Source organism: Bombus huntii, chromosome 3 (assembly GCF_024542735.1).
Source record: "Bombus huntii isolate Logan2020A chromosome 3, iyBomHunt1.1, whole genome shotgun sequence".
Classification (NCBI taxonomy): domain Eukaryota; kingdom Metazoa; phylum Arthropoda; class Insecta; order Hymenoptera; family Apidae; genus Bombus; species Bombus huntii.
This window is the reverse complement of record NC_066240.1, coordinates 9,833,429-9,905,517: the sequence shown is the minus strand read 5'-3', so window position 1 is coordinate 9,905,517 and position 72,089 is coordinate 9,833,429. Positions and strand designations below refer to the sequence as shown.

The 72,089-nt window shown below is 40.1% G+C and overlaps 1 protein-coding gene and 1 long non-coding RNA gene across 3 annotated transcripts; one reads left to right on the top strand and one right to left on the bottom strand.

Annotated features, from left to right (window-relative positions):
* The first annotated feature begins 5,686 nt into the window (after window positions 1-5,686).
* On the top strand, window positions 5,687-8,469 carry LOC126864354 (uncharacterized). Of its 2 annotated transcripts, none has more exons than XR_007689138.1 (3): window positions 5,687-6,791; window positions 7,104-7,250; window positions 7,643-8,469. It is a non-coding gene; the product is annotated as an uncharacterized LOC126864354 (long non-coding RNA). The 2 variants fall into 2 exon arrangements; XR_007689139.1 differs by having other exon boundaries at window positions 5,687-7,014.
* Window positions 8,470-36,212: 27,743 nt separating this feature from the next.
* On the bottom strand, window positions 36,213-71,870 carry LOC126864249 (transcription factor Sox-19b-like). The gene is made up of 5 exons (XM_050615389.1): window positions 71,416-71,870; window positions 67,387-67,652; window positions 52,301-52,495; window positions 44,538-44,695; window positions 36,213-39,670 (listed from the first exon to the last, which is right to left on the bottom strand). Exons 1-5 carry the CDS (start codon window positions 71,418-71,420, stop codon window positions 39,125-39,127), a joined length of 1,170 nt encoding a protein of 389 aa, XP_050471346.1. The 5' UTR covers window positions 71,421-71,870; the 3' UTR covers window positions 36,213-39,124.
* Between the last annotated feature and the right edge of the window lie 219 nt (window positions 71,871-72,089).

The window sequence follows — 72,089 nt, the reverse complement described above, 5'->3', positions numbered from 1 at the left end:
AAACTGATGTCTGCAATTATCATATCTTGTACAACATTTCATCGTTTTACGTGAAACTTTACGTAATTCTTCCATCTATCATAGAACATATTTTTCATCATTCAAACGAATAAAACGTCCAACATCTCAAATTCTGCCCAAATTCTATCCAACTCCTATTACAGAAAATATTTTTCATAATGCGAGCCATTAAAAGACTTCCAATCCCTCCACCTTTTCGTCACCTGAATCAATAGCCCAAAGACAAACCAGCACGCACCCCCGTTCACCAAAGCGATCCACGTGGTGCATTCGACGCGGATCATCAGACAGAGCTTCGAGTGTCCAGAAAATCTTGAAAACCACTCCGTGGCTGGCGGATCTCGCGTCAAGCATCCGGGGGTGGCATTTCTCTCCGAGGAACGTCTCATTACGCGCGGCGAGACGAATGGATCTCGTTACGATTACGGAGGCAAGGGGCGAGAGCGAAATCGTCGTCGGTTGCCCGTCAACAGAATGGACGACGAGCGACGTAACCAACGTTATTTTTTCTTCTTCCTTTTTTCCCCCCTCCTCCTGTTAGTACTGACAGAGGCGGCAGGGACAAGAAGAGATCGGTCGCGTAGGGGTGGCGCGACACAGGGCATGGCGAGACGAGGATCGGAGAGGGGAGAAATAATTTAAAAGCTGAATTGAATTTTTCGTCCTCGGAGTCTTTCGTTCGGGCATTGGGAGGCGGACAATGGCTCAATGGCGATGTATCAAGGAAAGTCGACTCGCGGGAGAGGCCAGCATTGTATCGGCCTTTCCTCGTGCCTCTCTGCCTCTATCCACCCGGCACACATTCACCCAAACATCGACGCTTTCACTCGCGTCGCTGGCTTCTTGCTTCCCGACTCCTCGATGCAGGTCCGCCACTGCACGTCGCCTCCTTCCCTTCGACCAGGCAACCCCTGATCCTGTGGCCGTGCTACATTCAGATATATCCGTTCGTGATATTCGAATACGTATGTAAAGGGAGTGGCAGCGAGGGTGCACGTTTATGTTTGTAGGTGGTATAACTGGTCCGTTTGCTGCATAATATTCTGATAACCGTATAACGTCACAGGACATTGCTTTGATTCTACTAAGATCCATGGGTAGGAGAATGTCGTTGTGGGTTGCAGGAATTGCGAGTTGTTAGGGAGGTGGGTTAATGTGCAGCTTTTGTAAGGTTGACGTGAATAGTGGGATGAGTGGGGTATTTAAGACACTTGGTATTTTCATAAGATATTGGGGGTGGTTTCGGAGGTACGCCTGTTGATGGCTCATAGGTAAATAGAATTATCGGAGCAATGTATTTTAGTCTATGATAGATTATAAATTTCTAATGGAAAATTGTATTTTCATGTCCATTGGTGATTTTTAGACGACCTCCTTTGAAACTTAACTGATCAAATCCATTTCTAACAAGTTAGTTTACAAATAACCAAACAAGGGAAACATGATTTAATATTTCAGTAAAGATATTAATGTAAAATTGAAACAGTAAATAAGGCATATTAACAACCATCCTTTCATATCTTTTCGAACTTGAGAAACTTTGTAATGATAGAAGAACACAGCTAACAAGTAAATAAGCGAATAAGTTTAGTGAAACAATCTAAAAAACATCTTTCTGCAAAAAAAATCCTCCCCTTCTACCAAGAAAATGAAAGCCATCCATGCGCTTTAAGCAGATCCAGGATAAACATCTACATATTGCGCTATTAAAATTCATTCCTCCTCACGATTCAAGGATTCGAATAAATACTGCCACTACATCCTGCGATTCTTCTTCGATCTAGCTGACGGGACTAGAGGAATCTTGGGCCAACTTCGACTAACCCCTGGTTCCGCCCTGAACCGAGAAAGGAACAGGAGGAGCTAGCCATTCGTCTTCGTAGAACAAAGTGCGGCGATCTACTTTCCTGGCCGAATGTGAATCCGATGCAAATTCTACGGTGGATCACGACAATAGACGTCCTAGCAATATGGTAATGTCCTCCCACGTCGATTCCCCGACTTAATCGACTCTGTGTGTGAATCGTCACTGTATGCGTGCACGAACATTTTCTCTCTGTTACACAGCTGCCCGTGAGAAGGGTTTGTTGGAAGAGATTGCGAACTCGATACCGGCCGTATATGTGAATATTGCGTTGCATTGATAATGTAACATTGTGCCGGTGAGCAGATACGCACGATGAAGATCGTCGATGCATTCGACCGCGTCCTGCCGCGAATAAACGCTCAACCAAAGGAAATTGATGCCTCGGATTTGCTTGGGATAGAACTACCACACCACTTATGGCATAGAAATTTTAATTTCTTTTCAGAGGTTATTTCGAAGTTTTTATATACTCGATACTACTGACGTACATGTTGCGTCGATTTATGTAATGTATATAATTCATTATAAATACATTAGTTATTAGACTCTAATGAGTAATGCGTCTAATAAGTAATATTGCGTCTTTATTTTTATACGTTTTAGTAAAATGGCTTAGGTACCGAATAAAGTAGTGAGCAATAATGTTCATATTATATTATGAAGAACATTCATATTAAAACATTATTATGTAGACATTTCAAGCACGTTTCCATGAAAAATAGTGCGTAAGATTGGAAAATCGCAACTATATGATTGTAATGATGAGATTGAAAAATTGTAAAAATGATATTCTAAAAATGAATTGATTTATCATCAAAGTTACCATTGTCATCAAATTATCTATTACCATTCCACACAGGACACCTAATCCAAATCATTCCAAAAACTTCCATCGATTTAATTAACAGTTTCTCCCGTACATTAGCGCGACGCATTACTCAGGGACAAAGAGCGCGAAAGAATTAGAGGGCGGTGGGCATAACTTTTCATTCGATCCGGGAGCGTGTGCACCGGCTGTCCCGTTTATCCCTTTATCTTCTCCGGTTTTTCCTCTTCTTTCCCTCTTCGGCAGATGCCGTCTCGCGCCCGCGCGAAGAGGCGAGAGATCCGGCCACGGAAACGTACAAAGGGTGGAGACAAAGGGAAGCGCCGCCCTCGAGATACTAGAACAATGGAGGGCAAACAATGGGCCGATGCTGGAAATTTAACCGATGATCGAAAGTGTCCCCCCTTCGTCGTTCAGCCAACTATTTTCCATCGAGCCCTGTCCCCGCTCGATAATGCTCGCTTTCTTTTCGTCGCGAACCCCTCTTTCGCCTGTCTCGTCGCGCGCTTTTTTTCCTCTTCCAACCCGAATTAATTAGTCCGAGGAACTAATAGGTCCCCGCCGGATGAACGCGGTTCGCGCGTGCCGATCGTTAAAGGGCGAATTTATCGCGCAGCCCTTGGCCATTATTTTCAAACCAAACACACGATTGTTTTCTGCCGTGGATTTTTATAACGAATTCTTTTCTACTCTCCTTTTTTCTTGAGATGGGAATTGTGAGTTATAACGGAGAGTTGAAAGTAATTCAATTTTAGAATTCGAATAGGATTCTATTTGTATCGATGGCAATATTTGAGTATTTTCTATGAAAGAATTCTATAATGATTTTGATACAGACGCACATGTTGCGTCGATTAAATTATCTGATATGTTCGGTTAATACGAGATATATTAAATTTCATATCATTTAATAGTATGCATTTTCACGATTATAGAAATTTAATGTTAGGAAAATGAAATGTATCTAAATGTTTATTAAGAAACGCTTCACTGGAAAATAAGTAAGTCCATATAATATACAGATACTATTTTTAATCACCGTCTACATTATCATGCTGCCAGCTAGATCTACAAACCAATCGTCTCGTACCAAACAATAATTATTTATATCTTACGAAACGTATCCTAAAAGCACGTGGATGAAATTAACAAAAACTAACACCTGGTCCTATACTGCAGAAAAATCATCGTTGAACGCAAACAAGGCGTGAATTCTCTACTCTCGTCATACGATCGCAGAACTTTTTCTTTGAAAAGGTGAATTTATTCCCGGATTCGAACGGGGAACGAGAAAAAGTGGAGGAAAGGGAGAGAGAGAGAGAGAGAGAGAGAGAGAGAGAGAAAGAGAAAGAAAAAAATAAACAGACAGTCAAGCCGGATGTTACGATAGTCGAGTATCGGTAGCCGGTCAGTCCCTTGAAAAGAGTCAGTTTAATGGAGATCGAGTGTTTATGAGAGGGCTCGGGCGAGAGGGTCCGCAGAGACAGAGGGAGAGCGCGGATGAAGGAAGGAGGATACGCGTGGCAAAGTTGCCCGCCGAACCGGAACTCGAGAGCATACCCCCGCGTTGCTCCTGTACCGGCTGGTCCGAGTCAGTCCGATAAAAACTGTCAAACCTCCACCAACTTCCACCTGAAAAAATCATACATAGCCGTGTGAATGTACGAGCTCAGAAGCGTTAGGTGCTGGGTACCTTTGTTCGTCTACTCTTTTTTTTTAGTAAACGTTCGGGATAAATCAACCCCGAAAGTCAAGATGATTCAGTTTTGGTATTCGACCATGTGTTGGTGTTTGAGTTTGAAAATTTTATTTGCGAGATGCTAACACTACTAGAGTAATTTGTAGTTTTCTGTTGCGATAGCATTTTATATATACATATTGAATTTTGGAGGATTTGGATGATTTTTGGTGAAATATACAAGCAAAAGTTTCTTTCTTTTGTATTGCTTTTTTTGTTCTTAGTAGGTAAACTTTCCAATTTTATTTCTTTTATTTTGTTTCATACAGGTCTTATAACTTACTCGTAAGTAGTTGTTGTTTTAACCTCGTGTCTCGATTTATGTCATATCACAGTTTGGCTGTCAAGATTATATTTTGGTTAATTTCTAAATGTTAATCATTGTTAAACAAAGCGTCAATCTTTATATTCTTTATTTTCGTCTTATTTTGATTTGTGAAAACACCATTTATATTAATAGTAGTTTAAACGCAACTATTATTGTTCAAAGTTAGCATACAATATCTTTCGCTAAAATAAGTACACAAATATCTTGCGTAAAACAAGGAAAGATTTATACATTAGGCTTAATAATTCCCCCAAATCTTTTACAATAGCTTCTTTATCGCAAGAGGGCGTCGAAATGATCAGCCTCAGTCTGCCAAGCGAACACGAGCCTGTCAACCCCTTCTCCTGGTAGAATTCTGTTGGAAGCTGACGAGAATAACGACGAGCATCCCCGGGGAATCGAATTGAAGAAAGCGTGTTCCGAAATCAACCGCGGTCTCGTTACTTCAAACACAAAAATCGAAGGTCTCAGGCAAAAGGGAGCACTACCCCTCGTGGTTCCTAATCAGAGATCAGTCCACCGCAACGGCGAAGACTACTGCGTTACGACGACGACGACAACGACAACGACAACGCGATGTCGTGAACGACAAAGCCGCGACAATGCCGACAGGAAGACGACGAGAGAGGACCCGGGCCACCCCGTGACATCGCACAAAGCGACGCACGATGTGTGTTCGTTGTACGGGCGCGTTTGTACAAATGCAAAGGCAGGCAGGCGAACACGTGAAATCGATTTCAAGCAAATAATCGGATACTCGGTTCAGGGGCGGCTACGAGAGTACGCTTTGCATCTATGTATGCGCTTGCTTGTACCTCTCTATGTACATGTACACGCGTATATACATACCTATACATACATATATACACATATACGTGAAAGAAGGTGGAGTGGTGGGTGAGTGGGTGGCAGCGGAGAAGGTTGGAGGAAGAAGAGAAGTCTCTGAGTTCGGTACGGGGAGAAAACGGTGGAGGAAGAAGAAGAAGTAGGAGGAGGAGGAGGAGCGTAGTCGCATAATTCAGAATCGACAAAGCGGCAGATTATGGAAATAGAGTCCCTGAGTCGGAGACAGAGTTCTCTCTCTTTAGATCGAGCCCTCTCTGTCTATCCAACTTCTTCTCCTCCACCTACGAACCTCCATCTCTCTCTTTTGCTCGCGTTGCTCGTGTTGGAAGCCGTATGGTGTTGCCATGACGACCATTGTGCCACACTCTCTTCCACCTCCACCTTCACTCCACCTTCTCGGGCCCCCCTCTACTTCCTCCACCTACTCACTCGTCAAGCTCCAACACAGCGCCTCCACCAACGAACCTTTCCCCCTCTCCTGCCAGCGACTACAGCGCCACCGTTCCCGCCCCCCTCTTAGCCACCCAACAACCGATCCAGCAACCCCACCGTGTGTACCTCATCTCTCTAACGACTTGTTGTTAATGTTGTATCAACTCACCCTGTAAACAGCCTCTTTCTCTCTCCCTCCAGTTTCTTCTGTTTCTCTCTCTGTCTTGCTTTTAGAGTATCTCTTACCCTTTCTGTTGTGTCTTCCCCCGTTTCTCTACGTCTTGCTCTCCTTCAACCCTGCCCTTCCTATTCCACTCTCTCGTCCCGCTGTCTGTAAACCAACCAGCCGGTTGTGCGCGCTCGCTCACCAGCAAGTTGAGCGTGTGCACGAGCAAAGGTGCCGCGGGGGTGGACTTTTTAGGAGGCGTAACTGGTGTTCGAATTTTTCAGGCGTCAGGTTCTTCTGCCTCTCCAGAAGTTTTCGGGTGTTTTTGTAGTTTCATTATTCCGTTACGAAGCAAGCTTCTCTTCTTTTTGGTACACTGAGCTGCTCCCTGTTTCCGGAAACGGAGGGCAGACGCAGGACTATTTGGAAGCGTAACTAAAGTGCTCTATCGGTGGAGGTATTTAAGGTGCTCTGGATATCCGAAAGATGCTGAAGTTTGGCGCCTTCTATTTCTGATTCTTATACTGCTTACTAATATGTAGACTGTTCATGTAAATTCGTGTTTTTGTAAGTGGAAATAAATGTACATCGCAAATATGTATGTAATTCCTTTTCAGTTGAAACTGTATTTAATAATCATTTAAAATTTGGAATTTGTATTAAAATTTCATGAATGAGGCTAGTATTATATTGTTCTAAATTATAGTTATCGTAGATTACGTCATTTCATGCAGAATAATTTGTCAAGGGGTCAGGAGGATAGGAAACGCCGATTCCGCATGATTCTGCGGTACGCGGCATCCTTTCTAGAAAATCGGCCACGAAAAAAAAAAGGTCACGGCACGTCAATATAATTAATGATCTATCTGGTTGTTTCAGCCATGACAAAAAGAAGACAGACTCGCTGGTTCCTGCAACCGGTCTTCCGGAAAAACATCGTTTACCGGCATGACGTCGTCGAAGAGACTTCGATTACCAATTACGCATGTGCGCTTCGACTATTTGCAGCTGGGGGAATAAAAAATGGTATCAATTTTTTAATACGTTCCTATTTATGCTTATTGAGAAGTAGAAGTTAGTAGAATATATGACTAGTATTTCATCTTTTAGGGATCAGACAATTGGTATCAATAGAATTGATCACTTTGATATCTTAAATAGCTCATGCTATAATCATTTATTATATACCACATTCCTTTTTGTTTTATCATTCCTACTCTGTATTCTATAATTAATAGATAGACAATAAAATATCTAACATAAAGTATAGCTCCATCAATCCAACAATCTCAAACCAATTACATCAGCGAACATACGCTACATACAAAACCAATGCCAGTTCAGCGACTAATCGTTCGTCGGCGTCGCGACGTCAAACGTCGATACCGTCTCCCATTTCTGGCTTTCTTCGGTTCCAGGGAACGCGGTCATACATCGAGTCCGATCCGGATGAATGTAATCGCGCCAGTATAAGTCGACAATGAGCGCAGTTAGCGTACACGGTGTATCAGGTACATAAGCGGAAACGAAGACAGAGTCGAAGACAAACGGCGAATAGCGAGAAAGAGAGAAGAAAGGGAGAAAGACGCGTAACGGCGGCGTCGTCGGCGTTACATTATATAATGACACAGAACGGATTAATCCTAGCGGCGGCGTCGCGGCGGCAACTCGGCCAGCATAATAGATATGCTCTTTCTTTGTTTCGTCCGCTCATAATGGCCGCGCCTCGCAAGAAAACGCGGAACACGGAGCATTATGCACTCCGCCGAGACGAACGAGAATAAACCGAGTCTGAATAGCTTTCTGAGTTTGTTTCCTTTCCTATTCCCCCACCGTTCCTTTCTTTCTTTTCTCTCCTTTCTCAGCGTTCTTTCTTTTCTTTTCTCCTCTGTCCCGCACTCCACCTTTCTTCTTCCACCCACCCCCTTTCACTATCCCCCATTTTACGGAAGATGCACAGCAGCTTGATTTCGTATTTGCGATCTCTGTTTGGTCTGACCGATAAGTTTTTGAAATTGGGGTAGACTGATCTTTCTGCCTGAAGTTGTGCCTGGTGAGTAATTGCGGAGATATTCGATGCTATTGGTTTGATTTGGCACGTTTGATCTATTTATATCTGTCATGCAATAGGTAGAAAACCTGCAGACAGATTCCAAACACGATCCAAATCAGTGAGTCTTTTGGATACACTGGTAGAATTTTCGTACCATTTTTATTTCGTAATTGTATGATAAATACCTGTATGATAAATATTTAAAAAAAGTATTCTTTGTGTCAGTAGTTTCTTAATAAGTTTCTTGGTCTGTGTACCCATGGAAAATATATAAGATAGAATTCCTAACAAGAGAAAATAACGAAATTCCTTATCGGTAGATTCACCTGTGCCGAATATTCGTAAAATAGATGCACATTAGTACATCGAGGGATAAATTGTACAACGGTAACGTTCTAAAGACGAAAATGCGCTAGAAAGAATATAAAGGAAATAAATAAAGGATCGAAGTGGTCCCACTCTGAACATTCTGTTGCTTAGCACGCGTGCTTTTATACGGATCTACGGTTCAAAGAAGATTCTTCTTAACGACCGTATCAATTCGCATTTTCTCCCATTCACGCAGCTCCTAATCCTCGGCACAGCGTGCCGGGTCCTGCTCCAGGACTTTTATGCCTAGTCCCATCGCGAGCTATATCTACGACAACCGACATAAATCGTCGCGCGCGTCGACTTACTTCCAAACGACCTTTGCGGCTCTGGAATCACTGGCGAAATGTGTCGCGTTCTTTTTAGGAATGATATCAAATAGAAAAAATAGTTTCGATAGTGTAGTTAAAATAAGTAGCAGGAGGTTTCATGTGAATTGCAGAAATTTGTAAAAAATAAAAATTAATGGAGAGGGAAGTGGAAATTTGAATATTGTAATTATAAGCGAAAGACTGATGGAATGAATTATGAAGTGTTTCTGTTTGGTGTAGTTCTGTTTCTGGATTTGCTATATATCCTTTATGTGAGATCATTTTTCAATATCTTTATAATACAAAATACTTAAAGGACTGTGATAATTAAGGAAATATATCAGAGAACACTCTTAATTGGACAGTGAATATGTAGCTATTGAATTCTTGTAATTAGTATTGTAATAATCATGTAAGATACGTTCGTATCGAGTTAGTATACAGTATACAAGCCTGTCAGAGAATTCACGGAAGATGGATGGTTCTATATAGAATAGAGTATTTAATAAACACAATGAAAAATAATTAATAATAATGAACAAATATATGAGACTGTCAGAACAATACAATAGATGGTTCGACCAGAAGAGGAGAATTTTTAATATCATGGTAAACTAATTGCGAGATGTGAAACAAAAGGAAAAGTCAATCGTAATAGTGAGGCAATTTGCAACGCTGTTATTGGAAAAATATTGTAATTAACAATATTATTTCGTTTAAAATATTTTTAATAAACTTCAAACAAATTAATTTAGCTATAAACAAAAGAATAAATTGCAGTGAAGTTTAAGAAAGTTGTACGTGAAGTTAATTTTGAATCCATTCCAGTGTAGTAGCAATAAGAAATCTATTTTCGATTTTAAGAGAATTAATTGGAAATAGCTTGGACACATGAATGAGAGAGAAGTAGCAATATGTTTATTGTTGGCTCGTTGCTTTGGAGAATTTTAATTAGAATCGAATAAAAAGAAGCGAGTTTTTAGTTTCCATGCATGGTCACTGATAGAGTCGATCCATTGAATGCGTCGAAAATTAACATGTAATTATCTTTGGTGAACACTTTGTCCTACTACTCATTATCGTGTTTACAATTGCATTTCAATTTATGACACAACAACTTTAATTATATTTCCAACAATGATGCAACATTAGTAATAACATAATTACATGCTTATAATTATCACACAATAAATAACAATATTTACAATAATGTTTCAATTCCGTCATCTAATTAAATAATTACAAAAATTTGTTTTTCTATAATATGGTAATTTCGATTAACTTTTTAGTACGAGAGAACGACCAATTCATAACTTTTCATAAAAAGTGTATACCTATATAAAACGTATCATAATTTTTCATAAAATTCTATTTATGTATTTTTATAGATTTGAATGATTTCTGCTGATCTTTATCTCTTACATACAACTTTTACATTTTAATCGTCAATAGAGCCGATCTTCGCAACTAAAACCTTTTGGCAGCATTAAGAAAACAGAAAACACGTTTCGCTGCGTAGCCAAGAAGCTCCGAATAATTCAAATAACAAATTTCCGCTAACAAAATTCTGCCCTATTTTATTTCGAGAAGCCGCCAACATAGACGGAATCATCAAACAGTTGAGTCCCTCGCATCGAGTCTATAAAAAAAAAAGGTACCGAGAAACTTGTCGCTACAATGGCTGCAATTTTCAACAAACTTCCCGTGGAGGATACGCGTAAGTCGTGGAAACAGTTTCAGTCCGTTTGTCCGGCTGAAAGGTATGCAGGGCTGAAAGCCAACTTGGACCTCTCGCAAGCCGAACCACTCGTTCGCTGTTAACTCACGGAAATGATCCGGAAGCTGGGATCCTCGAATCTCGAAGAGCTTCTGTCGGTCGTTATGCGAACGAGCCGCTACAACTTTCCGCTCGTCGACTCGCTGGCGGGGATAGTACGACGCGAATTGAGCGTTCTCTTCGAGAAAAATCGCGCTCTAGTCCGCAATGCCTCGTAAATACCTTAATCGAGTGGCTTTAACCGTAATTTCGGGAATAAAAAGGACGCTGGAAAAGTACGGTAAGATAGAAATTCTTGGATATTGAGTTGCTTGTTGTTAGAAGTTTTATGAATCTTTTCTTCTCCTTGTTTACGAGACAGAGAGAATTTTAGTGATGCTTTTTCTGATTTAAAAATTTAAATGATCTACTTATGGCAGTATAAAAGGAAGAGTTTGTTTTATGAAAGAAGCAAGCAATGATTGAGATGAGATTCTGTTAGATTATATCAGATTAGGTTAGAAATCTGAGGGATGTCTTGGGATCCTAATAGGAAATTCATAAAAGTTTGGAAGATAAAAGCATAATTTATAATTATAACAACATAATCACAAGTAAAGATAATATAAACTATGAGGTTTTACGTGTTTTCATAATCTCTGTTCTAAAGAAAAATATATTGATTACGCAGGCCGAACAATTATTCCAAAGTAGAGATCAAATACTGAAAATAAGCATCTCAAGAACAACATTCTTCCCTCAGTTCTTCGAATGCGCCGCGAGAATGGCTGAACAATGGTGAGCAAGGCGGCAAAGGATAATTACAGGATAATTAGAGAAATTCTCCGAAAATTCTCTTGCCAATCTTGCGTCTTAAATACATCGCTACAAAGCTCGAGCATGGAAAACGTGGAGAAGACGAACTCAGAAGTACCAGAGATGGAAGAAAGTTTCCCTTTCCAGGATAAATGACAGAGACGATAGTCGGAGTCAGGGATAATGATAATTACGCGTCTCCTGAGACCTACCTAGCTAAAGCGAAACGCTATGCACGTGCTAGTTTTCGTCGTCAGCTACGATGGTGCCATTTAAATCCGGAAAATATGTAAATCAGACGTTTATAAAGCCATACATCAAGCTCGGCGTTCCACCGCACGGAAGCAACGTAATGGGAATGAAGGCTGAATTTTAGCCGCTAAAGGGATGAAAGCGACGGGACGAAGACAAGCCTTTGGCACATCGTACCAACGCGATGTATATGGAAATAAGGAAAGGAAAAGGGCCAAGAGGAAAGGCAGTTCAGTCTCGGGGTTTCTTTTCCTCCATCGCGATTGTCCGACGATTCTTCGCTACCGAATGTGTGCGCCCATTCTCCTTGGAACATTTTGTTCGACGAAAATGGGTTCGTTTGCGTTAACACCGGGGCCCCGTGATAACGCGACGATGCATTGTTCCCTGTGATTCTGTTTTGCGGTAAATGAATCTTGGGCGGAGGGGGATGCGAGGGTAAGAGCAACGTGTAAGATGGAAGGGTGCGTTTCGTCGACGCGCCGCCAACGTCGACGCGGTGAATACCGTACGACAAACGCGACATAATGCTCGTCGAGACAATACCCGGTTTTGTCGCCGACGAATTGTTCGTTCGATGCACGACATACATTTTATGTTATTTTATACAATCGGCTTCGGGTTTCGCGCATGCATGTACACCACGCGCGCGAAATATACAAGGGGGAGGGGGTGGGAACAATGCTGAAAAAACGGGCGACACGAACAAAGCTATTGAAATAAGAACGCAATGTCCCCGGAACAGGGCCGGCTTGTGTTACATTGAAAAATTACATCGCTCGGATTCGCCAACCGGATTCAAGCATTTTTCCCGCGTTGTTCTTTCGCTCGCTCTCTGTCTTCGCCGCATTCGACACGATGGTTTAGGGAACGCGGATGGAAGGCGGGGATTAATTGTTGACGGTTTTGATTCATTTATTTTTTCAATGCTTTCTGTGGGCTTAGCGTGAAGGATGTTTGTGGCGGTTTGCGATTTGTAATTCATTTAAAATTGTTTCAGTCCAGATTATAAGATTATGGAAAAGAACGTGCAACTCTTAATTCGTTATGTTTCTCTCTTACCTTTTTTGTAAATAAGTTTTATAGGTTCTTAAGTCGTTATCTTGTATGAATAACAGATTTTGCTTGATTAATCGTTCCCTTAAGAATCAAATGAAATTTTGATCGATCAATCGTTCTCTCGTTAATCGATTTAAATTTTCATCGAAAATAAAAAAACTAAATGTCCTATTATGGGAAATGTCTAATAATGGGGAATCTATAATAGGATAATTTTTAATTGAATAATTTCTAATTATCGTCTCGTATAAAATCAGGATATGTCCTAATACTTATAAACGAGATTATACGTATGAAAGAAGTAAGTATATTTTTTTTCTTTATCGAAAAGCAAGACACCTTGCGTACAAGGGGCGGTCGCGAGAAGAATGAGGTCCGTAGAGGGTTACGAGGAGAATGCAAGGGGTGGTGGACGATAGACAGGTCTGGATCGAATCTGCATGCCAAAACCACGTCTCCCTTGGATGCCTGCGATGCCGAGTACGATTCGCATAACGCGGTGGTGGGCTTCTCTCCTTTTCGTTGACGCATTCAGCCGAGCATCGTGTGCAAGGGATGAAGTTTGTCGCGTGCTCGATAGAGAATAATTCCATTCAGCGAATTTTCCGACTGACCGACCGCAAGTCAAAGGGATGCCAGATCCGTTTTAAGGCAATGGGAAGTATGGAAAATTCGTATGATTCCCGTGGCTTCCGAATGGTTACCGTGTCTGTTGTATCTTAAATACGACTACCCTTGTTTTTGTCATATTATCTCGTTCTATTGATGCAACTTAAAATGGCATAGTACTGTTAGTGGTCATACTTAAATGTAGTATTGTTTATATGATTCATGTTAATTAAGTTGGAGATTATATATTTATGATAAAACGACATAGAAAATGAAATATTTCCGATGTATTATGGAGGCAAACTTCGAAAGCATTCAAAACATATGAATAGGAGATTAGTTTGTCTAGTAACTTTTTCTATGCTCACTTCGTGATAAAAAATATTCATTCCATCTATCCATCCTGTACTCCAACTAATTAACCCATAAAACTAATATTTCACTGGCCATTGTCTTCATCGTTTATTCAACGAGACACTTAAAGACGATTCGAAATATCTTCTTTCAGCTTACACGCCGGATTTTCCCGAAGAGTGGATGGAAAACGAGGGAACAAGAGGAGCATCCAGGATAGCGGCAAGGCTCGACACCTCGCCACAAGCAAAAAGAACACCGCGGGCTGACTTATTAAGTCGAAAAGTTGCGCGTCACACCCCCTTTCCCCTTCTCAGAGTTAACGGGGGCTGGTGAACCCTCTCTTCTCTCCTCCTCGGTTTCGTCGTCTTATCGCTGCTTCGCTTTCAATTTATTACCACTCGGCAAATAATTACCGACAAGAGAGCGACGGCGACGACGACGACGACGTCTCCTCTCTCGTCGTTCGTTCTTCGAATAACGGTGAGCGCGGCAGCTCGCCTTATTGAGCCGAAGAATGTATTCAGCTGGCGGGTGAATCGTCGTTAGAGAAAGGGACAAGGAGAACGGAAGAGAGAACGAAAGTCATTCAGGTGCGAGTTAATAAAAAAGCATTTCGTGGTACGCGAACGGATGCCAAGTGGCTGACTACCGTGGCGACGTTCACCTTTATATAGAGACGTTCCTTCGTTGCTCACCGATGTGGCCACGACCGATATTTTTCCTCCCCTTGCGCAACGCTCCCAGCTGGAACGTGAATCGTCTCGTGGACGAAAAGGACAGCCAGACAACGACGACGATTCCTTTGCTGCCTGCTTTTTTCGAGGGAAACGTAGTTTATGTACTTCTTGCTATGTATTAAGGGGACGATGAGGGGGTGGTTGTATGATAGAAAAATTAAGAAGTACAGAAGTTTGATGAGAGATTACGAAGCGGGTGATTTGGGAAGCGGGTTAGATAAGCGATGGGAAACGATGGGATTGTTTGTTATAAGTAGACCGCGGATTTTTATGCATTTTATGGGAAATTGAAATGTGTAAAGATGCATAGAATACACACTGTATATGTGTACAATATATCAAATGTTTAGAATATACCCGACCATCATAAAATTTCGCGAAGGAAATAGATCTTTACTTAGGTTCGATTTCTGTGTTTTATTGTTAATAAACTTTGTTTGTTAATAAAAATATAAATTTCCATCAACATCCACAGCCTACTTACGAGTGTGCGGATTTTGTATTGTTTGATAGACAAAGTAATTACGAAGATGAAGTGTTAGGAATATCAACTATTCGTAAGAGTATGGCTGATAACTTTCGCGCTGAACCCCCGCGATGGTTCGTGTTATTAGAAACCACGATACTTCTGGCCGACACGAGTCAAATAGCAATGTCGCGAACACCGTTCGAATTATTTATATATTTATTTTCTGCTTTCCTTTGGTTGCTTGATCTTTTTGTCCTTTATTTCTTTTTATCCATTCGTTGGTAGGTTTTGTTGGTTCGGTTGTTATCGCGGTTATATCGACGGCGAGAGTGTAGGAGTAGGACGTGGACAATGGCGAAATCCCAATGGCGAAACGGCTTGAATAAGCGTATAATATTCAATGTGTAATAATGAGGTATTGTAGAGGGGTAAAAGAAAACGCGAGTATAGAATGCAATTAGGGAAACAATTCCGTTTATTTTCTACCGGCGGTGTATTATGATATTATTTAAGGAAGGTTTCACCATTCGGAAGGAAACAGACGTTACGGTGTGCAGTTCCCGTTTGAAATATCCGTGGAAGGAGGATGAGATGGATATGACGGGGTGGCGTGGGAGGAGGGCAGGGCAGAAAGTATTTTCGTTGGAATATAATAATTAAAACGAGTGCGAACAATGGGCCGCGTTCAGGTTGCACGAATGTTGCCGCCCTTCGACGCATATTGTATCGGCTGGCATTGTGGTTCTAGAATTCATGATTTATTATGGAAATACGTTCGCTCCAGGATTGTTAACGGTGTAGTTTACGATTAACAACGAAACGTTTGTTGAAACGGATTGGCGAATGCGACAAGAAAATAGTCGCATTGATCATCTGATATGCGTTTTACGGCGAGATTCGATTCGCAATGTTTTTAGATTTACGATTAATTAATTCGTTAACTTTTTTAATTTATTATATTGCCAATAGTGACTCGCGAAAGTATTTGAATATCTACTGTAGAAAATTTGTACGAACGTATTCTGTATATTGTACAAAACTTTCTGAAATTTCATTAATACTGTAATGAGACACGATTGTTATAATTACATTGGTAAAGTCAGAAATCAATCTGGGTATGTATATAGGAAATGCAAGAGACTTATTGCAAATATATATTTAGTAAGAAATATAGGTGCAGCATAAACAGTCACTCTGATAAGTGTCCAAATACTTTCGTGACTCAGTCTATATTTATGAAAAGTATTTCCTGTGTATGTCAAGTCAATGTTATTTGATCCCCTGTACCGAATAATTACACTTAATGATAATAACTCAGCTTCGAATAAGCAAAGAACGAACTTCCACTCTGATTCAAATTCTCGTTAAACGGGCGCCTAAAAAAGCGCCAAAAAGATCACCCTAGAAACTATTATTGCAAACACTCTCTGTTAATTCCAACAACCTTCTCCTCCCAAACGTTCTTTTAATTCGCCTCGAAACGTTCCACGATTCTCCGTGAGGAGTGCAGCTCCATTGTTTGCCGCGCGGCATGTATGTATGTAAGTTTCTCGTTCGTCGACAGTCGTCGAGTATACGACAGGCGCACGGTGAAAAAAGCGCCAGCGAAAATTCGGAATTTTCGCCCACTCCAAGTCGTCTCGAGGCGCAGAGCCGCGTGGAACGCGAGGAACGGGGGAAAGTTGCAGTGGTGCGTGTACATAATGCGCGTTTTTCCGAGACGACGAGAATTTCTGTCGCCCTTCTAGCCGATTCTCCCTTTCTTCCACCCCTTTTTCTCTAAGCTGTGCAGAATTCTCTGTTCTCCCCGTTTTTCCAGCCCGTTGTTTCCCTTCTTCCTTCCATCCTGCCTTCTTCTCGCTTTTCCCTTTCTTGTTGCACGATTCTGTTTTCGCGTTCCTCCGCTGTAAACCGCGTTACCCGAGAAAACGCAAGTTGAACTTTTGGTGGAATAGATCGAACTTTTTTTAAGGTACTTCGAAGTGAATATGATAGACATGCTCGTGCTATGCGATAACTATAAGCTGCCCTGTTACACGTTTAACAGACAGTATAAGATATGCAAAGTACTTCATAATAAATATAAAATTATTCTCACATGAAGAAGAAATATACCTACATACAGCCCTGTTTATAATAATAGGATATTTGCAGATAATTAATCCTCAAATATCGAGAGGAAATTATTGAAACTTTAAAAAACTATTGTCTCGTTTGAATGACTTTGTGAACGTACAGAATCGCGATCGTAAATGAAAGGTACACGGGAAAACGTAGTTATAAAAAATTGTGGTGTACAACGAGGTTCTCGACTTTTAGACTTCACTGTGTTACGTGTTATTCGAAATCAGAAATAAAAGTTGAGAATCATGCAGAATAAAACGAAGAATAAAATGATGCTTTATTTCGATATAGGAGAAAATAACGAAGTTACGACATTATATGTTGGAAAATAAATTTTCGTTTTTTGAGAAACGCTAATTCCCGACATTCTCCATTTTTTCCCAGTGATATTCTTCAGATGCAATAGACCGATCGACATTAATTAAAAATATCTTGTAAATTCCTTTATTCCTTACTTTAATCCTAACAGATATTCCACTGTTGCTTGATCATACTATACTCTGAAATGTCCAATATGCAGAACAGAAAGCGTAGGCAAAGTCGTCGAACGAGCCACGGGTCCCAAAAAGTGTTCAACAGGCTGCGTGGCTGCACCAGGCGACCGCGCACCTAATTTATTGAAATAACGCTAATTTATCGCGTATCCCGCGGCCGGTCCGGTACTCCGGGCTTCCAGGAATCCACGAAATCTATCGAACGGTCCCTGGGCACGAGTAATATACACGCTGCTCGCGCGCTCGTCGAGAATTAACTCGGCGTGACGCGGTCACCCTTATCACCGTCTCTATATAATTCTTCCGGAGTGACCATTACAGGCTACAGGTGCTTCCCACTGTCCCGTCTCCACCTTCTTTGCACGATATACTGAGCAGTTGACTGCGTTTTTGCGTGTTGAATCGCGATCATCTATGTGTTACGGACGTATGATCATTGGGAGCAGGAATTTGGGAAATATTAGCTTGAAATTGGGAAAGGGATTTGTTAATCCTTTGGCGATAGCTAATATCCTTTGTTGCCACTATTTCAAATTTGGAGTTGCATTAGGTTGTCCGAAAAGTTTCTTTCGTTTCATAAGGTGATAATAGATGAACAATATTTTTTGTTTTTTATTATTTTATTAAATTATGTGTGATTCATTTCGTTCTATTTCTATTATTATGTCCGTCGAATTTGGGAAATAATAGCTTGAAATTGGGAAAGGGATTTGTTAATCCTTTGGCGATAGCTAATATCCTTTGTTGCCACTATTTCAAATTTGGAGTTGCATTAGGTTGTCCGAAAAGTTTCTTTCGTTTCATAAGGTAATAATGGATGAACAATAATTTTTGTTTTATATCATTTTATTAAATTAGATATGATTCATTTCGTTTTATTTCTATTATTACGTTCGTGCATAATTCAATAAACTAATATAAAACAAAAAACATTGTGCGTCTATTATTTCCTTATAAAACGGAAGAAACTTTTCGGACAACCTAATACTTCAATATATTATACATTATTAGTTTCGAAAAAAATTGGAATCATTTTTTCAATTATATTTACACAATCATCCACAAAAATGTTCGTACATCATGTAAGAAGGCAGTTCAGAATAAGTCGATGAAAATAAAACGATAGAAAATTTCATTGTACAGATAGAGTCTTCGATGTGAAAATAATTAAAGGCTGTTTCGTTACTACTTTAAATGTTACGTAGCTATTATGTAATTATTGTACATACAACAGAAAGGGACATACAAATGAATAGCCACTTTAATAGATGTTATTTATGAACTTCTTCGTAGCTGAATCGAATTACGAAATTTGTTTTGAGTCGAAGGTGTAGGTAGTGTGATGGTATACATTTTTTATTACTTGCTATATCTACTTAGCATATAGCTGGAATTATAATACGCAAATGTTACTTAGTATTTCATTTTCTCGATTTATATTGCAAAAAGCTGGTTGCACCTTGTCGTGCTCACCGTTCGTAACTTTCATCAACGCGCGAAAGATTTATAATCAGTCAGCAGTATAAACTTCGCGTCGCTGGACACAGGTGCAAGCTAACAAAGTGACTGCACGCGCTCTTCGTTCCACGCGAAGCGGAGTACGGAAAATAGCGAGAAGGAAAAGGAAATGAGATGCGCGGCAGAGAAACAGCGAAGAAAATACAATACAATGTTTATGAGTTCAGAGAAAGAAGACATACGAAGTCAATTAAAGACCAAGCTCGCAAAGACAAAGAAAATAACAAATTGAAGAAAACTACATAAAGAAGCGCACTGAAAAATGTATATGATGTTCCGAAGAAACTACTTGAAGTTGAAGTTTAATTTGAAAAAATTTACCAGCACCAAACTAATATGAAAACTATAAAAAAGAATCGAAGAAGCTCGTAGAAAGTAATCAAGATTTCACAAAGAAATTAAAAGCTTCGTAAGAAGAAACAATGTACCATATTCTCGAAAAACAAACTCGAATACATGCGGCTAGCTCAAATCCGTGTTTGCGAAAGGAACAATGGAATAATAGAAAACGTGATCTACACGGTTCAAGGGGAAACGAAAAATCAAGCTGGTAAAAAGGAAACGATCGCAACGTCAAACAACATCCGACAGGCGTTAATACCGGAAACAACGTAACACTGTTGAAACGCAAAAAGTCGAGCCACGTTGAGGCGAGGAAAGAAAAAGGAACATAACGTAGCTGGCTGAAAATTAAAAATCAACCCAACCATGGTGCTTTAGAAAGAGAAAGAGGAAAAAAGAGGAATAGATGCAACGTTTGAAAACTCGCAATACACGCTGTATGACAAAGTCGAATTAGAAAAGAGAAAATTAAAGGTCGGTGGGAAAGGTGAGAGGACAAAATTAAAGATCGAGCAACGAGAGAAGGGGTAAAACGAGGGGAAGGAGGATCGAAAGGGGGAAGCGGAGAGCCATGGAAAAATAAGGGAGAGCGAAGGAGGTTTAATTTAGTGTCCGAGTGCATGCGGCCTCGGTATAAATATTTTTATTTATCCGTGGGCCAGACTGTACGATGTCTAGCGGTGCATGGTGGTATATGGTGGTGTGATGGCGGAGTTGGTGGTGGTGCGTCCGCGGAAATAAGCCGGTAATTTACGTCCACGAGGCGGCCACGGATGCCCCCGGTGGGAATTTTCGGCCGATTTATGGGATTCCAGCGTCGACCACGAAAGTGTAGAATTAAAGAACACATTGTGCTTGCCGCGGGTCTGTACACGCACGCTGCGCGCTACGTCCATTCGATAAAAACGCGGATTAGAGGGAACAGCGTGATTCTTTCCTTCTGGAATAGGAAGAATCGACGTTTCGATTCTATCGATTATACTTGTAATCATGTACGGGGAAAATTCTAACTCTGTTTTATCATCCTCCAGAGTATTTTTTTAAAAAAAGTATTGTTACGGTATGTTCTGATAAATATAATAGATATCAAAGATGTAATAGTTGGATGTAGTTATAGACCTATTTCTCATTTTATAATTGACGAGAAGTTGTAGTTCAACTTTTGATTCAATCAACAATTAAATAACTACTTTGTATTTTTTCTTCTTTCGACTTTGTGTACCGACAACCCCTTCTAATAATCATTTTACTAGAATCAGCATCTAAGTGAAAGAAAAGATTTTCATTCATCAGAAAACCCCTAACTATACAATTAACCGATTCTCTGTCAACTACGAGATATCTCGTAGTAAGCGCATGTACCAAGACTGCGGACCACAAGATATCCCGTACTTTGCGCTACAAGTTTAAATTGATCGCAATTGGTCAGGGAATAAGTTTGAGTTAGGAATTATTAGAAACTATGAACGAAAATTGTATATAATAATATATAAATTTTGTGAAATTCCGTGTATTCCTTAAAATAAAATCTTAGCATCCAGGACAAGACGTACTAAATTTGCCTGGCAGTGAATGGGTTAAACAGCTATTCAGTAATTTTTCTACTCTCTGCTTCTTGTAGACTGTGTACGCTAACCCCTGGTTCCAATAATCATTTCATTAAAATCAATACCCAGTGAGCGGAATCGGCCTGTGTCTGGGAGCTGGAGAATTGTTGCCAGCGTTATTCTTACCTGGCAGCTCTCCTCCCATTCCTGCCCGGTCTCACCACCTCCCTCCGTCCGTTTCTCCGCCTGTTAACCCCGTGTTCGACAAGGTTTCACTAGAATTTCCAGCTAATAACGCGCTTGCGCTCGTTATCGCGCGTCACACGTGCATTAGCACGAAGCTAAGGGAACTCGTGCACGCTCCACTCGGCGTGTTTCCTTTGAATGTTCGCCGTTTCGCTGCTTGAAAATTGTTTATAAGTGAGAAACGGAGAAAGAGCCGGCTGGCTAAAGGGGCGGCAGCGTGCCAGAGAGGGAAATAATCCACGGTGTTTCACTCACCGGCAAAGGTGTCAACACGCTCGCGGTCATTCGCTTCGCTAAAAGGGGCAAAGACGAGGGAGGGTAGAGAAAGAGAAGGAGGGAAAGGTAGTCGGCGAGTTTCAAGGTGCAAATTAGGTAATTGTAAATCGTAAATACAACGCGATGCAATTACACCGTGTCGCGTTCCTTTGAAGCAATTATCGATCCTTCGCTTTAGCAGCGTTCGAGCTCCAACTTATTGTTAACGGAGTAAAGGTGTGATGTTCGGAAAATAGTGTCTGAAAACGAGACACGCAACTTTTTAACGGTGTCTCGTGTTTCGTTGTGTTTGTACATTTTTTTAATTAATGCTTTTTAAATCGTTATTTCAATCCAGTTTAAAGATGAATTTGTTTCAGTAATCTAAGTGAATTGAGTAGTTTTTTTAAAAGATATAATACATCTTTTTGATAGAATAATATCAGCGAGCTATCCAACAACCGTCTCAATTCCTTTTTTTGCTAAATGATCAACACGTTGAAGACGTTTAAGGTCATTACACATTAAAAAAAGGAATCAAAATTCGAAAGAAAGAAAACAGATTTCGATTCCGGTATCCATGTCCACAAGAAAACCGAATATGGAACTACCTGCATGCATTGGGTGCTCTTTTGTGAGTCGAATCTCATTGTTGCCACCCTAGAAATACGCTCGATGATTCCGTTTCGATCAGTAACACGTCGGGGACCCCCTGGCCACGATCGATTGAGTTTCTTTTTTCTCATTCATTGCCCTGAATACACGTATCAAGCTCGAGAAACGACAAACAGGGGGCTCAGAGGGGACGAAATGTGATTTCCTTCTCCTTCTTTTTTTCACCTTTTTCCACCGGAGAACCCTTTCCGGGGCGCGAGGGAACCCGATTCTCGAGATAAACAATCTGCTCTCCGCTCACTTCGGGACTTATTTCCCTTTTGTGCGAAAAGCAGCTATAGCAACTTGGCTTACAGCATGCTCGACATACGTGATCGAATTCTGTCGATGAATTTTACTCCAGTAACGATAGCATGATTGATTCAATTCGGTGAAATCATTCGGTTTGATATAAGATAAATGTTGTTGTTTAGAACGTGGACTGGTAGAATGTAAGATACTTCATTATTACTGTGCTGTAGAAATTCGTTTGATTGGAATCCAATGGAAACGATAAATAACGTCGTTCAATTAACAACACAGCTTCGGATCGGCGACAATCAATCGTCCGCTACAATCAAGAAAACACATTATACAGATAATTATTTTACGATGAAAGGGGACGATACGAACATCGTCATATAAAAATGAATATTTTCCAAGGAAAGGAAGAATTTAATCCGTCTAAGCTAGGAATAAACGGTGGAAAATATTCTTCTCGAAAGGCTGACCAGGAACGTCCAATTCTACTGAATCGTTCAACAGGCGTTTGAAACGTTAAACGGCTGTATAACTGTTAACGTTATCAATCTCTATAGATAAAAGCACGAACAACAAAATTCTTTTACTAATCTTTTACTAATAAACTTCAATCTCTATGATCTTTCCTGATTAACTTTCTATCAGAATCTTGCACGATGGAACTCTAAACCATTGTTCTTTGAAAAATGTTCCCTTAAATAATGTCTTCCTTCGAGTGAACGGCCACCAAACTTCAAAATACTTTAAAAATGTCATCAATTCAAAGTTCTTAAGAATTAAGTTTCGGAATAAACATTTTCAAAACTCATTCAGAAATGTCGTAAGCGTTTGAACGAGGTGTTAACATTGTTACACGGAACAATTAGGAAGGAACAAATAGAAAAAAGAGAATGGAATGTTGGAGGTAGAGGAGGGAGGAGGAGGATCTCAGATCGGGACAGGACAGGGTGAACCGATCGAAAGATTGTTTAGCGGAACGCGAAGAACGAACGAATCGAAGATGGATGTAGCGCGTGCGAATAGGTTTGCTGGCTGCGTTCATTAATCAGGAAAGCCCCTTTTGCATCCGCCAGTGCCATAGAGATATCGATTGCCTCGGTTCAACGGGCTCTATACAGCTACTTAGTCCGCCTAGAAGCACCTCGAGCTCGTCGACTGTGCGCCGGATTTCCAATAAACGTCATTAACACTCGTCAGGCCGTGCAGGAATCCGCGCGCCACGTCGACGCGTAAAACTCGCCGATTACACTGGCCGAAGGGATCGACGATGAAAATTAACTGCGTACCGTCGGTGAATACAGAGACGTCGAATTTTTCAAGTTACAGGCTTTTTTTATTATAGTTTTTCCTGGATCTCTCTGTCATTTTCAAGGCAAAAATTAACGTTTATGTCTTTAGAAGACTTTTACAGACTTTTGTAGACTTGACAATTTTTTGACAGGTAGAATCGACGATGAAAATTAACGTACCGCTGGTCTGCTTAGTTGTAATACTCAGGTGTTACAACACCGTGTGTATAAATGACAAAGACCATTCGAAGTGAGAGAAAAATAAATACTCCAAGATCCACTGATTTTATCGTATTTTTCTATATGAAAAACTTTGTACAACTAATAGAATTGAATGTGAAATGCTATTTTCTTGCATTTCTTCTTACTCATTCTTCTTCTGTATTCCTTAATTTTTATCCTGTACCCTCCTCACTTTGATCTGAAATCTGCTTCTATTTTTCAGTTCTAACAAGAATTAAACAAATCGACTCGAGCTTTTCCAACGAAAGCCTGGAACAAAAGACAGGAACGCGATGAAAATCCTTCAGAAAAATGCTATTCTTGGTGAAAAGGGTTACAAGGCCTGACAGTGTGCTCGATCGAAGACGAGCGCTCATCGATCGCAGAAGTGGCAGGACAATCTTCTCTGGACGGTTCTCCGCGAATCGGCTGGATGTCCCCTCTCCTTGCCTCCGTGTCCGTAGTTTTGCATTATCCCCATTACTGCTGATTCACACGTCCTCCTTTGTGGGCTTTGTGAGCCACGACAATGCGGGACGGGGCTCTCTCCTTTTCCTCTCTTTTTCTCGCGCTTAGAAAACACGAATGGCCCGCAACACCGAGCCGGATGACAAACGACGCCACGCCGTACCCCATCGACCTGATATAATATGCGACTTCGTCCTGGATCCTTCGTCCTTCGCCCAGGCCCGGCCACTCTCCTATCTTTTTCTTTTTTTACACGTTTTGCTCTTTTTCCTCGTGTGTCTCGGCCTCGAATTAATTGTAATTAGCGCCGTTTGTGTCCGACGTCCGACGACGTGGTTCGTCGACTTCAAATGGTTAAGCGACGCTTATGGTTGTTCGAATTACGGTTTTGGAATAGATGATTGTAGTTTTTGATTACGTAGCGGTCAATGGATTTAATTAAGGCGTTTAGAAATTTCGATGTTTCGAAACTGTCCTAAAATCTTCATTATCACGAAATTCTCGACGATTTAATTTATTGAAGAAACCAAGCAGTGAAATCAGTCTCTTACTATGTATAATAAAGTACTTCGATTTGTCCAAACTTCACAAAACTGTGGAACGTAGGTGGGAAATGGTGAGAAATAGCGATGATTTTAAACGAATCTTTGGAATTCCCTTACGCAACTGCATGTTAAAGAATCAAAATATAATAATGAAAACTGATTATAGAACTGCAAATGATATACTGGAATAACGTTCGCCTCTGAACAAACCGTTAAGTATGCCACTTCAAATACTCCAAAAATGTTAAGATATTTGTTCCTATTACAAAGATATATCAACAAATTTAAAGTATCTGTCAGCGAATTTCTCTCTAATCATCGAATCGTTCAACGCGCTTCGCTCGTAATCCTTCGAACTCTTTCATTGCTCAAACCTCCTTCTTAACTTCACGAAACAATCACCAAAAAGAGAACGAATATTAATTACGATTGAAAGCGGCGCTACACTTCCTCGCACCAAGCAAGCACATCAATTCCACTCAAATCGAACCAGCATAGAATCAACGACCGATCGATTGATCGATCGGTAAAGTCGATCCTTTGATGCGGTGCCGTCGATTTTCGGATTCGACGGGTGAAATGAAAGCCCTGGCTGACCGAATAACACCGGTGGCCTTCGCTAGACACCCACTGGGAGTTATTAAACGATCTACAATGCTTGTTGCCGCGTCACCCATCTCCACGGCACCTTCAGAAGCCGTAATCAAATTCGTCGGGCCTGATAATTCGACGGCGGCGATCGATGAAACACAGACGAATCGTTCTACCAAGTCTCGCTGGTCACGTTGCCTGTGGCCTTTTGTCGGCCCGCGAAAATGAGCTTCTGTTTCTGGTCCACGGGCAAACGTAATCGGCTCGCTGCCGTCGATAGCCGATCAACTGTGGAATAACATTTGCTAAATGAACGGACGAGCGATCGCCGCTGGAAGCACGATCCACGATTGTTTAACCCGTGATCGTTTTAAAAAGAGATGATCGACATGTTCAAATCGAAAGATTAAAGCGATAACACGTTCTTGTGCATTTATAGTATCTACATATTTGTTTATTGGTGAAAATATTTATCGAGGAAGTGGATACGTTAGCTTTTGTCGAATCTCGTTTAACTTCCACCTTTGTTGCGGGTAAACTTTCGTTTTCTATCTTCAGGAACTGTAAATTTTTTTCATTGGAAATGCTTCTGCAGGTAGCTTTGTTACCGATTTTTATTTAGTAGAACCAGTGATCAAAAATCAATGTGTAGCTATGCCAAAAACCGAAGAACCATGGAATCGTAGGACTAAGAAACTAAGTAACCAAGAGACCGAGGAATCAAGATACCAAGGTACCAAGGAATTAAAAAAAACCAAGTAATCAAGTAATCAAAAGGCCATGAAATCAAACAGCAAGAAACAAAAAAAAAAGCAAGAATCCAAGAAATCCAAGGACCCAGCAAATTAGTTTCTCCGAAGAAAATGTTTCTCGCTTTGAGATGTTCCACCATCCACCATTTTCTCGGTAGCCTCGTTCCATTAGCGGCTGGGAAAAGGTTCTCGTGAAGAACAGAAGGAGTACAGAATGAACACGAATGGAAACTTTCTCCGTTTCGGTGTCTCTTTCTTTCGAGCGATGTAATCGCGTAAACGCGTATCGTTTTGTAGTCGTCGGCCACCTGGGAGCGATCGAACATCGAACAATCGTAGCGCAGAGTCACGATCGCCTCGAAGTGGCTGGTGGAAAGGCGCGGAGAAAATGAACGGACGTAGAAAAGGAACGCTTGATGGAAGTAGAGAAAAGAAGAAGAGAGAAAGAGTAAGATGGACGGAGAAAGACTGGGGGTGGCTGTCATTATAGGCGAAGGGAGAGCACAAAACGAGGCCGCGCTAAAGAAACGAAACTCGTAGGATGACGATCGAATACAGCGTTTAACGATACTCGATTGTCGAGGATTCCGGTCTCGAAATTGGCCTGCTGGACCACCTGTACGGCCAATAGCGTATCACGCGTGTAGTAACGACGTATCACCGCAAGAAATTAACATTCGGTAAAATAATCAAGAACGATTAATTTGTCTTATTTTAATTATACTCGTAATTGGTAAAGTGTAACTTATCAGATTTCATATATATTTTTTATTTTTGCGATACGTTGGAAAATACTGATCATCAGGTATTGTATCGGCAAAATAGTAGCTTTCGTGTGTTAAGGGATGATAAGACTGAAAGTATAAAGGAAAAGGTTTGCTCGCAATTCAATGAATGGCGATTCATAACTGTTATCTGGATCCCGCAGATTGCGCACTCAGTCTGTTGATATGCTCGATACGTGTGGTCGGATATAACGGAACAAAACGAGAATATATATGATGTTCTTTACGTAAGAGGAACTGCTTAATCGAAAGAAAAGAAGCTTGTAAAATATTCTTGAAAAATATCCTCGCAATGGATTATGTATTTTTCATTATTTTTGTGAAACTTTCCAATTACTGGCTTGCTAATTTGTACATTAGATTTATTTAGAAAAATAATTTACGAAGGAATCTCAGTGTCACGAATTACTCTGAATTAATCGAGTCAGTTCATTGGTCGGTGCAACGTGCAAGCCATCCCGATCCCTCTTTCCAATCCTTCATCCCCCGGTGACCGATCCTTCGAAGATGAGTCACTGCGTCGCGATGTCGATTCACCGTTGCCGCCGGTAATCGACTCGACAATCGATCGTTTATACAACCGAACGACGATCAATAATCGACTTGACATTTTAAAAAGTTCCACGAGAAAATACAAAAGGGCGAACTTTACAGTTATCGCAATCAAGTGTGGAAAATTGATATTGGCATACACGGTTTGAATAAAAATGAAAGAAAATTTGTTCCACTAACATATTATCTATAAAATAATAGACAATCAGAGGACAAGGTAAAAGACGCTATTTTCGAGCGAATAAATTTGAAACGAAATTTTAAAGATTTTCCAATCCGAATATTTAAGATTAATTAATTTCTAACTTAATCCAAATATATGAAGAGTAAGGAGAAAATTTTGATCGCGGAATGACGTTTCGACTATTCGAAGTTTTCTCGTTAAATTATTAGGGGAGGATCCACTGCTGGTTATTTTATTAATCCTATTTTCCACGTGTTAACCCGCCCGTTAAAATAACACAAGATTCAGCTTCTACAACGATGAAAAGGGATCTAATCGGCTCGTAAATCCAGCGACCGAATTTTTTTTCCAAGCATTAATTTCCATCTAAATGGACACCGAATTAAGATACGGAGGTGGCACGGGGGCCGAAAGTACCAAAGGAAACAGGAGAATAGAGACTAACGCGAAGAGACCTTCGCTCGTATGGAATGCAGCTGCCACAATGCAACAGCTCTTACACCGACGCGTGCATACAATCTTGGATTTGTATCAATGTGATCCATGTGTGGGACCTACCTAGTCGGCGATAGATTTCGTATGATACCATCGATAGAATTAATTCTCGTTGCTCGAGAACGATGCTCGTCGATTCTCTGTGATCAGAATTTCTCGTATAATTTCATTTCATTAAATTTTTGTTCTCCATAATATCAATTGTTAACTGTCATTTGATTTCCATGCGATCTTTTCAGTTATTAAAAATTCACAATTCCTTCGAAATCTCTTGACAATAATTTATTGAATCTTCAATAGTATTTTATTGTCAGTCTAAAATACCGCTTTCTAAGGTCTATTATCGAATTTCACTCTAATTGGATGTTTTGTGACACAGCTATCTCAAAACCACGTACAGTTATCATCTACGGTTAACGTCTACAGTTATTTCAGATACAATCTTCAAACCGCGTGGTAAATCTACCATAAATTCCACTTAATAATTTCCAGTTAATAATTGGAATTGAATATTTTTCAATATACTTGCCGAGATCCTGGAATTACGTTTAGGGCGTTAAGGAACATGTGGGACATGTTTTGTATTTTTGAAGTATCGATTTTAGACATTCAAACGAATGTTAATATATAAAATCATCGCTTGAAGGATCTTTTCCAAGTTATATGTAACTGAGTCTTGTACTAAAAGTCTTATGTATTTGCAAAATGTCGAAAGTCTTCTGAAGTTCTTCAAGAGAAAGGCAAGACATATTCGCGAGTTGGAAAATCGTAGCGCGCAATAAAGAAAAGCGAGAGAACGAAGGAAGGCTCGGCCTCGATGTTGAAGGCGTTCACGTATGAACATTCGTACGGCAGGAGGCCGCGACCAGGTGTACGGGTGTGAATAGACCACCGGCTAATTTACATACACCTAAACCGACGTGCAGCCTTCTCGATGACCTGGAATTCCCGGCAACAAAGGTCCTCCGTTTTATCCGGCGGGTGTATCTTCGCCGCTTCGAAAAGAAGAAATTCACTACCTGTTAGCTTCGATGCAAGCAAATTCTTATTTTCAGCAAATTGTACTTAAGAAACGTATGAATGTGCTGATACGTGCGTGAAAATTAATTTTATCAATGAAATCTTCCGTGAAATTAAGGTATTCGTTAATTTAGATTTTTTCATTCTATTGTTAGGTTGAATTAATGAAAGGATTTTAATGGAGTGTCGTTTATGTTATATTCAAGAAAGAAGACATAGTTTTTTATACTGAGATAAAAGTGAGGATTTTGCGCAGCTGTGAAAAGGTAGAACGTGCGCCTTGTTAAAAACAAGTATTGTATGGTAAATGAGACAACGAGTTTCGACTGGATAGAATTCCCTTGAAGCGATGAATGCTAGTTTTTTTTTTTCTAAATCAGGTGAACGTTAAAACTCGCGGCCATTGACATTTTCTTTTACGTGGATTATTCACGCCCCTTGCTGAATTTCAACCGTCACGCACGGGTCTGAGAATCCTTTATTTATCTTCGATAAGAGCACGGAGAATGTAACAATTGAGAAGTTAAAAAATTGGGTGATTGAGAAATTGCAAGTGTGAAATGTTCGGAAGTGAAACAATTAAGAGATTTGAAACTTTAAATATTAGAAAATTCAAAGACTCTAAAACTCAGACACCTAAAAATTCTTATATTTAAAGACTTGAGAAATTCGAGATACCAATACTCAAGTATTTGACTTAAGTATTTAAGATTTCTCGCAGATCTTTCTCATTCCGTTTAAAGAAACAATTTTCCCTACAAATATCTGCTATAGACCAAGAAACACCTTTAACTACGAATTCCATACTTTGCATTAACCTCAGATATGGACAGCGAACCGCGCTTATGGCAAATGTTTGCGCAGCGACGAACACTGGCGTTGCTGGCAACAGCAACGATTGACTCGCATAAACAACTGAAGAGAAGGATTGCTAGCATCGTGTGCTGGCTGCTCGAAATAATTGCACCGCAAACAACCGGCCGGCCGGCTTGCTTTGGCCGAGATTAGGCGATAATTCGTTGAGTATGCCTAGGGAATTATTGCGACACCGTATGACGCTGTTTGCCGTCTGCTTGTTTGGGAGAATTAAGTGGTGAGGCGCGGTGTACTGGTTAGATGCACCGACAAGCAAATGAAACGAACAGTACTAGTTTGAAGTAGCTTAATTGCTATTAGATTGCATTCCCGTGCATTATGTAGATTTATTCGTTCGTGCAAAATACGGTGTAATATTATGGATGTTCAAGGAGGAGTTAATTATGAATGTATCGGACTAAGAAATACACGAGTAAGTAAAAATAAAGAAGGCTGGCAACATGTGTAGAATTGAAGAAAATGAATAACATAGGTAGAACATGCGTGTTCAATATTTCAAGGAAATGACTTTTTGAATCAGTGATCAGTAAAAAGAATCGTGAATTTGTAAATCTGCAAGAAGCAAGAACGTAGGTCCCTACTCAGACAAATTGTTATATCTTAATTCAAAAGTTTTGTTTCTGTCTAATAGTAATAGCTATAGAATAGTTCAGGATAAATGCTATTCTTCTAACAAAAATTTTCTCCCGTGTGAAAGACGTACAAATTTAAATGTTTCGCTATATATACAGGGTTTGCTATATCATTTCGCGGGATATAGTTTGTAAAAGGGCAGAGATATTTGACTAGACTGAATGGGCAACACGAGCAAGTTTCTCCCGAGCGTAAATTTAAATACGTGAAAGATGGATATCTTCCAACAGCGAAGAAGAAGCTTCAGCCTATGATATAAAAAACGAGCTCTTCTAAGATAAATATTTTTAACTCTTCCATCCTTTCTACGTATCTCCAAACGCTAAGCCCCTATAGAAAGTCCCAACCTGCATTTTCCAAGATCAGCTTCTACCCTCGAACCGTCCAAACTTACTCATACACTGGTACACCGTTTCCAACTCTTAACAGATACTAAGAAACATCGCTTAATTACCAGCAAATCTTTCAAGACTTTTCTTACAAGAAATCCTCCACCCAATTAAGGACTTCACCTACTTACACTCTCCCCTGCCACATCGATCGATCAAAAAACCAAAGAAAAGAAGAAAGAGAGAGAGAGAGAGAGAGAGAGAGAGAAAGAGGCAAAGGGGAAATCGTATGCAAAAACCCGACCTACTCCACCTTATTTACGTCGCCTCCTCAACCTGTAATATCGTCGATGTAATTTCTGTCGGTGCGTGTCGCGTTGAACGATGAAAGAAGTCGAGCAAGCGCACAACAGACGACGAAGAGAAAGAGAGGAAAAAGAAAGGGGTAAAAGGGGAGGGAGAAGGAAGACGAGGTATCGAGCCGATCCTCGAGTGTCGGGTTCGGAATCGAGCGACGAGCCTGCCGCCAAGTCTTTCCGCGAACAATGATCAACGATTAATTATAGCGGCACGGGATCGTGATCGGTCGTGTAAAACGCGCGCACTCGAGCCACCGCGAAGCGCCAATCAAGGAATTACGCGAGCAAAAGGGGACGCCCGGTTTGCCCGCCGCTTTGTTAATCGCGGGCTGCCTTGCTTCTGAAGCGTGATTGAAAATACTTTGCCAATGGGCTGCCAGCCTCTGTTCTCCAACGAGAAACGCTGCGTCGACGTAGGTCAGGTTCCTTCGGATCTCCTACCAAGGAGATTGATTTGGTCTGATGGCGTGATGAAAAGGGGGTGGTTAAAAGATCCGTTTGTATGGGTTTATGTATGTATAGTTACTTATGAAGGTATTCCAACACTTGTAGATATCCTTTGTGGATATGTTATGTACGTCATACTATCGTCATTGTATCGGTGAAGTTTAGAATGGATGTGGAAATGTTTGCAAAAGCTATATGACATTTAGTGAAAGTACATAGGATTTTAGAGATCAAGAAAGTATTTAAACAATAAATTATCCATTACGTTATCAAGTGTAAATATTCAATTTCGTCATAATATTATAATTGAGATTTGTGGAAGTGGGTAAAGCGATTGTACAATTTAAATCGTTATCAAACATCTTACTGAAAATAGTGCATAATAATAAAAAAAGATAAAATATCATTAAATATTTAATACGTTTAAATATTTCTCTAATTACCTTCGCTCGTATATTTCTTACATTTTCCACATGAAAGAATAGGAAGGTAAGGTAATTCAATTCGACGCGATTGCGATTACGGATTTCCGTGAACCTTGATACTACTCGAACCTTGGTAACCAACGAAACGTTTCTCCCTTAAGTGGAACGCGATCTCGAAAGTAATTAATCCTTTAGAAAAGTAAAACGTTCGACGGGCATGTCGGTCTTTTTTTTTGAGACACATCGAGCGTCAAGGAAAATCGTCGACCGGAAGTAGATCGTGCGTCGACTTGGCTACGTTGAAGGGAACACGAAGAGAGCTCCGGCATCAAGGCTCGAAATTCCAACGTCGAAGCCACGCTAATGAAGCCGCGAGGTGGTGGACGAGCAGCTTCAGCGAACGATTTACATTCCGGTTAAGTGATTTAAGGCAACGAAAGCCACTCGTTCAGCCTGTAGATTGCTCGTCGCTCTATAATAAATTTAATGAGAAAACGTCTGTAGTCGTCTTTTGAAACGGCGCAGGAAACGCGACCTCCTATCGCTTCGTTTCGATCCAACGACTGACAGGACGTATAATTAATAATTAAATTATCTATCTGTCGGACCACGGATCTGGTAGCCGAATTTTAGATAATCAAACGGACGTTGATCGGACATCAAACGACTTATTTTCTCATTGATGACTTTTAGAAAAATCTTGACACGGGTACTTTATTGTATGTCGTGTTTTATGTTTCCTAACTCGAAGAGAGAATGGATTATATTTCAAAGTATTAAACGTCAGGTTTGAGAATAATTTACACGTTAACGTGAAACATCGTTTAAGGAACAGATTATTTATTTAACATATAATGAAACTTGTCTTTTAAATATAACAAACAGAACATAAAGAAGCTTGTGTAATCGCGTTAAAGCCTTGTAAGGACAAATGAATTTCATTTACATTATTTTGATCCCTGACAAATATAAATACACAATTATCATTTATTTCTAATGTGAACAAAATAACATCTAAAGGCTCCTAGATAACCAGTTATACGTTCACCAAGTTCTCAAATCCAAGTTCCGTATATCCTCTCTTCAGAAGAATCATCTAACATTCTGCTCAAACTAAACCACACGACGTCCTACACTAAATGAAGACCTCTATTAACGATCCACACTCTGGTCAAACCCTGAAACCATCTCGCACCTCGAACCCAACGCTAGCCACCTATCACAACCAAATATGAAAATAAAACCTCGTGCATTCTCTTCCCTCTTAACTACACCTTACACGGTCCGTTTAAAAAGGCATGGCGAACAAAAGACGGCGGAACGGGTTCGATGAAATCCCTATCAGGTGCTCGGTGATCCTCCGCCACCGATCCCAAGATGAGGAATCAGGAAAGCCACAAAAAACATCGCGTGAAACCGAGCGTAACCGGGCAACGCTTGATCAGGCCGCTTGTAAGACCAAAACGGGTCCTCTAAGCATTCCAAAGTCAGCAGGTACTAATGAAGTCGTGAGAGGTTGCCAGGAACGGTGCACCGTGCGCGTCCAAACGGTTGAACGTCCGCTGGAAGAGCCAGGGCCCCTGCGGATGATTTAGATTCCACCTAAACGATCTGTCTAACCGAGGAGAGGCCCGTCAGCCCGCCTCGAGTTCGTCGCTGTTCACTCGCTATAATGGATTTAATGAGGAGGTAGCCACCTCTTGCTGAACTGTCGTTCCTCCTCCGCGTGTCCTTTGCGCGCGCGAGCGCGCGATGGCTCCCTGAGAGACAGAAACAATGGCGGTGGTCATTCGAGAGGATAATGACGGTGAAAATTGTCAGTTTGTCATGGCAAAAAGATATACGCAAGTTGGTAATCACCGTTCTCACGACTAGTTGAGCTATCGTCTTGCTTGGACGAGAAAGAGCTACTGGTCACGATACTTTTTCGTCGTGATGCACTCATCGTGTAAATATACGGTCAGCCCGTCTTTTCAGTGTTCGTTATCTGGTTTTATATTCGGAGTTTGTTTTAATCATGGCACCTCTGAAACACCGGGAGCTGCAGTTTCGACACCTGCCTGTGTGATGAGAGAAGAATGAGGTGTTATAATGATGGGTGACCGTGATTACTTGATTGCTGCGAGAACGTTTTCTTGAGCAATTGGTGGGTTGTTTAAGAGATCTTGTTTCTTTTGGAGTTCGATGGAGTTTGAGACTGATGGAGAATAATGATGAGGTTCGACAGGTATATCTTTAATTTGCTGTTATTTTTACTTCGCTTTTTGTATATGAGGAAACGTTTCGCAAGATCATTGGAAGAATATATTGCTTTTTTCGGTGTTTGACGAAGTTTGAAGCTGACGAAGACCAATAATGAGATTCAACTGTTGTATTTTAAACTTGATATATTTCTTATCTTATAACTGTCCTGAAGAATCGTTTATTATATTAAGAAGTATACGTTACTAGTACAGAGACTCCTTCGTACAACTCCAATTTTTCTAAACAAGACAAAGATTTTAAATTACAGTATCTTATCTTCATTGATCTACCGATATCATTGTTCCTTTGACACTTATAATAAATACATTCTGCGTCATACATCCAAAAAAGCCGAATTATCTAATGTATCCCTTATTCCATATCAAGCTGCAACAAACTATTCGAAAATTCCGAGTGTTAAAACATCATCAAACTTCAACCAGCATTTAAAACGACAGTGTTACCATCAAATTTCTCATTTTTGTTCCATATTCCATGTAACTCGCTTGACCGGTGTTTCAGTCAGTGCAGGCGATTTTTCATGGAAAACTTTCTCAGGAACTGGAAGTTCCTTTTATCGGCCATAAAATCACCCTCGCAAGGTTGGCTCGTTCACAGTTGAGCGAAGTGTTTTCACGATTTCAGGGGTGACGCATAGGTGCGAACCGAAAGAATGGCACGGATCTTCGAATGGCGATCGCAGCTGTCGAACTTCGACAATAAAACACCGCTCGAAAGCTTCTTCCAGCGTTTTCCATCGCACCTCGAGCAGCAGCGTGTCGGATTTCGATAGACGGCAGAGCTACTTGGTCGAACGGTGAAACGTGTTCTTTGTTTTCGGGGATTTTCGAGACCCGGACTCTTTTCAGACACACGGTCTTTGGATTTCGCGACCGAATACCATTGTTCGGGCCCCGGAGAATCGGACACCAGACGAGCCTTCCGGGTCTCTTGGATCCATTCAATCGATTCCCATTCTGCTACGCGAAAATTTCCACGTCTTGTTGATGGAGATACCATCAGAAACTTTGTTGCGAGATAATGAGATTTTTCGAATTAATTTGACGCTTTTGCTTATAGAAAGAAGCTTGACTTTTTCTTTCCCCGAGTTTTGTCTTGGACTATTAATTTTTCAATCTTTCATACCATTTTTTATGAACTCGTTTTATAGAACAGCTTCTTGTTTTTTTTAGGTTTCGAGCGTATGGAATTTCAATTTCCAATTATGAGTTCCCTTTATGAAATACCTTTTTCATGTCCTTGAAGATATTAAGTGTTTAAAAGTAAAGTAATCATTCAGAGAATACATAAGGAATGAACTGTCTATTGTGAATAAAGTATGCAAGGGAATAAAAAATATTAAATAGAGAGTGATATATATTAAAAAACGACAAAGAAAAGGGAGAAAGTCCAGAAAAATGGTCTATGCCGGGGAACAAAATAAGAACGGAATAAATCGGAGAGAAAATGGATTCTATTGGACGGATTAGGCCGAAAACGAGATGATGGGACAAACGATTGTAAGACGTAGTCCGAGACCGTATTCGAAGGATAATACTTAACGTTTATTTCTGCTTTTCTCACTTACAATACAATATTTATAGATTACTTCTGCCGCTTTAAAGTCGTAATACTCGAATAATCGGTATAGTTTAAGAGGTTTATCGTAACGATACAAGTACAAAGATTACAGCGGGTCATGGACGTTTCACGAAAGCGTATCTCATTCTATTATTCTTCTTTTTCGTCATCTCTAACATTTCTATTCTCTTCCGTTCGCGAAACGTCTATAAAAGCTCTTTCTCTCTCTCTCTCTTTCTCTCTCCCTTTTTCACTCTCACTCTTTCTCTCGTGAAATCGTTCAACCGAACGGTTACATTAAAAACAACTGAGATGTTTGAAAGAAAACAAGGAAAAAATGAGCTGAAGAAAGTACTAGATAGGTATTTTCGTTGGAGAATTAAACAAACACAAAACTAAAAGAAAAGAGAACAACCAAGAAAGAAGCGATAATATTTAACAGATTCTCTGGCGATTTTCAACTATCTGCTTCACCGGTTATCGAACATTATGCACGTTGGGCGTACAAGTTGATTTATATTCATTCAATGGTCAACATATTAAGTAAAAAAATAATTATTATTATAATAGAATTCTGACGATTAATAAATAGCTAAAAATTGGAACGAAAGGATAGTTATATCAGTTCTCATTCGAAAACGAACAACAAATTTTTATCACGTCGTCATCTGTAAATCTTTTTAATACTAAACGACGAACGAAAGGCGAAGGAAATTTTCTTGGCCTTTTCTCGATTGAAAAATGGGGAAAAAGCAAGAAAATGTGGGAAGAGGAAGTGACGACGCACTTTTTTCTAACAAATCGAAGGGGTCTATGTACAGCGATTACGAATCAAACGACCGCACGAAAATCACGTTCTCCTTTTAACGGTACCGTTGCACGAAACTTTCTGCTCATCCTGCTCTCTGTTTCTGTGTAAGTTCGTTCGAAACGAAATACCGTGGAATTGGTAATTACCTAATGCTACTGGTGATTAGAAGGGATATGTCGATTCCGTTTTGGAGTTCGATGTTCGATAGTCGAAGCAGGATGTAAAGGAAAAGGAAAGATCCTTGGGATTCTGCGTACATGTATACTTATATGTGTGCTAAATAAACTTCGTTCAGATTAGTCCAGTTTATGTATTTGGATTCAAATCGTTTCAGTTCAAGTAGATATTCTACAGGAAATAATATGAAAAACACTGAAAAAACAACTGAAAAGAATCAGAAAGTGATATTAAAGAAAATCAAAGAACGATTGAAAAGTTGATACGTTTAGAACTTAAAAGTATATCTCGTGAAAGTATATCTATAAAATGTCTCAAACTATTTTAAATCAAATAACTTGATTAAAAAGGACAAGGTGACAGACTCGAAAGAATATTAATTGATAGCTTTATACTGCGAAACTTTCGAAATAACCTGAACGAAAATGCAGGTGCTTCTGTCGATTAAAAAGAAAACACTGGGAACAGGGAGTGAAGGAAAACCGTTTTCGAGCGTCGTGCGCGATAATAATCCTCGCTACACTATTTACACGGGGACTATGTACAATCTCTTTATAATTCCATTTCGAGGATGGAAACCCTATTTTTGCGATAAATAATCGTCACGCGTCGAACCTGACGCTTGGGGATGGCTAGAACACGGAGAGTATCGACTTCGTTGTTGCTTTCAGCGATCTTCATCGTTGATAGCCCTGATTTCACTATGATATTCTTCGTGAATATATTCGTTGGTCCAAGACGTTAGATATTCCTTTGGACGAGTTTTCTCTTGTTACAGCTTCAGAGATCATTCTTGAGAATTAAGATGACTCTAGGAGGTTCATTTGATATTTCATCTTGAGATTCAACAATTGCTTTGTTGATTGAAATTACTGCACAGGTCTCTGAATTTTTGTGTCAAAAGACGATTCTCTATATGTTACTTGCATTATTTAATCATTGTTCTTTATACCAGATATAGATGTTGTAGATGCTTTATATTTCGATTATTCTGAATTCAGTGTATCAACTTATATTGTGTATACCAAAAATAAGAATTATGAGGATGAACCAATAATTAATGTTCCTAAAACTAGCTACCTTCTAACAAATTTCGAAAAATTGAATATAATTATAGGCGACAAACAAAGAATTCTATAAATTTTCATTTTAACTCTCGCATTTAAAAATGATAGCTGAGAAAAATAATTTTATAGAAAGTATCTGTTCTTTCTCTGAAGTTCTTATAGAGAGATAAGTAGAATGGCATATTAACAAAGTATAACAATAGGATATAAACGGATATGTAAATAAAAACAGAATAAAATATCGTTATATGCTCCACATCATTACTGACTCATTCATTTAATTAATTACATATAACAATTTCGATAAAACTCTTGTGTTAACCATCTCGAAGACAAAAGAAAAATATATTAGGATGCCAAAGATACCTAGTAGCGCAAAAAGTTAAACCATTACTTTGCTCTTTCTCATTAAAAACAGGAACAATGCCAGTCATCAAGACATAACTCCGTGATTTTATAATTCCTCCCTTCTTAAAAACTTGAAGAACCAGCTTTCAAAAGCAAGAAATCACTCTGAAGCCAGATCAATATCCATTACTAGACTGCAGATGTTTATGAAAATTCGGACGTACTTCGATAACTAAAATCAAAGGAAACGAACCTAAATAGAGATTTGTATCATCTACCAAGCACTATAACAAATATTAACTTCAACTTGGACATTTTGCAAATTTTATTCTGCATATTTCCTATAATTTGTATACACAAACACCCACAGTCTATCCATTACCTATGTCACATGTATAAACCTCTGGAAACGGTGGACCGAACTCAGGGCAACTGCTCCTCGAAGATGGATCAGAGCTACGTTCTATCGGGTCAGAAGATGACAGTGAGGGGTCGTCTGAACGATTCGTTTCCAGGCGCTGGAGCTGTTTGATAGCCGCTGTATTGGCTCATCTGGGGTCCTAATAGACCGCTGGTTTGCACCGAGCCTGGATAATAGGCTGGCAGACTGGCACCAGGACTCGCAGCCGACGAGGTAGACGTAGAACTCGCGCTAGACGAACCTTGTTCGGTCCTCTCGTGCTGTTTGCTCATGTCCGGAGACTCTGCGGCTGGTGACCTTGTTGGACCACCCCCGACGATACTACCAGGACTGGACTCTTCGTAAAGCTTGTTGTGCTCGTAACTGGGCCGATTATAGTCGGTGATCGTAGGTTTCTGATCCATGTAGAGCTTCGATTGTTCGAAATACGCCTTCGCGGAGTCTAAATAGCTCCGGTCCAGGTACGATTTTGGACTCGAGTCCAGGTACTTGGGGTCGGAGTACATGCTCATCGCCAGAGTGCTCGGCGGCATGTATGCAGCTCGGTACTTGTCGGCCTCCATCGAGTACTTCATGGCGTCCATTGAGCTCACCACCTGGAACACAGAAGAGAAGATTGGACATTGGTTAGTTATTACTAATTACTATAATTACTATTACTATTGGTTAGTTAGTGGTAACGTCTGGTCTGGGCTGAATGGACAAATTGGCAAATTTGAAGTTAACCGGGTATTGCTGAGATTATGGCTTCTTAAATGGATTATATTCAAGGAATTGATTTTGCCAAGATTGGTGGTTATCGAGAGGAAGATTGATGAACGAGGGGAAAGAACAAATGTCATAAAACTATGATACATCTATGAGGAAACGAGGTTCTATGATTTGAATTGTATAGTTTGCAGTATGAAGTTTATAGTTTTACTAGACTTCAGAAATAAAGTAAAAAGATAATTGATTTATATTACTTCAACTTACACAAGTATATACATTATAAAATAATTAAAAATCAAAATGATCATCGTATCTCCGCACCTTGAATTCCAAACTTAACCTGAACTAAAGCTACCAACGACATTATGTATTCCTCCCAAACTTATCAATTCCAATAAATCCACATAACAAAAGGATCAAAATCGCATTGGAAGCTCCCAAAGAAAAAATAAATGAACATTCCATAAGAATATCTACCACCCTCCTAACCGAAACCTGGGACGAAGAAAGAAACGGTTTCAAGGTGCAGCATTCGACTCGGTCCGAGTGCAAATCGCGAAATCGCCGGATCCGCGACGAGGACACGTCGGACAGACTCGAAAGAGATTTGTTCTATTCGCAGGACAAAGCTACCAATGGCTATAAATTTCATAACCGTTCCAAGGGTTAAAAGATCGGCCGCACGAGGCGGTGGATGGTCCACCGCGTGAAACTGCGACGGGATTCTTAAAAAGGAAAAAAAAATAGAGGGAACCAGGAGAAGCGCGCGATTATTCCCGATTCTATAATTCGTGGACGAGGACCACGCCGGACCCTTTGTCGGATCGTTAAGCGGCTTTGTCCGGATGATTTACATCCAGTCTTAGCCGCTTCGCTCGTCTCTCCTCTCCCAGCTACGTCCAATTGATTACCGCTCGGTTCCTCTTCTTTGCTCGACTCAAAATCCTTCGCGAATGGTCCTTGCGAATCCTGAGGTTCTCCATTGGTTAAAACGACGTCGACTCCATCACATGGACTCCGGAAATTAACCCATTCGCAACGAATAACGAGTTAGAATCGTGGATGAGTCGTAATGACTTTTCCTACCTGTAGACTATGGTTGTTTATGCATTTATCGGAAGTTTCAGAGTGTAACGATGTACAGAATGAAATGAAAGTAAAGTATTTGTTATAACAGGACTGCAAATGTTGCGGAATTTAACCATATTCCGATAGACACTAACAGATTCAACGTTCGATACCTTTTATTTATTTTATAACATTAAATTATTCTAATAGAGATGGAAGTGAAAAGGGATCAAAGGACTAAGGGATCTGAGGAAAATCTTCGTGCCTAATATGTTTTTGTTTCATATTAAAAAATCCCCTGTTTTATCATAACGTGATATCAAAATCAACAAATATCTATTATTATATCATTTACACATTGTGTTTTTCTTTTCTTCTTTTGATCTTCGTATACGTAATAATCGACAAGTTTTTGGTGATTATATATTCATGAGATACAGTGTATTTAATTTTCAACGTTAACAGTGAAAAATTTAAAACTGCACGCCTACTCAAGCGTCGACCAAATAAAATTCCACTTGGGCTCGACGCCACCTTCGTCGCAGTAGTTGTCGTTCCGACAAGACTTAATTACTGTGCAGCAGCATGGTGTCGCCGTTCGAGCGTATAACACAATGTCGTACCGTTATTCTTCTGTTTTCATTCACAAAGGCGCTTATTCGCCGCACTGCCATGTGTCGTCAAGGATGGAAAGCGACGAAGGGAAGAGCGCAGAAGTGACAGAGAAAGAAACGCAAACACGGTGTGTGAATAGAATAAAGACAGAGGAAGAGAGTGGAATGTCTTTTGCTAGCAGAGCACTTTATTTTCCAAATGGCTCTTCTCCATTCCCGGGTCAGAAAGGTTGGCCAAAGCGAGAAAGTCAACCGAGAAGCATTGTTGCTGCCGGTTCGTCGATATTTCACCCACATCGTGCCCTCGTGGATTCGAGACCTCGGAGCATCGTCGAGAATGGACTTTCAATCGGAAGCTCGATTCTGTTCTTTAGATTTATGTACATTCTACGTGAAGTAGACTATCAAGGATAGTTAGAAGAAACTTGCGGTGTAATCTTGCTGAGAGCTAGTTCGAAAGTTTGTGAAGTAAATTTCTGATCAGCATTGTCATATCAGCCCTCTGAATGTTATAACGAATACTTTATTACCCCTTTTAAGATCAAATTCTTTTTCAATTAGAAAAATTTTTTTTTTTTTATTAATTACTGGTAATAGTAACACGTTTTTGAATAGATTGGAAAGAAAGAATAATAATACTACTACTTTGAAAAAATAACATTCTATACGAACATATTTACTCGTGTCTATACTAGCTTGTGAAACAGTGTATTTCCATTTTCATTTATCCATAGAACATCAAAACACCGCGTAGTCTTCAATTTAAAAATCTCCACGAGTCATCATCCACCATACAATACCACATAAACAGTCTTCTCCTTACCAACCCCTAATCTTACTCCACCAACCATCTCTGACTAAGAATTTCTCGCATAATTTACTAAGCCATCCCTTTAATTCTCCACAAACCAGAAACCCTCGCATTATCCTCCGATGATCGTCACCCTGTTTCTTTCGACTTCTCTTAGTTTTTCTTAACTCAAGGTTTCTTCTTTGACGAAGCAGCGGCGAAGAAGTCTGACTTGGAAATAATGTTCATTGGGACGCATCGTAGACCTGGCGAGATCTTCCTAAATGGTAAAGCCAGCAATGACGGGCACGGTGACGGCGATGACGGTGCCGTTTCGTCCGCGAGCACGATAACACACGGCGGCGCGACCGCGCGTTGGAATTCTTCGCTCGTGCTCGTCGGTTCGCCAATAATAGTCGGTCTGTATCGCACCGCTGCGTCGTTCCAGACGCGTCGGCCATTCAGCCGTTGAATGCAGAAATAACTAGCTATCTGTTTGTCTCCCGTACCCAGCTGCGGAAATTCATACACAGACCACGGTCTCCGGTTTCTGTTTGCGAAGCCACCCGGGGGCCCCTTTGTTGCGACAACGAATGAAACGTACCTACTACGCTCGTCCTCCGCCTCGTACCTCCTCTTCTTTCTTCTCTTCCTGCGGCCTCTCTCGCTCGACGATGTTCGCGTTGCTCCTGCTGCCTTCTCTCATCAGCGATCTATCTCTCCCTTTCCGCGACGTTTCCTTCTGTTACGCGTGGATCGCTAGTCGACGATCTTCTTCGGCGATTGTTTCACTTTTTCAGTTAAGGGAGTCGAGGTTCGATCAAGGGTTCATGGAGATTTGAGCGAGTCTCGAGTGGCTCGGCTGAGCTTGTTGTGGGCGGGGGTTGAAACGATCTTTTGAGAATAATTTTGTTAATAATTGATGTATGAGCTGACCCAGAAACCAATCAGTGTAAGTCAGTTTCTCGTTAAAAGTTTTTCGTTAACAAAACTTTCAGTCGAAGGAACAGTTTGGTCTTTAGTGGTATAGTGTATAATATGACGAGTAATTGCCACGTTGTATTTGTAAATTGCTCGTATTTGAAATTAGATTGTCCGTATCTTAAGATTACTTACTTGGTACAATCTCGACGAATATTTGGAGATTTGTTCGAAGCAAAAGGTAAGATATACGTTTTGCAACGATTAATAGAATTTCGCTTGTTTGCCGAGGAAAGGGGCGCGTGAATGCAGCGATAAATCTCGAGATTCCCCGATCGAGTCTCTCCACGTCAAATTCCATTGAATAGGGACGCGCAAGAAATAACCGCGTGGGTGGCTCTTTTCCGCCGGCATCTCGATAACGCTCGGTCCCTGCGACCGTGTCTTACGCATTTTTCGTCCCTGACAAATCGTAATCGCTGATGCTCCCCTTCTCGGTGGAATCAAACCCCTTCCTCCTAACTTGCAGCATTCGATTTAATATTTTTCAATTTATAAATAAAACATTAATATCGGTCAGACTTTTTGATCTAATCTATTATTTATATATCGACAAATCAAGTCAAAAGAAATTTAAGATTCTTAGATTATCGAATAAAATCCATCGCCTACTACTATCTCATAATACAACAAACATCGAAGCAATTCCATTTTCCGCAATATAACGGTACCATATGATTGTACAACCAGGCGCACCTTCTTTCACGAAAGCAAGAGCAACGTGCATGGAATCCGGTCAAAACTCGGACCAATGTCTCCTCTGCCTACCAATACGCAATTATGATTCCACTCAACTATACTGTTGCAATTTTTTACAACGCTGTTTCTTATCGCTCTAAATCGCTCGCATCTATACGAAAGGGAAAATTCATGCGACGTCATTACGATCTTGTTTCGACCTGATCCGTAATTCGGTAGCTCGATGTGTATTATACTTCTAATAATACAATCGCACACTCGCGTGCCTTATATCATTAGAAACATAAATCTGTCAAATCGTGCAGTGTTATGCGTACAAAGTTTCAAAGACGTCACATCGTTGTTCCGCACCTGGGTGTGACGACGATAAATTTGCTCGTTTGTACCGAGCATTACACACCATCGTTATATCAAAGACTGAAAATTAACCCGGAAATAGCGTTAGAATTGTTTCAGGATCGCACGTTGCGATTCGTGAACGACATAGATTAGTTCCGAACGAGGAAGATAAGTGGCTTGACACGGAAACAACATCGGGAACACGATAAACGGGTTTTGAGACAGGAAACGATTGTTTGTTTACAAGATGCATCGACTCACCTGAGCAGGTGCTGCTAGACCCGCAGACATCGCCGCTGCGGACTGCTGTGCTGCTGCAGCAGCGGCTGCGGCCATGCTGGCTGCAGATAGTGAACCATAAGCGGCAGCGGGACCATAATACGATCCCATTCCTGCCTGTCCCATTCCACCAGCCATTCCTGCAACAGATAGTTTATAGCGTGTAAAAAATCTTGATAATCCAGCAATTCGAAAGTCGGGCGCTTTTTCCACTATATAAATGTTAGATGGAATTTGTTGCAAGTAGAGCGTTACATTCGGTTCTGAAAGAATTAATAGCAGAGTCGTACAGCATTGCGTTACCAACACGAGAACTATAAATGACTGAAATATGGAACTTAATTAACATCTAAATAAATTAGGAGTGTAATCTACCATATTACCCTCTTCTCTAATTATCTATTTTTTTTATATTTCTCTGAGTCGTGTGAATGCTACGCGACATTTACGTGACAAAGTGATAACCATATTATCAGTTACAGATTAATCCTTCGTTTAAAAATCCTAACTCTCTCTCATCAATCCCTCGCACACATTAATTGCACAATTATACGCATTAACACTGTAACTATCGTACTCTAATATACTCTACACATATAATTCCAACTAAAGTAATATAACGAAAAAAAAAACATAAAATTATATTTCCATATCTATAAAATATCTATAAAAATCTATAGAATATATTTCCAACACTTCCTACATATCTTCGCCTTTATACGATTCCGAAAACGAAACAAAACACCCAAGAAGTATCAGTACGAACAGATTTTCATTTTCAGGTTTCGATCGTCCGAAAAGAATCTTCATTGTACAGCTAGCGCGAGACAAAACTTTTTTCCCAAAACGCAGTGCACGATTCACAATACGGCAATCGAACTCGACGATCGGCTTCGATCCTCGCCTTTCGTCGATCGACAATGCCAATGATTAACCGAACAGGCCCGTAAGTTTTTCGTCGAGATTAATATCGGGGGGAGGTTGTTCGCGTTCCCGCTTCAGGGCTTATCGATCATCGTCGCCGAACGACGGAAACGCGGCGAAAGAATGGCTATGCCAACGAAGGCTCATTGTCGACGTGCCGTGAACCTCCACGACGACGAAGAAACGTCTGGAAAGAAGCCGGGATAGAAGCAGGGATGATTGGCGGCGAGATTTATGGCCGACAACGAAGAATTCACGGGCCAGTCGATTATTAATCGCGATTTTGTAACCGGCCGGCCTTCGTCGATGCCGATAGAATATTTCGTCGAAGAATACGGGACACCGGTAGTTGAAAAATATCAGAGACTGTCTTTCCTTTGGAACACGCTGTACCTTGTCGTCGAAGGTTTTTTGCAACGCCTTTCTCAAAAAAGTGTGCACAATAATCGTGATAATGGGGAATTCATTTTCGTTACTTTGGGATGGTATGAACTTTGACTTTTGTGGATCTTTTGTTGCTGTATTTGTCGGGTGATCGTTGATTGATCAATGGAATAGAAGAACGACACACAATATACTTAGTCAAAGACCGATAAGATTGCGGAAGATGTATTTTCATGAGATAATGAGTCGTTTCTTCATATTTACAGTGTTGACATCTCATTTATTTGTTTGTTACTTTATAAACGAATGAAACTTACAGCATAGAATTGCACTCTAATCTTAATTCCAGTTTATTTAGTTCAATGCAAATTAAGTACAATCTTGATTGAATAATGATTTATGACTTTTTAAGAAGAATGAGTGGTTAAGCGTGTACGTACATGGGGAATGAACAGTGACATTAATCATTGGATAAAAATGTGAAAGGTGAGGGAGAACGTGAGGTTAATTGTTGAAGAATATTGTGATAAACAAGAGTTTAATTTGCGAATATGGTTACGACGATTTGCTAAAGGATAATGGCTTCTCATTAACACGTAGGTATACACTCTAGTTCTTTAACCGTCAGCTATCCCTTTTATCAATCTGTTAAATTACGATAAATGTAAAATAATCGTACATCTTGCAAGTCGTTTCAAAAAATTAACCACGTATGAATCCACTATATTAACTTTTCTATAAAATCCAATGATTTTATTTTAATTCGCTGGTTGCGCTATAACTTTCAAGTTATACAAATTCCTTTTATTAAAAGAAGTTACGTAGTTGTGCTCATTTAAAACATTCGATTTAATCAATCGACTAATCATGATTCTCGTCGATCGTTTTAAAATAAACACTCAAAATTGTCATGATTTTATCGTGATTCTCCACAACCTCTTCTCGAATCGCTAGCCTCAGGTAACTCGTAACAGTCGTAACTTGTCCCAAGTTTCTGTGAACGCGTCCACAGTACCCAAAGGAACGAGATTCCCCCGCTTCATTCACGTTCCCGTGATCTTACAGGATAACCGAACAAAATTATTAATTCCAGCAATGGCAACGGACCGATTAAGGCCGGAATTTATCCCACCGCCCACGCGACTTCGAAACGCGATCGGTAATCCCCGATTTATCGGTCGTACACCACGCTTCTCTTTTCTTATCTTTTTACCTCCTTTATTTCCATCCCCCCTCTTTCGTGAACCAACCTTTTTCCCTTAAGTTACAGGATGCTTTACCACATCAATTTTCTAGAAATGGAGGAAAGGTACATGAAACTAGTAGATATCCTGAGATATACAGATATTTTCTAATATTTCCTTGGAATAGAAAAAGGTTCTCAAACGACATGTTTAGTATCCTATCTTCGAGATTATCGGTGCTTTTAATGATCGAAAACATTTTTAGCAATTGAAGCGCTTGTAAATTCCTTTCGCAGTTTGTATAACGATATATCACAGTTGCTTAAGATGTTAAATTATTTAAATCGTGAGAATTAAATGATTTTTGGTATAGTATTAAATGACCATAAATACTTTCGAGTTTCTCAAGATACAAAATTCTATTTGGGAAGAACGATTGTAAAGTGAATGAATCGGTAAAAGCTGCCTATCTGTATTCAATCGATTCAATTGCTTCGATTCAACGATGCTTGAATCGCAAAGATTATATTTAAATATTCGTAAACTTTGTGATTTTCTTTAGACTTTTAATTTGAAATATCAATGAATATTCTCAAATTTTGCTAGATTCTACGTGAAAAGCAAAATTGTAAAAATAATCAATAAAAATCTCCGGTCTGCTTATATAGCTCCTTTTCTCGTTTCTTCTTCTACGAAATTATTGAAATTACCAAGATTACATTATACGATTTTTGGCAGTCTGTGATTCCTTTCGAATAAAGTCTGAAATCGAAATGGTAGTATGTAAATGCTGTGCAGTTTATTTAAATAAATGATTCTACTTAGAAAACACGATCGTAAAGGATATCGGCAAAAGCTACCGATCCTGCTCCCTTTTTTCTGTCATTTTCTTCCACTAGTATAGCACAACTACTTTTTTTCGTTTCTCTTTTTAACCTCCGTCGGCTGTTGGCGAACACGTCCCTGTACAGTGGCACGCGTATAAGACAAGTGCGTGGGTGGCTGGGATAAATTATCGGCTTAGGCTGGAATTTCTGGCCAGGGTTTCCGTTCGCAGATAGCGAGCAACGACTTAAGACCGTAAGTTAAGGGGAACCTCTCTAGCCGGAAATTCGCGCTACGTTTTTTTAACAGTCCAACGATATCGGGGAAAATAAAATTATCTATCGAGGTCACGAAATATTTAAAATCTCACTAATACATTTATTATAAGCTACTACTGGAAATGATAAATTAGAAAATTATTTCATGTACCTCTAAACAAAAACGTTCGTACGATTTATGATTTATAATATTACGCATTTCATCTTTTATAGATATTTTACAATGTTTTTACAATTATTGACAATGTAATATATTCCTTACGGTAAATGAGAGGGTTTGTAAGTTGTACTGTGTAAGAGGGTGTTCTTCAAATGTAAAATATAATTTTAAAAAATAAGGGTTAAATCATAAAATAAATGAAATCATAACCTTTTTGTAAAAATTCTTCCCTTTAACTCGAGCTGTGTTCGTTCTACCTGCATTAAATCTTTTAAATGTATTCGAATAATCCAACCATTATCGCTCGACCAATCAAGCTACTAAAATTTTTATAAAGCTACTCGAACTACTACTTCAGTAACTAACAATTGGTATTCAATTCGATTCAATAAAATGATTTTTACACGCTATAAATCTTGCGTATAACTCGTATCCTTCGATTATTCAGCAATTCTCTACTCGACATTCTCATCGGCCAATCTAAAACATTTTACTTTGACGAACGTCTGACAAGGTAAACTGCGAGTTATATCTAAAATATTATTTATTTGCGAAAATAGCAAATACCAGAAAGAGAATGAAGAACTAAAGAAGAGGCAATCATTTTGTATTTATTGAAAAATGTCTATTTTTTAAAGTAGCAATATTAAAGAAACGCGATGGGGTGAAGCACGTAAATTCCTCAAATCTCTATACACATCACCCCACGCGTTTTTTTTTTCTTTGAAATCCCTTAACGAATTTATAATTCGGTTGGCTAAGTCACGTGCTTCCGCCAAATGTCTGGAGGCGCAATCGTACGCACAGGGGTTAAAACAATTCGATAAATAATGAGCCAGCGACATGTTTATGCTCTCGCGTGCATAAAGCCAATGAATCGTTCGGGCGGACCACAGCCCTTCCGCGCCGAAGGGAATTATTCGACGATTTATTTCATGCCCTTTGAGCCACAGATCCCCAAGATACCAGTGCTAACTTTTGACCCATGTTTTGGAAAATAAACGCGGGGGACATCGCGTGACTACTTAACTTATTTATCTGCTTCTTCTTTTTTCCGAACATTGGCTTTTTACGTGAAGTAGAAACGGCTTTTAACCCGTTTGCTACATTCATTCCTGTCGACAAAAAATCGCACAGTACGTACGAGTCATATTTTGTATATATTTCGTACGTTTCTATATTACTTTTAATTCAATATGTATGCGCACATCATTTTCTTTACATTGATTATATTTGTAAAGGTCAATTTTCAATAATTTATCTTTCGTGAATAAGATAAACAGGCAACACTCGTTTTGCTATTAACAAAATATGATAAAATTCAAAATAGAAAATTGAAGCGTGTCATTAATAGCATTATTCTTACCCTTTAAAGCGTTTCCATTTAACTATATCGGACTATGTTAGAAACATTAGATTTATAAGATCTTACAATTATTTACTGAACATGAATATTCTTTTCACCTGCATCCAGGAAGACTTTCGTTTAAAAAACACAAAGCAGTAAGTAGAGAGAGGAAAACATCAATTTACGTAGTTTAAACCAATCATAATTAACTCCAAGCTCATCAACTCTTACTTCCAACCCCTATCAAACACTACCCCGTTTCATTCACAAGAATGTCTACCCGTCGCTCCTCGAAACGCAACAATCCAACTCGGCTGTGCTTTCACTCGTTTCGTTGCCACGACAATGGTAGAAGGTTGCGTTCAATTACGAGATCGGCATCTGTCGATTTCGATCGGTTCCTGCCTTATCTCCGACTACGAAGCATCCCCGCGAAATCGCCGGGGAACAGATGTTCGATGAATCGGACTCGCGTACACACGGCGGCCTTCCCCCGGTTCGCTTCGAGGTTTACACAGATTTGTTTGACATCCCGACCGTCTCCATTGTACCCATTGTTTCCCACTTCATAGCAGATTACGTAATTTTGAATTTTTCCACGGCGAGTCAAAGAAAAAACGGGATTCAGCCTCGGGACACAATCGACCGTGAAATTATGATCGTGAATGCCGACGAGGGTGAACGAATTATTCGGTGCACTAAATTTTCATTCGACTGTCGGGCTGGACAATGAACGGTTTACGCGAGGCTCGATGATACCGAATATTTTAAGTTGGACGAATTTATCGAGATTCTTAGAATGATCCTTTCAAATTCTGTTCTTTTCGACTTTGTTTAGAGATCGATGTATGATTGTGATGGTAGAATATCCTTGAAAATTATTGCGAAAGGGGTAATGTGTTGAGTAATAAGAATTATATGTTGATTATACATAGTTTGTTGAATTTAGATAATGAGAAGGGATGCGAGTTTTGTATTTAATTTAGAACAGTTTTTAAATTTTGAAACATAGAAGTTAAGAAACAGGATGAGCTATAAAAATTGTTAAGGGTTGATAGATCTGTGGTTAGTGATAGTGCGTTTAAAATTTCATCTACAGGGTGGTTGGTAACTGGTGGTACAAGCGGAAAGGGGGTGATTCTACGCGAAAAAAGAAGTCGGAAATATAGAATAAAAATTTTTCATTTGAGGCTTTGTTTTCGAGAAAATCGACTTTGAATTTTCGCTCGGTACGCGTGCGATACGTTATAACGGATCTCACTGTAGATCGTTGTCTCGATGAAAAAATTAAAAAAGAAATTAAAAAAGAAAATTTTTATATTTTCGACTTCTTTTTTCGCGCAGAATCACCCCCTTTCCGCTTACCAACCACCCTGTATATAAATGTGATGAAGAGGAAATGTTCACGGTCTCACTGGTTCTAACTCTTAATACAGTATTTTACATAATTAATCAATTTTTACACTCGTTACATTTTACACATAAAATATAATAATGGCAGAAAAAAATGAATCACCAGTATCGTCACAATTTATCCCACTTAATTTACTAATTACGCTAATTTACTTTTATCTCCAACTTATCTACCAGTCTACCCAGCCGTATTTCCATACCTCCTTCCATTTCACCAGATATAATTACGCGATCCATGCGATTTCATCCGATCGCTTACCTCGTTATTCATATCGAAGACAAAGAAAATAATAGAAGCGTCACAAAATAATACTTCCACGAGGAAAGTGACTAGATACGGTACCAATGGCTCGGACTAGAATGTCAAGCACGTTGTAGTTTTCCTAGAATTTTATCTTTGGCATTCGTTGATAACAGACACCGATGACCATGAAGGGATGAACTTCACTGGCTCTAAAAGCGGGCAACGTGTGAACCATTAGCGAGACGCTGGAGAAAATGGCATGAAGGAAACGAGGGTCGGTCGAACCTCTAAAAAATCGCCATTATAAGACTTCCGACCACGGAACCCGGGGGCATCGCCGGCAACAATACGGCTGAAACGCGAGCCGAAAAGATAAGAATATCAAAGCCCCAACAGACGAAACTGTTCTTTTTTCTATTGTAGCCCGCCGCAACACACCAGAGAATTGCGAGATTTTTACTTCGAGAATCGATTCCGTTCTTGTCTTTTGGCCATCGTAATTGCATTGTTTCCTCGCTATCAGGCTCAAGCGTTTTCAGTCGGATAATTGCGTGCGATTGTGAAGCTTCTTTTCATTGCTCCGTGTTGTATTTCTTCTATTTTCTTGTGTAAATTAAGAAGAGATTGTTTCTACTCTAAGATGTTTTCTATTTTATTTTTCTTTTTTTAAATTAAATCAAGAAGGACTTTGATATTTGACGAAGCGATAGATTCGCGAAAAATCGGTAGGAATTCTATGTTTCACAAGTTTATGTTTTTATAGTCGGATACCCCGAGGAAAATTCAAACTATGAATCTATCATAGTTTTAGAGTAATGTAACTAATTATCTATTTACTATGAGAAAAGATTTTCATTCAGAACCTAGTGACTCCCTTTTCCTCTCTTACAAATTGTAATTCTTTTCGTATTTTAATTTTTTGACATTTTTATATTCATATTTTCTACGTTCAGATTTTATATATTTGTCAAAAATATTATCTTACCAGCTCGGAGAGCATCCATGGGCACACTAGGATACGGAATACTGTAAGGATAACCTTCCTTTCGTAAGGTTTTCGGCTTTCTTCTAGGTCTGTACTTGTAATCGGGGTGTTCCTTCATGTGCTGTGCTCGTAACCTTTTCGCCTGATCGATGAAGGGTCGTTTCTCGTCCTCAGTTAAGAGTTTCCATTCGGCACCTGAAACAATGTAACATTTCGATAATTAGAATCGGTGAATTAACGAGTCTCAACGTCTGTTTCAAGTGCCTATACTTGAAGAAGTTCTATCGAATACGATGGAAAAATAACTAGAGCATAGGGAAAAAAGTTTAAACAATCGAAATACGCTTGTTGAAATGAAACCTTTGCGAGAAAATTTCCTTTGGAAAAGTTCCCTAATAACACTGTAATCAATTTTCAAGTTCAAATATTCTTTAGTTTTTTTAAAAACTTATTGAAGTACGAACATGCGAAGAGTTTTGCGATTTTTTTACGCGATATTTCTCGCGCGTCAAACAATCGAGGAGAAACTAGTAATTCTAGCAATTACATTCGACGTTACGAAAAATAATTATCGCGTTCGTCAGTGGAAAATATTGTTCCAAGAAGACCTATCTTTCGTCCGCTTGTAAATGTCAGTAAACATTAATTTTTCCATATCTCGTCCATAGGGAAACCAAACAATGATTCATAGTAAAATTCCTCTCTGCTACCTTAGAAGTCACATCATCGACAATTTTGTACAAAAATTCTAAAACAAAAACCGGATTATAAAATAAATGAAAACGAATGTGTAATTCAGCGAACATTTCACTTGCAAATTGGATCGTGTCTAATCGATGTTCGATACGGTAAAACTGGGTACATATTTACACTTTCACTAATGAAGAGTTTAAACAAAAATCTACAAGATAAATACGAGGATATTTTTCATTCTTGCAAATGACATACTTTTACTAACATACTTTAGATTGCGAATAACATACTTTTGCATTTTAAGATTTCCAGAATAATATGTACTTATAATTAATTATGTGAGAAGTAGTAAATATTTGCAAGTAATAAATTTCATGTCATTCAATTTTTCTACAACCACGTATGCTGCTACCAACCAAAATGTATTTAATTGTAGATTGATACGAAGCGTGACATTTTTTATTAAATAAAAAGGTGCGTTATATTTATGAGTTAATACTTAACGTTTTCGTACTTCATGTTAGGCAGTTACCATTGTGGAAGTAAATCAATTCCCTACAATTCGTAAATTAACTGCAGACATTCCAATTATCATATGATATATTCCGAAATGGAATATTAACTTTAAACGTTTTCTGTGGAAAATAAAGTAGAAATTTAAGTAATAAATCTGTCACGAATAATTCGAAAGAAGGGAGTCTGTATCGTGGCTGGTTCTCTCTCGCGAATGCTTGTTTGCGGTTCGTATAAAGCAGTTTGTAAACGAACGATAGGCACTTGGATAACGCGTCCGATCAATGAATATAAAAGGTATTTGGACGCTGTGTTTACCCGATGAAACGGTCGTGTTGTGTGCCACCAGCGGCAGAACCAGCCGTTATGGCTGAATTATCGACGAGCTCGTAATCGCGTCTCATTTAAATTCATCTCGTTCGCGATTGTTTGTGTGGAAAATTGCGTATTCATTTTTTCCAATAAAATTTTTCTATTTTTTCTCTCTTTTTTTCCTCCTTCTGTTTATTGTGGTATATTTTTTCATGATCTGTTTTCTTTTTGAACGATAATACAGAAGGAGAGCGTTCTGATATAGTTAAAAATTGATTATTCAGAAATTAGTTTCAAAATGGTTGGTTTGATAAAAAATTTCGTGATATTTCGCGTTGTAGTTAGGAACAAACATGACGGATGAAAGGACAAGCCTACTCGTGATTAAATAATGGACATAGACCGTGTCGTTTTTTTTTTTATCGCGAATTTTTTCAAACGTCGAAGTCACGCAATGGTAGCGATAGTAGCCTCGAATGAAAGATTAGAAATAAAGAAACTCTTAATTTATCATAGCCTTTTGCGAAACTACGAACAGATTCATTGAAGCATGAACTTGCATGTTTCCAACATTGAAATATCATGTATTTCTTATGTCAGTATCCGGTCGGTCTGTAAATATCGTTTAATTAACTGGACTTCGACACGAAATGTCGCTCCGTGAGACATTTTCGAACAACATCGGGAGAAATTCGAGAAACTCGTTTCTTATAAACCTTGTTCGTTATATTTATCTTTCTATTCACTTTTCATATATCTACCGTATTTACCTTGTCAGAGCGGAGCTTAACAAACACAGTGACAAATCTTCAAATATAATACTGTACAAATTTCAAATTTTCTGTTCTCTTATGAACAGCACAATTTTAAAGAGTACGAAAGGTACGTATTTTCGTATCCAACGTTGGAAATATCAAAGATCATAGTGATGAAGAAATAATTATTTCGCAAGTCGTTCGTGCCAAATCTCTCGTCATATTATTAAACCCTGATTTACTCGGCATAAACAATTAAAATATATTCTAACTAAACGGTAAAATTCACTTTCGTTCCGTAAAAACTCGACTCTACGCCATTTCCTGTTCCCATTCGCTTGTCGTTTCGATCAAAAGTACTCGACACTGTCGGGGGCGTGAAACAACGGCGTTGGCGCGTTTGAAACGGGTGATTTTCGCGTTTGGACTGTTTTACGTGCTCGCGGGGAGAACGATGGCAAAGAACAGGCAGTCGTTTGCCCGAAACAACCGATGTTTTCGCGGTGAAACGATTCCAGCAGCCGCCATCTCCGTCCTGTCGCCCTCTGTTTGGCGCTTTGGTTGTTCCTTCGGCGGTAGCGAGCCGATTGTTTCGCCGAGAATTAATTACCACTTGTTGTCGGGGTGCTGGCTGCTGCTGTGTAGACAAAGCGCGAAGCCCCGGCGTGGCGCGGCACGGCGCGACGTTCTGGCAAACGAAGGTAAAATGCTCAAACGAGAAAACGACGCACGGCGTCGCGCGAGGTTTGCACTCCGCGGTTCCACCCGCGAAACAAAGGCTGCCAGTATCGTGACGATAATGGCCGCCGAAGTTGAGACGGTTGCCGTCTTCCCACGTCGATCTTCTACGATGTTGTTAGGTTGCACGAAGATCGAGCGATGTTTCATTTCGTTTGAAGTGATTTGATTTCTAGGATTGGCTTAGATTTTAACGCGATTAGGTAATCATTATTACCATTTTAATGAAATCATAGTAGAAATTGATGGTTTGTAACGTTGAAATCGTAGGATATAGAGTAAGATGACAGATGTGCGAATGAAAGTATTTGGCCTAATCTGATAATCACTAACATAGGCATTTGGCATTTATTTTACGTAATGAGCGATGGATAAACGAATAAAGAATACTCAATTTAAGTTTCGCTTCTTAGATTCAAACTGCAACTTTCTATAATAAGCTGCAGCAATGAAAATGAAACGCTAATTCAGTAAGATTATTGTACTCCAATTAATCCCATATCGAGTCTCTGTTATGAAATTGGGTAAAAGATTCTGAAGATTCGAGTTATTTCTAAATACCAAACTTCCAGAACTCCACGATATGTAGTAAATTTTATCACAACCTAGATATACTTGTCCTAAATCATTCCTAGCGTACATGATCCAAGGAAAGAACGATATCTTCCAAATCACCTGCTCCTTTCTCGAAGCATTCAAACGACATGTAATCGACGAAAGACAACGGTATGAAAAACGTAAATCTGAAAGTAGAAGAAGAAGGCAAAGAAGAAACGGGGCCAAGGAGAGAGGCTCGGTGAGTTCCGACAGCAATATCAAGAACGAGCACGTTCCGGCCGGGCATACAACGAATCGCTCAAGGGGGATGAAAGTTCTCGATACAGAGACGAGATACACTGGCGGAAATTCGAGACGCACCGGAGCAGATACGGTAGCGAAGAGAGGATGGGATTCGCGTTGCCCGATGGATCTTTTACTCTCCTCGTTATTGTTGCTGACAGCAGGCAACGACAATGGAAAGAGTTGCTTGTTGTATAGCGGAGCACACGATAGAAGAAAGATAGACAGAGCAAAAGAGAGTGAGAGCAGGCTAAACAATACAGACACGTGGTGGTTCACAATGAACCTTCGAGGAACAGTTGCGAGAAAGAGAGAAACGGAACGGGGAATACGAGATTTTTGTCTTCCGGCACAATGTGCAGCGCTGATAACGCATTCGAGCCGAGCTCGACTGGTGTCGAGCCATTCTTAATCCTTGTTCCATAGCCCGTTCCCAGAATGCGTTCAGGGAACGGGAAAGGAAATATAGTGTTTCGAAATAATAGTTCAATAGACCGCTGTTTGGCTCTCTGTTTCCAGCTTATTGAAATATTGCTCGTAAGGATGCTACACGATTTCGATGTACCTCTTTCAGGATTGTTGAATACTTTCTTTCGAACATTTGAATCGTATAACCTTACCCCACCTATCTATAGGTATTTTAGTCGATTCTTGCGGATTTTTCTGTGCGTTCTTTTTTTAAAAATACGTCAAACCTCGAAGATCCCAGTGTGACGTAATTTAGAAATAAATAGCATATATTTCGTTACACAGTAAAAATTAGCAGCCACTAACGATACTCGAAACAAAAAGCCAACCACGACCCCTAATCTTCCTCGAAATCTTAAAGGAAAAAGAAGAATCTTCCAATCATATCCGACCGATGTTTAAATACGTCCAATGACAAGTGCACCATCAGAAAAGAATGGTTTCTTCCAGCGACGCTATTTACATTATAGCCCATACCAATCGATACACGTTTGCCCGGTCTGAAAGGCAGGTGGCACGGACGAACAAGGTGGAAGGGTAGGACAGGGGTGGCGAACGGACTGTGCTTGGGGGTGGGCCGGCGTATTTGTTTAGAACAAAGGGTTCCCGGCACCCGTTGGTATTAGTAGGTAGGTATTCTCGGCCACCACTCCTTCCACCTCTTTCCGTGCTTTCGGAGAGGGCCACGGCGAACCAGAGAACACCGACTACTGGTTCTCGTCCTTCTCGTCGTCGTCGACGACGACGCCGACGACGATGAAGACCGGGTTTAAAGCACAATGGCGCCTGCTTTTCAGTCCTTTCGCTGGTGAACAATACCGTTTATTTAACATCGTTTAAAAGTACAAAGCCTGTTAATTAATGGACGGGGTCGAAGAAGAGAGACGTGGAAGCCAAGGGAAGAGGAACTCGAACGTAGGAGGGCGAGGGGAGGACATCCATGGCGACGGGGAGCCATTGCTAGAGCGGCTTTTACCACACCAACGTCGCGCTATTGCCTCGGCATTGCTATTTCTGAAGGCAGCTGCTATTAGTCCAGCGAGAGCTACCAAGGCACAGCTTCTCCGCTTCCTTCTCTTCTTCTTTCTTTCTCTCTCTTTCTTTTCTTCCTTTTTTCACTCCCTCACCCTTCTTTCATTCTTCTTTTGCTCATCTTCATTGTCACGGGCAAAACTAGGCTACTACCGCTGCTACTACCACGCTTTCTCTCTCCTCCACTTTCGTTCAGTGTCTTCTTTCCACCGATTCTTTTCCTGATTCTCCCTTTTCTGTACTCTTTTCTTTCTCTCTCTCTCTCTCTCTCTCTCTCCTTTCTTCTTTTTGTTCCTCTCCCCTTGTTCTCTCGCGAGTCTTCGTTGTGCAATGAACAGAGGGTGCTGTGTGCGCGAGCGCGAATACTGTTTGGCCTTTCCGTGTTCGTTGGTGAATCGGTCGGAGAACAGCGGTTTTTTAGTTAATTAATTACTCCGTTAAAAGGCAGCTTCGTTCTTCTTGCTCGTTTCTTGGCTGGGTTACGATATTCTAGAACTTATCCGTTGTAATGGTAGCGGTATTGTTAGAATTGTTTTATTATCGTGTTTTATCCTGGCGAATGTTTGCATTTCTTGTGAATTGTAAATGGAAAATGTAGAATAGGCATTGTGAATGTTTCAACGTTTGAAATAACGTATTGTGTGATTATTTAGAAGTTTCTTACGGAGATTTCGTGTCGTGACGTCGCTCCGTTAGTTCCGTGTGGCAGGGTAAAATGTAGATAGTAATTTACATTTTGTTCCAATTTGATAAACGTAAGTAATTGAAGAAACTTTTGCACGAAACGTGAATTTTTATGTGAAAAAGCTTCAAGGGAGGCGTAATTCCTTAGAGGGCACCAAACGAAGAAATTCTATGTTTGAAAGACTAATTTCTTTGGTAAAATTTCTGCAAGAGAATTTTATTCATACGCGTCTTTCAAGGAACACACGTGCCAAGGAAGAAAAAACTTTTCGAAAGAGAAAATTCTACACAGAGGAACACGGTTCTTTCGTTCTCGATCTAAATGTCGCGAATCTTTTCGCAAAAGACAGTGACCTCTTAAAAGAATATTTCTTACGAGTAGTTCCTCCAACGAGTGAAAAAAACAGGGGGTGCAAAGCTCGTTGGCAGAGCAGTTGCTGCATTGTCGATCGATCCACAGACCCATTCTACGTAGGAGCCTGTTCCCGACGATGAAACGTGGAAATTGGAAAACGTTTCCTGCATTTCCTGTCTGCGCGGAGACGCGACGTCGCGCCTAGGAGAAACAAACTTATTTCACGATAAAAAATATCGAGACACGAACGTGCGGTAATTTTCTGGAACCGAACGTTTCTTACAATCGAAACGACATTTCGGAAAATTTGTATATCTTCAGTGAAATCTTGCAACGTCTTACCTGAAGAAAAATAATCTTTTCACGCAGTGTACAAAAACTTTTGTGGGCGACTGCAAATATAATGCGTATCTTGTTAACATTGTTTAAACGCTTTATGGTTAATTCAATACTTTACATCATAACTGCAATAAAAGTATGTCAACATAAATTTGACGAATAATGGTTCTTTCTCTAATTTAAACACCTTAATTAATTCCAGCAATATCGGCCTCCATTGACGTCTGTTGACAATTAACGTGTTAATGATATCCAATACAGCTGTAAAATCGACCAATTATACAAATAAAAAAAGAAAAAAAAACAAAACAAATATAAAAAAGGTTATTTGTATTTTGCAACCTTGTTCTTTATTTCAACGATCATCTTCTGCTCTCCCTGTTTCGAAGTCAAAGTAATTTATGCGTGATCCACGTCAGAAATGTTGCACCGTATAAATTAACGCCTGGAGCAACGTTATCTCGATGATAGGTCCACGTGGTCGTCAACGAGAAACAATGGTCTGTTTATCGACCTTAACGATCTATTATTCGACGTGGAAGACTACTGGACGTATTAATGAGCCGTACACATTGTAGATTAATAGGCCGCGTTATTATCCGTGCAACAAGGCGCTTCTTTTTCGTCGTACAAAGAATCTAATTCCAACAAATTGCCCGTCTTCCGTTGGCAAATATGCGACTCTAGACGTGTGACGCGCGAACGGTATTGTGCGAAGCAAACGTTGCGTATTTTACGAGGGAAAAATTCAGATTATAGCTGTGCCAGGTGGTGTGATTTCTTATTTGAAAGGGAAATTCCAGGTGTAACGAGATTTAATTGATCACTGGGTTTTTCATGGTGCGAGTGGCGTAATCACATTATTTTCCTCGGCAGTGCAACTTTATGAAAAATCCTTTTATTAGGTGAATTACGATATTATTTTTTTTTTTTACTGTAGAATTTACTTGACTAATACTCGTGTATAATTCGTGTATATAATAATGTATGTATATTATCGCATCTATCTTGACATGGTTTTACATTGGAAATTTTCAAAGATCGACGTAGTAATAGCATATGTTCTTAGAACATTCTTCATCTTGTGGAAATTTGACTCTTCCGTCGGTTTTTCTTTTATAGCGTGTCTCTTTTCATTATTCCCGCTGATCATGCATACAACTTTCTTAAGTTTCACTGTATTAGCCCCGTTTAGCGTTTCTATTCCTTCTTTGATATTCTTGTATTTTATTTTACGTTGTAACTTCTGGTCTGGTCCGTTTACACGCCTCTTTCCTTTATCAGTACAATTCTTTCCTCTGGTATCGCTAAAAATAGTTCCTTAACGTTCAAATTCCTCCTTTGAGATTCTGCACTTTCCCTTTTCCTTTAATATCTTCATTTATCTTTAGTTATTCCTTTTTTTACTGCAAGCAGATTCCTAGTCTTCGTAAAATCAAATTTTCACCGAATTCCAAACAAATTTCCATCAAGTCTACAAATTACCTATCAAATCTGCCATTACCTGCATTTCACATGGACGTACAACTCGTCCACAAAATTTCTCACTGCTAAGAGGAAGATCCTTGTCGGACGCGGAAGATCGACGCGAAATCATTCGCGGAGATGCGTATATTCGGTTCGAGTAGCGACAGAGAGAGAGAGTAGAAGTCGAGCTTTCAGCCTCGAGAGCTTTAAGCTTGCTTGGGGACGATCATTTTTAATCACGCGGAGACGGAGGGCTAGATAGAGGGAGGAAAGAACGGGAGAGTAGCGGCGCGTGTACCTGTGTGCAGGCGTTTTGTGCTCCCTCCTTTGTCGCAAGGGCGGCATTGTTCTCACGATTCTATAGGATCGCAGTGTCGGGGTCCTCCGCGAATTGTTTTCTTCGCGAATCCTGTACAAGCTTTCTCTCTATCTCTGTGTATGTCCTAGACACGATTACGTCCACTTTCCTGGGGATTACGGTGCCTCGCCTTTGAGAAATAGAGTTTTCGTGGCCCTTTCGTTATACACGCGTATCTCTCTCGAAGGTCTTGTAAATTTTCGTGTAAGAGAGAATTGTAGGTAGGTACAGGAAGTTCGTGTTGTATGTCTGTTGTATTGTTCATAGTCAAAACGAGTAGGAATTACGTAACAGAATAGTTGACGCAGAGTAGAATTTAACCCCTTGTTTCATGATTTCTTCTGGCAGCCGAAGTAAACGTTAATACGGTGTTGAGTGAGCATTATCGAAATAATATCGAACATCTCCGAAAGGGAATTAGAATAGATTCAAAGATACACGAATAGAGCTATTACAGAGCTATTTGTGAAAACCTTATGACAGAAACATTAAAAGATCCTCAATTTCTTCTCAAACTCTGTTCATTATCGCGCGTTGATTTCATCCCCCAAAGGAAACCTCAATTTTTCTCCAATTTCCATCCACATTGCGAAGATAAAACGAAAAAAAAAAAGAAAATATGAAACAAAGTAAAGAAGCTCCCATTTTCCTCGTTTAACCAGATAAGCCGCAAAATGCCGAAGCAATTTGAGCTCGTCAGTGGATTCCTCGGCGGCGAAGGGTAAGGGATCGGCGCTCGCCGGAGGGAAGCGTAGAAAACGCTCGTTCCACGGCCTTCAAGGGTTAAATAGGGTTGTCCTTCGCCAAGCGCGGGAGAGGATGAATATTCCTCCTCTCTGACTGTCCCTCTCTTCTGCTTGGCTCGCTTCAACGTCGATGAGTGCGCAAAACCAAGTCGTTTCTTTAACGCACGTCAAAGAACTCGAAGGACGAAGAGAAACGAGGAAGAGAGAGAGAGAAAGAGAGAGAGAAAAGAATAAGAGAGCTAGGTAGATAGCAAAAGAGAAAAATAGAGGCTACGGGAACCGGCAGAAATACTTCATTACGATGAAAGCTTTGCTCCTGCCTTCTCAAGTCTCCTCTTCCCAACCCCTTTCCTCGCTCTCTCTTTCTATCTTCACCGACCATGTGTTTCACAATCTCCCCTGTTTTCGTGTTTGCACGTACCTACATCCACCACCTCTTTGTCAACTATCCTTCTCGCCCTCTCCCCTTGTGTCCAACCTTCCTCTCGCCCACCATCTCGTTCCTCCAAGTTCTTCGTCTTCGTTTTCGACGTGCACCAGCACGTGAAAATGCGTTTCGCGTATTGTGCGAGTTGCGTGGCGCGTTCTCGTCACGTTTTTATGCAACGACAATACGGACCGGGGTATTTTAGAGAGGAAGAGAAGAGGAACAGCCGGAGGAGACGAGAAGGGGAATTACGACGATCGATGCAGGCACGAGTGGAGACTCGCTCGGTGATCACCTCTGAGTAATTGAGTCTGCTACGAATGGGACGATCGCGTCCCGTGAATTACTTTACTCGTTCAGGATACGATACTGTAGACAGTTTCGTGGAATTTGTGTAATAGAATTTACATGATGATTGTTTTGTACTTTTCTTTCTGAAGAATTTACGTAAGAATTGAAAGATCTTAAAATCGAATAAGCAATATCCACTTTAATTTTCTCAATATTCTCCGTCACTAAATAAAACTCGAAACACTCGAGGAATCGTCATCCCCTGTCGATATAATTTGCGTGACAATAAAAAGATCTTGAAGTTCAATATCCCAGGATAAAATATTCATTTTAATCTTCTCAATGCCACATTAGAACACCAAGTCTTTGAGAAACGTTTCATTGCCACTGCTTCTTGATGGTCTAAATTTAAAAAAAAAACTTAAAAAAAATTTATTAGTTCATTTAATCGATACAAAATATCCATTTCAATTTCCTTGACACCACACACTCCCTCCCTAATCAGAGTACGAAACCCTTAAGAAACTTCCCATCGCCATCCCCATTGGGTCTAATCGATTCTCATTCAATTAACATCCACCCTAACTCGCCTCTCAGAAAATACGATCGAAGAACCAACCCCTTCCACGCTATCCCTTTCTAACTTACTCGAACCAAAGTAGAATCTTCCATCGAATAGAAAAAGGACATGGTCCAAACAGACAGAGAAAGGATGGAAAAGTTTTGGTGGAGGAACAGCGGGTTACAGGAACGTGCTATAACCAGATTAGCTTCTCCCAGTTGGATTCACGTGTTCGATACAGGGCTCAATCTCACTTCCGCCATAGTTTTCGCTGGAGAATCGCGAGTACGTGTCCGGTTGAACGGCTGGAAGATAAACGCGGACGTTTATCCGCTAATCGACGTCGTAAAACCGACGTTGCCTGTCGATGACGTTTCATCGAACGTCTACACGCCGCGCAGATGTGATCGTAATTGCGTGTACATCGCGCGAAACGTTTCGCGCGAGCATGAGAAAACGCGACAGCTTGTTCGTTACGTTAATCACGAACGTCGCGTTTCATTGGTTCTTCACGGAGATGCGGATGGCGTTTCGTCGCGAGTCCTAGGATTTGATTAAATCCGTCCGCTTGGGGAGTGTTGATAGTTTGAAGCTGCGTTTATGGGATGATTATTTGGTGTTTTAAATCTTGCTTTGTTTTAGCTCTCTTCTCATTGAAATCGAATAATAACTGTCACGATATTATTACGATAAATTGCGAGAAGTTGTCATTTTCTAGCTTTTTGTTTGCTGAAGCATATTGCAATATGATAAGATATTAAATGGAATTGATCGATGTTTCGATGTTATAAATTTTCTGCGTTTTTGCGTAAATGTTTGCGTTTTGCAACAAAATGTTGCGTTTTTAACGCTAAAACTACCACACCAGTCACATTGACTGGTTTTACAACTTTATTTTAAAATTCCTACTTTATGTTATATTTTTTTCGCAACGATAACTAAAAGAATACAATAAATTTTATTTTATTTTTTATGTATTCAAATTGAAAATAATTTTGTATCAAAGCTACTTATACCAATACCAGTCAAAATGATTGGTACTTGTCAAAGTGTAAAAGGGCCCAATTAACCAGTTTCCTCGTTTTGTGCAACTTCCCACACGTTTTTCAAATTTTTACTGCGTATCATTCAATATGATGATATCAGTTATCAGGAAAACTCCGGATCGATCGCTAGATCGCAAGATGCTAACACTAGAAATACCACACCAATGAAAATGGCTGGTTCTACAATTTTATAAATGTGTCGACCCTCGTTTAGGGATCATTTTACGGATCATCGTTAATAAAAATGTACTACATAACATGGGATTTCTTCTGTAAGAAAGTAACAAATCAATAAATATAAAAATATTCTATTATTGCGTATTTTTTAAAGACCGGTCATTTTAACTGATTTTAGTAGAAATAACTTCGTGTTAACTATCGGCAGTTCTAATGTTAAATTCCTACATGGTTTACCATTTACGAATCATTATAGTTATTAAATATTATTAGATTCAAAAGATATTTACTAACAATGATCTAGAGGGAAGTGTATCGTATACTATTAAATGGTATCATTGCTGTTCTAACACATAGGTGTTCTGCATCTTTATACATAAATTCATATTTGTATTCATAAGTTTCATCATCCTGAGTTTCAACGTTTACATATAGCTGTCTCTTACATCTACAAAGAGCTGTCTCTATCGGTATGCACAAACTTTCAAAAACGTCTTTCAAACAAATTTAATCTTTCCCAACTTATATTTGTAGCAATGGTTGCAAGTAATAAGACTCTTATTTTATAATCCACAAGAAAATCGACGATAATCTAATGCAACGATAAAATCCCATATCGAATCTTGATGCTGAGCAAGAAAGTTGATTTTTATCTCGAATCGAAATTTCCATTTAGAAGCTATTTCCAGGCGTTGGACGAGCGCGCGCGTTTGCTCAGGCTTGGCAAACACCATCAACTTTTAGTTGGTTAACTGTTCAGTTGGTTCGAGAATAGAGGGAAAGAGAGAGAGAGAGAGCGTGTGTGTGTATGTATGTGTGTGAAACCGCGTGTGCATTCAACTAGTTAGTTGGGCAACTAAAAAGTTTGCACTCCGTTGCAAGCCGCAGCCACCTAAACGGTTGGTCAACTGCGGCACAGCTTTCGCGTTCGAACGCGCTTATGGCAACGAGTAAATAACTGACCACTTCGCGCGTCTCCTCGTTGCATCCCTTATTTTTCGCTTTGTATTACACCAATCGATTTACTCAATTGCGGCGTAGAATAGAATGTTTTGTAAATGGAAAGATTTGCTTGTCACGCAATAAATAAACAATTTAAGTACAAATTACACTACGTTTATTATAGTAGAGAATTTTAATAATTTAATAAATTCAAAACTTGGACAAACGCTACATTATTAATTAGTAAATGATTCGATTAAACCTACCTGCGTATAAGGAACCTTAAGAGAATATCGTAGAACACACTATGAAATTTACGAGCGGAAAGAATTAATGTCTTCTCCGTTTCTCAAATCTGTCTACAGAATTAAAAGTATACTTAGATAAAATTGTAAAAACAGGTTCCAAATTTCTGACCATCGAACAGCGAGAAGTGCGCTTAACCTCGACGGTAGATAAATTTAAAAACAGCCGAATCTTCCCAAAAGTAGTAAAAAATTTAGCTGGGGAACAATCTCCTTCGTACCACGATCGAAATTCCACTCATCCGCGACATACATTCGCGTCATGAACCGTCGAAATCGCTGCACCCCTAAGGCGTCAGCAAGTCAGCTCGCGAGTTAACATTTTCCCCGGAAACCGCGAGAAAGCTGGAGGAGGAAAGTGGATCACGGCAACATTCCACGCGAGATTCCAGCGACCGAACCACAGCCTTTCCCTCCACCGAGTACATCGGTTCCTCGAATCTTTTGTCGACTTCTAGTACGGCATACGAAGAGAAGAAGGAGGAAAAGTGAATGGTACAGTGAAAAGAGGACAAGCCGGGCCGAAGAAGGAGACGCGGGGTCGTGGAAACGGAGGTGGAAGGGTACAAGAGGGTGGTTGTAGGATGAAATTTGCAAATGCTCCGACAAGCCAGCTACGAGGAACTGGCGGGTGGAGGGGCGGTGAGTACGGGGTAGCAGAGAGTTGTATATCAAGTAGAAATGCGCGCGGTGCCAGGGATATGGCGGTAAAAGAGCGACGAAAAAGTGTCGCTTCGACAAAGGGTGTAAGCTGGAGAAGAGAAAAGGGGGGTGGGAGTGAGGGATGGAAGGAGAAAAAGAGAGAGGAGACTCGAAATGGTCGAGGAAGAGGATAAAGAGAGAGGTAGAGAAAACGGAGAGGGTGGAATCCCGCGGCAGAGGGAGGTGGTTCGAGCGTGCGCGCATCATTTTTGCCGAGGAGCAGGCACTTCCCTTATTCGTCGTCGCCGGGGGAACGCCGGAGAGAAACCGGGGGTAGAAGATCCAAGGCGAGGAAGAAAATGACGGATAAAGAAGCTTCGAGGGGTAGCTGCGGGAACAGGCTTTGTCGATTCCCGGGTATTTAACGGAAATACCAACCGGAATACCTTCGTCCCCGTTCGTCTTTATCTCCTTTTCTTTTCCCTCACGGCTTCGCCGCCCCCCATCCTCTGCTTATCCTTCTCTGTCCCTCTCTCGCGTTTTCTCTCTGTACCGTCAGCAACGAATAATTCGAGCGTGTGTCGAGACTCCGCCGAACCGACCGCGATCAACCGATTTTCAAAGGAACGAATGCTGAAGATGTCGTTCTCGCGGCCTTGTGTTTGGTGAAAACTGTAAATATATATATATGTGTGTGTATATGTACTGGAGAAATTACAATATAGTTAGATCGTTTAGACTTTAGAATGCGAGTATGTTGCAGTGATAGACAGTTGTTTGGTTGTCTGATTTTTACTCAACTTCTTTTTCGAAGTTTTTCTTCTTTTTTGTTTGGAGTAAAAGAGGTGGTAGTTTTTTAATGTCTTTTTACACAGCGGCACCTTCAGTTTCACTAATTGCATTCGCGAGACGGAGGTAAGGGGTTCGTATATATATAGCAGTTGGTTTTCGCATAATGAAAATCATGATATATGCTTACGTCGACACGAATTTATTTGCTCGAATTATTCCAGATCGCAGGAATACTTTCCTCGATTATCCGCGAAAGTTTTCGTATATTTGATAAGAAAGCTATATTTGCAGTTTAATAGAACTTTGTTTGATCCCGTCGTGTGTTCTATAAACGGTTCCACAAATCAGACGAAAACTTTCGCAGACTTCACTGAATTTTCTAATTCGTAAATCATCCATTTCTTCTCCGAAATCTTTCAAAGTAAATATTCTTCAACTCGAAACGAATACATAATTCCAATCAATTAACCATTGCTTACATAATTCAAATAAAAAATACTAAATTTCTTATAAAATTAGCAGGTGTCCTAACAGTCACGAACGGAAGTCTTACAACGTAACGACTCGTAGAAAAAATTAGAATACAAAATTTCTGCACTCACCGAGCCTCTTGGATATCTCCGAGTTGTGCATCTTCGGGTTCTCCTGCGCGATCTTCCGTCGTTGTAATCGTGACCATACCATGAATGCGTTCATCGGCCTCTTAATGTGTTCCACCTGCGCCTTCTTCGCGGTCGGCCCAAGAGGGCTGCCGAGGCCAACCCCCATGGGGCCGACCCCCGCTCCACCGGGTGGCGACGTACCCGACATGCCCTGCATACCGCGCAGGGTCTCGGTGAACGAGCCGTCGCACATGTTGCCGCCGGCTCTGTAATTAAACGCAGCCACCAATTAGTAAGCCCAGCGACCACGTTAATAGGGGGACACGCCCACGCGAAAACAGCCACGACGACCAACAGTCCGACTGACCGACCAGACCTCCAGGAACTCCTCCACGTTTCTGTCTCCATGTACACACACAAACACACACACGCGCACAAACATACAAGTGCGTGACACTGCGTGTCTATTGTCTAGAAAGGACCCGGACGTGCACCGTCGGAGACGAACCTTGGCTACTCTCGGTGATTTACGATCTGCGCGACGTTATTTCGGTCATTTAGAGTCTCTCACTGAGTTGTTTAGGACACATCTTTGGTGGGAAGATGGTTCCCAGAGATGGTTCGTTTGATAAGGACGGTTTATGGAGAGTGATAGAGTTTCTAAATATCTGGATTCAAGAGTAAATTTGTAGTGTTACAGGAAGGTTTCAAGTGATGAGCGATGAGGAGCAGTTTGGAAGATTTGTCGGCTGAAGTTGTTTCTCTGGACGTTCGAATGAGTTTAGGAAATTTGTTAGACGTCGTGGAATTTACGATAAAATTGCAGATTAATTGAAGTTTGAAGTAAGTCGATGAGATTTTGAAAAGGGTTAATGGGAGAAGCTGTTGTCCTGGATGTATGAGTGCTTAACGTTAGTAAATATCAGTGATTTGAATGTTGTGGCGTTTATGAGTTATTTATAAAGTTAGATGAAATTTGGTTTGAGAAGAAAATTGCTGATGTCTGGGTCGAAGTGGTTAGAATTTAGCGATGTTTATTAACGTATAAACAGATTAGAATAGAATAGAATGTATAAATTAGAGAGGTTTGAGAGTTGATGGGAGAAAGTGTTTCTTTAAAACATTTGATGTTATAGAATAACGGCAATTTGAGTGTTTCTTTTGAATGTTACAAAGTTTGCGATAAACTCGGTTGAAATTTGAAATAAATTGGTGGTATTTTTGAAATGAATAAAAGGGTTTGAAGTGGGACGTGGTTTAAAAGAACCGAGAAGTTGTCCTTTTTGCTGTTCGGATAAATTTGAGGATTTCTTTTGAATACGTTTCATGTAGTTTGTAACGAGAGATTACTCAAAACTCGTTTTGAAGAAATGATTAAAAACGTGAGGTAGTTTTAAAACGGTAACGAAGAAAGCATAAATACTGCCTTTTTGCGCGTTAAATTAAATCTGAGTGCAACTTTCTAACGTTACGAAGTTTGTAAAATTATTTGAATAACACACGACGTGTAATGTAATTTTGAACGATGAACATATCAGTCTTCTCTGATGCAATTTACTACCCTGTACTCATTCTTCCTTTTTTCTCTTTTTTTTTTTTCGTCGTTGGACATAAATTTCGAATTGTACGAGCTATCAGCGAAATTAGTATCGCCACGAGAGTAGCAAACAATCTTTCAAATGACTCACTGACAATTTTCTTTTTACCGACACTAAGGAGCCGCGAATCCTAACGTCGCAGCCTGTCAGAAGGAGATTAAACTCATTAAGAAAGTGCTGAATAACCTTCCAAATTGACAGACTCGTTACATCAATCATCGTTTCATTCATCCCGACGCAACAAGTTACTTGACCAAACTCACAAACATCCACCTTTCACAACCGGTCGCAAAACAAAAATTCCAAAAAGGAACAGTATGCAAAAGAAAAACAATGTTCCTTCGCATAAAAGGTTTAAGAAACAATAGAAATTATATGTATACCGAGGAGCTTCTTGGAAGAAGGTGCTGCAAGATAAAGTTACGATGAACTGAATAAATTGCGATGAAAGTTTTAGTACTAGATTTTAATATTAGTTACAATTGATCTGATAATTATAATTGCCATAAAAGAATTCTGTACCTTTTATATGTACAAAACAAATTTCATAATGATTGAACTACTTATTCGACTAGAAAATATACCACAGACCAATAGGTTTCCACGCAGGAAGCATCTTAATTAATGAACATCTCAATAATAATCCATATCAAATCAAAGTTATTAAAAGTAATCACAAGTATCGTCGATCATTCCACTGGATATTCCCTTCTATTCGTAATAACTTTCTATATTCTTCGTTATTCTATCATATTGTACGAGTGTATGATCGGTCAAACCGAAAAACTGCTAGCTAATACAATTACCTAAACACAATAGAATTTACACTCGTTACAGGTATAACAACTTGAGGAAGTAGAACCAACCGTACCAAAGACAAACACATGCGCACATGAAGCCCTACGTACACGGATTCCAATGGTATTCGTGGATTTTAATTGTGCACCAGCGACACGCAGAAGAAGCAAGCGAGGGCACTCGTGCAGCCACTCCTCACGGTCCCGGTAATTGCTTATTCGTTTGCTCTTTGATTCATAAGCAAATTAATCTTATCCTTTTCTCGTATCAAAGCCATTAACCAATCTCGCCGCGTTGTTGCCTCTCTTCCCGTCTTTTTACCCTAAATGTCACCCTTCGTTCTGGGTGTGTGTTCTCCCTCTTATCCTTTTCTCTCTTTCCTTACCAAAACCCTCTTACAGTCGGCATCAAAATCTCTCTTTCTCTCTCTCTCATTTTCCCTTAACGTGTTCTCTCCTCTCGAACTAACACAATTACGCGGATCTCCTTGAGCATTCATTAAGAAAAAAAAAAACCTGTAGTGGTTGAGGGAGTTAACCCCGGGGGCGGTAGTTACGATTTTGTAGGGTTAGAATCACCCTCGGGTCCGGGGCCACCCTCGAGTGTCATTCAGGCCGGATTAATAGATACGTTGGTTAGAGAGACGTTCGGCGGTAGGGGGGTGTGGCGAGAAACGGGGGTGAAACGAAGCAGCGTGGCTGCTGTAGAGAGGCCCCAAGGGTACTCCGGGGTGGTTCAACGAAGAGAGAGAAGATGCTGGAAGTAATGGCTGTTGACAAGCTGCGACGGGGGATTAGGAAGTGCTAATTGAATGTTTAGGCAACGGACAACGATAGTGTGCACGCGGCGATTTATTGCCTCGAGCCCGGCACCGTCTTCATCGCGTAAAAACGGAAGTGCGTTTATGAAGTGGCCTCTCGCGGATACTTGAAATAGAAACGGGTGAAAATTAACGTGGAAAAGTCGATTTGAATTCTAATGAAGGGTAAAGTGGTTTCGAGCGTATCGAGAGCCACGACAGCCGTCGGATATTTGAATATGTGGCAAGCAAAGGTGACTCTATTGACAAACAGATTGTTTACATGGCGCAGTTTGTTCGGTTCGTTTTTATCGTTCACTTCGCTGGAGATATTTTTCAAGCTTGTCGCGCGTGTTAAGAGATACAGCTTGTATTTGCGTGTTCGAATATTGATCATCAATGTATGTTACTATGACTAAACGTTCCGAGTCAACGCAATGGAAATTATATCTAAACGAAGACTATGGAAGATTCGTTTTGTAATTGCGACATTAGAATAATTCTGTAATCTGGTTTGATAATAATCTTTGATAAGAATTTAGAGGACGGACTTCAGTTGATAATAAGTAGCTATTGAAAACTGATTAATTCGTTACGATAGAAGAAACCATCTATACATTTATCTTCGTATTCAATAAATTCCTTCTATTCGCAGACAGCTAACGAAGTTTTCAATCTGCACTTCAATCGCAATTCCGACTGAAACCGATATCACTGTCGATATACCACGATATTCAAATTCAAATGAACTTATAAACTCCCTTTACGATGCTTCGATCATTCTTACACTCTCGTCAAACGTACGATATAATCACTTTGTAAGAGGAAACTCACCTCATAAAGTGGCCGGCGGCCCGTTGGTGCAAGTCCAGCTCAATTTTGCTGCCGTGGTTGAGACTCTCGTCTCGTCTAGTTTCCAAAGGAAATATATCAGCAACGGATATCAACAACAAACAAGCAAAAGTAAGTCACTACACTGTCATGTCAGGCCATCCACTCGAGTCTCAATATCACTATGCTACACGGTTCAACACTTTTCCTTCCCGTTTACCGATCAGATATCCGCGTCGCGACACTGGACACGGTCCAACGACATCCTTCGCGAACAAAACAAGCGTGAGCAAGCGTCGGTCGCGTAAAATACACGGGAACCGTGTTCGAGAGGCGGCTAGTCGCGTTCGGTAGCGACGCACGAGGACGATCACGACGTGCACGACGTTCAATCTGCCTTCGCGGACGATAGTTTTGGGAATGTGCACGCACGTCTCGACTCTTGCCGGCGATCCACGAACTCCGCGCGCCAGTCTTTCCCCACCATCGAGGTTTAAACGGGAAACAGCGCAGTAACCAATGGCACGAGACTATGGGCGGTCCAAAAAGGATGATCGTGGTATCGCTGAGCCCTTCGATTGGTCGAAACCTTCGAGGTCGTCGATAACGAACCGTCCTGCGTTCATCCATCGTCCCCTCCATTAGCCACTTCGCACTCCTCTTCCGTGACTTCAATT

What these genes read in the sequence shown, in the direction of transcription:
- LOC126864249 (XM_050615389.1), bottom strand. An exon ending in GGAGATATCCAAGAGGCTCG is followed by an intron (nt 52,496 to 67,386) that starts GTGAGTGCAGAA and finishes ACATTGTTTCAG; the next exon opens with GTGCCGAATGGAAACTCTTA. An exon ending in CATGGATGCTCTCCGAGCTG is followed by an intron (nt 44,696 to 52,300) that starts GTAAGATAATAT and finishes TATCTGTTGCAG; the next exon opens with GAATGGCTGGTGGAATGGGA.